Source organism: Dreissena polymorpha, chromosome 2 (assembly GCF_020536995.1).
Source record: "Dreissena polymorpha isolate Duluth1 chromosome 2, UMN_Dpol_1.0, whole genome shotgun sequence".
Classification (NCBI taxonomy): Eukaryota; Metazoa; Mollusca; class Bivalvia; order Myida; family Dreissenidae; genus Dreissena; species Dreissena polymorpha.
The window spans coordinates 68092725-68164813 of record NC_068356.1 but is presented as its reverse complement, the minus strand read 5'-3'; the positions used below and the strand labels follow the sequence as shown (position 1 = coordinate 68164813).

The following is a 72089-nucleotide window of genomic DNA, read 5'->3' as shown; positions in this document are numbered from 1 at the left end:
GAAGTGTGAAACGAATTCACTGATATTTTACCATTTGTTTGCCCATTTTTCATGTTTCGCTACGGTACTTACATTTTGTTTCAGCTTTTAAATGTTTGTTGTTAAATTTGTTGAATTATTTACTTAAGACAATTATAAAATTATAAGTAAACCAATTAAACATTATCTGCAAGCTTACCAAAATATTCGGCAATATTTGTGGTGCAGATTTCAACTATATGAGCCAAAGTGTAAGAAAGCTTATGACGGCGCCATGGTAGATGAATTACTACTTCATGCCAATCGATTTGCGGTGATGAATTGTGACGGCCATTTAAGTGGCTCCATATCAATAAGAATTATAATGCTCACGGTTCCGGACTCCATGAGCGATGGCATTATAGGAATGGTATGAAATTCTGAAAAGTTAGAAGTCGAAAACCTTTTTCATATGGAATTAAACTACTTTCAAGGTATTTCTAGTATTTAAATATTTTTTGTCTCAACACATCAACTTTGACGCAATTGCAAACATGCACATATCATAGGTTTTCTTATTATCTGCAGTTGTTAAAAGCATGGAAAGGACAACATAATAATTTTTACCAATTCCTGTAAAAATGTACTCACTATTTATATAGTTTTCTGAATTGTTATTTATATCTTAGTTAAGAAAATCTATGTTTTATTCTAAACATATGTATGCTCCTTTAATAGCTCAAATTTCGAGTACAGCCTATAAGTTTTGATAAACAATGTCCATATAAGACAATCGCCAATTTCACGCGTTGATTCGTATTAAAGACAATTGCAATGATTGCTGGAATATTTCAGCCCCTTGTTCATCGTTTAAACTAATGTGTTCTCGCCATCGCTTGTTGCCTTAGATAAATCGGAAATGTAATTGACTCAAGACAGGATATATATCCCAAGGAGACTCGTTTAGGAAAGCGAAACGGTCTTATCGTATTTACGTGCAATGTGTCCCAGGAGATTCCACGATTCTAATTAACTCGGTCACATAATTTCTTATTTGGCTCAGAATTTCTTTAACGATTGAATTATATGGCTATAAAAGATGCCTCGCATTTCGCAAACTTACAATATTGGAGATATGAGCATGTTTTTATGGCTCGGTATGAATATACGTTTTGTTGAATTTCATCGTGCATATCTGTTTGTTCTTGCCAACCAACAATAAGACCTTAGTCTTCGTTTTATGTTTGCATTCAATAAATCGAATTGTATCATGTACGTGTTTCAATTACAGTAACGATTGTACGAACACGTTGATAGTCAAATGTTCCTATTTACACATATTCACTACACTTGCTTGTGTAATATAACCGTATGCAAACATTTCTCAATTAAATTTCGAGTGAACTAGTCGATACTTGTCAATTGCCATGGAATAAGATAAATGCAGTGTATGTGAACAATCATGTTCATGTTATCTGGTTGCAATATGTGTTTTTTCTTACTGTTTTGGCATTTGTGTATGAGTTAAGCTGGTTAATGAGATGGCCACCATGGTAACTTGCCGTAAACCCACTTTCCCTTCTCTGTAGACAAGCCAAGTATTTTGTTACATAAATAATCCAGGCTGTACATTTGTCTAGAATGACGAAAATTAAAAGCCGCAACATGTGTCCCTCACTGCGCTTAAGTCAACTGCAATTTGTTTACTGTTTGAGAGTGGTGTGAGTGATGTCACTTCAGCTATAACATTCTTTTATTGATTAAAATCGCAATTTCCGAGAGCAAAGGCTGATGTAGATGGATCGACAACAAGTATACGCCCCCTCTTACTATTTCTTAAGGTTCAACTTTGTTTTTATAATGGTTCGTTACTTATCTAAATACTTTTTAATGTGATGGTTTGGTGAAGTAAATGTGCAGTTTATTTGTGCTTAGTCCGTGTCGTTAATACAACCACCGTAATTGTCGTTTTTCAGTCGTACTGTTGGTACACCGTTTGATCAAACCTATCAAATCTTCAACGTCGAATAATAGCAGCTACTACGTTAATAAATAGTTAATTAAAAATTAGGACAGGTACAACCTTTTATATAAGCGCTTTAAATAACACCAGTCATTAATCATCATTATTACAAATCACCAACTGTAATATTTGCAAGGCGTCCACACTTATTAATCTGAAGATAATACGTTACGGTTGTGTTATTTTGTTTTAAAGCGACAAGATTCATATGTCAGTTTAATGCACGGACGTTTAGAAAGCTCTGCGATTTGACATTTAAAACATGATTTACACATGCATAGAGGAGGCTCATGATGCAGATAGTTACAAGCGTTCTGATTTCTATTTGTGTGAAACACATTGAAAAAATGTGTTATATTTTGTACGATGGAGATAATATAATATCATTGCTAAACCTGATTAAATATTTACAAGGTTTGCTTTACTAATGCATATGTTTTGAGATTTAATAACAGCCATTAAAGCTAATGACTCTTCTTTCAACTGCATGTACTTACTGTCAACGGAAATCACTCACATGGTCATATAAGTGTCAGAACTCTTTTGATTTTAATTATTATTATACAGTACAATAGTACTATAGTACTATCCTACAGTACTGTATGACTTTAATTTTTTAAAGACGATAACAAAACACCTATTCTTCACAAGCCTCTACTCAGTTATGAACTGTAACTGCGCTACAACACAATCCTTTTGTCATGTTGATGAAAAGGTAGTTTATGTCATGGCCAATCAGCAACAATTGACACCGCTGTCTTTTAATGATTGGATTTAAAAAAAACATATGCCTTGAGTGCCTGGACAAGACCATATTTTTGCAATGGTCGGACAATTTTTTCGAATGTTGCTTTCACTAGTTCAGTTAATATATTTTGGGGACCACGACATAAAATAAAAAAAAAGCTTTAGCATTTGTATTGCTAAAGTAACAAGTTACATTCATCGGTCTTATTAATGAAGTTACTTCCGTTGTAAGCACGCATGGTATGCATGTATTACGTATTGTTGTAAACTCATTCTAATGTCTGTTAGATGTTCAGGCTTCTGTAACTCGATTCTGATTTCTTAAAACTAAATATCGGATGTTTGAAGTAAATGTCCGCAACTTATCCTTCAGAAACAACCTCAGTGGCTTTCCAAACTTGGAAACGCGACTTGGTTTTCTCATGATGTTTGTCAAGTCAGATAACGTCTTGTATGCCTATTATTTTCAGGTTTGATGACCTTGTATCGGTTATTTCAAGACCTAGTGAAGAGCACTGTAAAGACATAGGAGCATTTGCACTGTAAGGACATAGTGTCTTGAATAAAATTAGTGACTATAATCACGGGCCTCACGAACTTTTCATTCGATAATGATATTTTTTAATAATCTTATTAATACTACGCTTGTCGTACAAAGGTGGTCATTCCGTGTTATTGTATTAATGAAATTCCAGTTGAAATCTAACGAACTCAACAAAATAAACAGCACTGGGGTCTGATAAACTACAACTCCCGTGCTGTCCACCTCTCCGAAAAGGTAAAATAATTACGTAATTAATGTATGCGAATCAAATATGAATCATTTTATTTATAATATCATTTAAAGGGTAAATGTTTCACGTTTTGGAAAAAATACACGGTTACCTATTAACGAGAAACTACTATACAACAGGGCTCTAAATTGTGCTGAATTCTTATTATATTTTTCGGCTCTTTTGTGATTGTTTATTATACAGTGACTCGATTTGTGTAGCGTTCTGTATTGTGTTTTAAGCTGTTGCTGAATTGTCCAATGGCACAGAAAATATTAGTTTAAGACACTGGTGCAATTGCTGGAAAAGAAAAGCAAACTACTGAATGATTATTCCGTGAATCATTGTTTTGAATTCATATTAACAGGAAAATATGTACACCACAGTCGCGATATTTTTTAAAAGAATATTTAATGTGAAGCTATGATAATTGTATCTACCAACTGATATCCTCTTTTGTAAGGATTATTCGATTAGCGCTGTAGCATATACATAACATTTTATTTAAAAATTGAAATGCGGGTCTGAGCTAAATATCTTGCTGATACATCGTAATACACAGACCAATGAGTGTAAATCATGAATCAAGTTTCTGCGTTTTTAGTGTTGTTTTTCTCAAAGTATAATGCAATATTAAAAACTTATGTTTAAATTATTGTTGCATGCTTTGATAACATGTATTAAAGATTATTCTATTTTGTAAAACATCAGGCTTGGATCTGCATGAATACCATTAAACAATGACTGTCTCGAAATGATATAATGTACCCGTACTTGTGTATTATGTCGGTCTTTATATAGTCCTTCATCGGCTCAGGTTGCCTTATGTGATGTAGTACACACCTGCTTTTAACGACTCTGACCAGCAGTATGCGTGTACATAATACCTTAATGGATTATTTCCACTACAATATATTTATTGTTAAAGAATATTTCCCATAAACTTATTTTTTTAAATCAACATTTACTTTGTTTTGAGTTAAAAAATATTGGCAACGATCGTGATCATTGTATGGTCCCTAGTTTCCAGCTTGGCATATATTCTCGAGGTTTTTTCCTTTGGCATATCACCAATTTCACGCGATATATATCCCGCTGATAATAAATAAGCAAACCATACCTTAGCATAGAACAGAACAGAAGAGTTTATCTAGTAAATCAAGGCCACCGACCCATAATACATAACACAATAACACAATCTAATACAATTTCAAAGTTGTGTTATATGTTTTTATAGATTTTATATTATACTTTTTAAGTGTTTATCGACTGTAAAAGATGAAATAGGTGACGCACCGGAGTCCTAATTAATCCAAGTAACCAATACACATACATCATTTGAAGTTTCTTGATAGTTTGCCTTTCTGAGGAGATTTTACTCAATCGGCAATGTTACTCAAATACGACGGAAAGTATCTGTCAATGTTTTCGAAAAAAGACTATGTTTATAATGTTATGGCATATAATTATATATATATATTACAGGAAATTGGGCCATGTCATTGGATATGCTTAATTATGTTTGTTTGTTTCTGTCAGCGTTACAAATCGTGTGCCATCAGTGTGTGCAGGTATTAAAAAGGCACTGCAATTTTAACTTGCTTTACGTGCACTGTAGGGGACCTTGTTTCTTTTGTGTCGTTATTAAAGCGGCTGAAATGGAAGCATAGACATTTGTTGGACAACAATTGCTGGAACCGAATTAAAAAGAGACCATGACTGATGACCAATGCATGATTGGTTCGCCCGCCTTGCAATGTTGTTTCATCCGTCAAAGGCTACGGACACTTAAATCGACCACTGAAGTACCACCGCAAATTAATCCGCAATATTCATTAATCGTCTGGCTGTCAGAAGGCAGGTACTTACTGCAACACATATGAGGCCAAGGGACGTGTCTAAATCAATAAGATCATCCCTATAATCGTATTACTTTGATTTTTAGAATGGAGTATTGTATTTGATGGTTGCAATATGGTTCCAGAAATCAATCTGTATTGACTAGTCCCAGTAAAAAAACACTTATGATAGGACCGTCCCTAGCGTCCATGTATCAACACTAACTACAATATGCGATTTTATATATGCGTAACCGATTTAAAGAAATGGCTTAACAGGAACGTGGTCACGGTTTGGATAAACGACTATTTTCACAAGAAAAAAATGTTGAATATTCTAAAGCGAATGTGTGCCTTATGTAAAAACAATGGTTACAACATTTCTAACTAAAGTGAAGTTGAAAGGGACTGTCAACCACGACGACAAGGAAAGGAAAAGTTGTTAAATACCATATTATTTTTACAATTATTAGTTTATATTGATTTAAATATCACGACTGGTATATTGCATTACTTGAAAAAAAGTTGTTAAGTTTTCATATTTTCAGTATATTTGGTAATAAATTTTACTGGGTATATCTACCAGGTAACCACCAGTTAACTATACATAACGCCAGTAGATTGATCATCATCGTCACGTGGTAAACCCAGGAATGCAAATTGTTCATAGTCATATATTAAAATGTTAGGTACGTTCGTTGGTACTTATATTAAAATAAATATATAATAAAGTAAAAGCGGTTATTTTTTATTTTTTATTTTTATTGTATCATGTCTTATTGTACAAAAGCATAGAGATATGCAGACAACGTGAGGCGACAGAAAACAACACAAAGCCAGAAATGAAATGTTCAAATCAGTATTTGGTGGATTTTTGTAATTATTGGGCTTGTAAAAAGCATAAACACGTAAGATGAAAAGAAGACGAGCGCATGCAAAGAAGCAACATTCTGGATTTCGAAGTGATACGATTATTTTCATAAAGTTATAAAAAAGTTAAAATGCTTCCAAGTAGTCGTCAATGAAGTGTAAACGTGACGCAATCTGTCCAGGTTTCAATAATGTATCTGTATTTCAGTGACCTTACCGTACGCATTTGTGACTTTTTGAGATGGAGACGCCAGGTAATTGTTATTATAATTTAACAAGAAATTATAGTTATGGTATTTTACACACACATTCGAAACATGTTCTCAACCCATTAACGCTATCTGCAAAATGCACGTATTTTGTTACAGAAAGAACGCAGGGTACATATGTATAGAATGACAAAGATTAATAGCTGGATTGTGTCTCTCACTGCTCTGTAATCTACTGCAATTTGTTTAGCTTTTCAGTGAAATAGGAGAAATGTCATTTAAGCTTTTATTGAATAAAAGCGCTGTATCGACGTTTTCTTTAGAGCAAAGGCGGTTTTGGAAGGGATGGCAACAGTGTACATCTGCAAAGACCCATTAAAATTTGCCGAGGTTCGTTTTTTAATCACGCTTAATTACTTTTTAAAATGGAAACTGTTTTAATAAATGTATTTCGGAAGTCTATAAAAGTAACGTGAATATCAAAAATAAACATATATTTCGCAAAATATTTCGTAAAATAAAGTAAACCCCTGAACAAAGTCAGTGTTCCTTGTAGCAATAGCCAAAATCTCAACGCTAGATGTGGTATGGTAACATAGATTAAAGGTGATGCGACAATATATTCAATGTTAATTTCCCGCCACGATATTCGAACATTTGAGAACAGATGCTTCCGAATCTGCCCGAAGCTTATTTCGACTTCGATCGTAGATGCTCGGATATCGTAGCCCGAAATTTACTGGAATGTATTGTGACAAAAAATAAAATAAAAACGAGCATTTTGTATCGCGTTTAATCTATGTTACCGGATCACATCTCGCGTAGAAATTTTGACTATTGCTAAAGGAACATTTATTTTAAGCTCGGCTGTTTTCGGAGAAAACCCGAGGTATTGTCATAGCCAGCGCGTCGTCCGCCGTCCGCCGTCCACCGTCAGCCGTCCGCCGTAGGCGTCGGGCTAAAACCTTTACATTTGCTCTAAAATCAAAGTGCTTCCACCTACAACTTTGAAACTTCATATGCAGATGCACCTCGATGAGTTCTACACGCCACACCCATTTTTGGGTCACTAGATCAAAGGTCAAGGTCACTGTGACCTCTAATATAAAACTTTAACATTGGCTCTAAAATCAAAGTGCTTCCACCTACAACTTTGAAACTTCATATGTATATGCACCTTGATGAGTTCTACACGCCACACCCATTTTCGGGTCACTAGGTCAAAGGTCAGGGTCACTGTGACCTCTAAAGAAAAATTCTGACAAGCTTTCGCAGCCGAGCGTGGCACCCGTTATGCGGTGCTCTTGTTGTTTACGTGTTTACTTTATTATTCGAAAAATTGTACGCACTATTCTTTGCTTTTGAGTGTTTATGTGCCTTTAAATGTTTGTGCATGTTTAGGTCATATCGTTAATATATACAACTTGTTTTCGGTATTTAAAAATACAATAGCATGCGAGTTTGTGTCCATTTCATGCTACACGTGGATTGCTTTGTTTTGCATTGTTCTGTTTTTGTATGGTTAGTAATGGTTAAATAGTCATTCACAAGTATAACAATCATGTACGCTCGGTCGTGTGTAAGTCGTACATTTGAAAAACCATTTTATCAAAACTATAGCAGCTACAACGTCGAATAATAGCAGAACAACGTCAAAAAAAAAAATGAATTAAATATAACGACAGGTCTACGCAGTCTTTAAGCGCTCTTAAAGTTTATTTTACAAGTCCGTGTGCAAGATCTCGATGATATTGACACCAATAGGTATTTATAATATTTCCATTTTAGAATACACTTCAATGCACCACTCAATATGAAGAATTGCGATTATAATAATTGCCTAAATACTAGAAATATTTTCCTTAAAGTGACATTACTACTCAAAAACAACGAAAATTTCGTACAATATATCGTAAAATAAACTTAAGCTAATAAAAATCAGTGTTCCTTATGACAATTGCCGAATTTTCAAGGCCAGATGTGGTCTGGTAAAATAGATATTTGTAGATACAAAATGCTCATTGTTATTCTATTTTTAATTCCCGCTACGATATATATTCATACGACACATGAACACTTACATGATGTTCGTGTGTCGTATGAATAGATATAATCGCGGGAAATCGAAATGGAATGAATCGTTGTCACAAATAAATAGAAACGAGCATTTTGTATCTACAATCATACCACATCTAGCATTGAAATTGTAACTTTTGCTATAAAGAACACTTTTTGTTTAGGTGTTAACTTTATATTACGAAATACTTAACGAAATTTCCGTTGATTTTGAGCGTTATAGAGACTTTAACTTAATCATTTACAAATCTTCTTTCATCTTGGTAACACAATTTTAAGGAAATTTAGTGTTCTTACAACCAGTCATCATCACCACCAGCTTCTATGTTTTCACGAAGACCACAAATAATAAGCTGTAAATGATGTATTCGCGTTCTGCAACTTATTATTGTATTTCAATCGACAGGATTCATATGTCATTGTACTGCGCGGGTGTTTGAAGGGGCCTTTTCACTGATTTTGGAATGTATTAATGTTTTCATTAAAAGCTTTATTTTTATAAATGAAAACATTGGATCTTAAAAGCTCCAGCGAAAATCAAAATTACCACCGGAGAAAAAGTCTAACACTAAGACCACTCGGCCGTCCGTGCTCATTCAATTAGGGGATGTATTTTATACTTAATAAAAGCAATCCTCGTGGCATCATGAAATATAACAACAACAGAACTCTTCAAATTATTCGATCGTTTCGCGTTGCAACGCTTTGTAATTTTTAGGTTTTTAAATCGTTAAAAGATGCATATAGTGTATTTTAAAGTTTAATCACGTTGTTCATTTGCATAGAAGGCGGTACATTATAAATAGTTAATACACGCATCTAAGTCTTCATTGTGCCATACACATGGAATATGGCTTTCCGTTTGTTGGATGCCTGAAAAATATTCAACATTGCTTGACCTTAATAAAAAGTGACTTTGATTGTTAACAATACCATTATTGTCTTAAGAGTTTTTTTCAGTCATTACATGCTGCTGGCAAATCCTTCAACCCTATGCTCCATACGCAAATACTCATCATATGGTTTCCAGAAGGCAGATAAAATTGAACAATATTAATGACACAGAAACGCAACTAAATAAATTATATCATGACGATCACCGTCTTACTTTACACCGAGATTGTATTTTTTTTTTAATTCTAAACTAAATCGTTATACACGAACATTTGCCGTAAGTAATAGTTATTTAAAGCGGGTATATACGATCTTGTGAAATATTTAGTAATAAATATAAAATGTGTAAAAAACTTATTATACATATATTTCAATATAAACTAAAATAAAAGTTAAGAAGAACATGTGTCGAAAAATGCTAAATAAGCCAGATATTTAATTCTGAAATCGAAAAAGGCTGTACAGCCGAATTCGCCAGCATATATATCATGCATGTACGATGTGAATCTAAATTTAGTTTAACGGTTCATTTGAAATTTCTGCAGCGATATCGATTCATACGACACATGAACACTTACCAAAAAGACGAATGCGTCGGTTATTGTAGGAAAATAATTACGAATTATCTTCGTCACAATCGGCTCGGGGCGCTAATTTGTATTTGCTGTATTTTATGAAATTCGTCTTAAATGTATCATTTTTCTTGCATAGTGTGTGTTATTATAACATATTTGTATCAATATTTTACAATTCAGCACATATAACAATCGTATATACCCGCTTTAAAGATCGCCAATGACGTTCGTGTGTCTACAATCGGACTGAAGTTGTCAATTTTACCAACGCGTGAGGTTTTTGTTTCAAAATGCATATACCGTTTGCTGCTGCACGGCACCTAACGTTTATTTGCATCGCCGGATAAATGAATCCGCAAAAGCGACGCATTATGTTGTCAGGATAAAAGCCTTCCAGACAATATCATATATGTAGCTTTTTCATTCAAATACACACACAGACAGGCCTGCTCATATATATTTTTAACCAAAAACTAGAACCAACTGTCTACAACATGAAAGGATGAAGCCTTAAGAAATGCGTACTATTTAATGGCGTGACGATTCGGTTCTAATTTCAATTGCAATTCTTGCATAAGTGTTGTGACAGCACGGGGTTGAATCTGTTGCAAAATCTGGTGGCTAAGTTTATTTTATCATGTTCGCAGTCAGAATATAATTTCCTGTTTAAGTATGGAAAAAAGTTTTGAACAAGCACTTGATAATGGCGTTCATTTCTTCTATGTTGACTCAACTTGGTCTTCTTGTTCCGCTCTTAGCTTTTCAATCTGACTGTCCAATCAATTCCGTGTATTTCAAAAGTAAGAGATAGTCCACAGGAATACGACTCCAGAACACTTGATGTTTGTGTTGCTGCTGAACTGCGACGCAGTTTTGTTTGGTTACTGCTGCCTCCTGGACTGACGAAGCATTTGTTAGGAAAGACTATCTCGTAATCATGGCCTTATTTACTGCTGATGTTGTTTGCAGCAGCTTAAACTGTTTTTTTTAAAACGTTTGCTTCAATAATGCTCGATGTTAAAGCACAAGGAGTAAACAATAATACCACCACATCAGTTAGGTTCGATTTTCCATATGTTTGTCAGTTAAACCCAAACGGAATTGGAAACACTTCATAGACAAAGAATTACAAGTAATATGCAATCGATTAACGGTTATGCCTTGTGACTGAGTTTAAAACTTTAGAGCTGTCACAATAATCATTATGAATAATACACGTAGGTTAATCTAAATAACTCATGGTACCCATGATATAGTTTTGACCATACAATAAAGAGGTTTACAAAGTAAGACATCTGAGTTGGCTAAAGAAATCCTAAACATATCCGGACAACATACAGCTACGATTTGTCAGGAGATCCATGAAAGTTGTTTTTTATCTTTATTATTCAAATCAAAAACGTAGTATGCCTTTTTCTTTATTATAAATATGTTTACACTAAAAGCTATACATTTATTCACATATGCGTTTATTTAATTTCATTTAGATAATCTAGTGCTGACGTAAGTCAGTTTTGTCTTAAACGTTATGATTACTCGAGACATTTTTAAATTGAATTACTACGTTCCTTTACAAATCTCAAGAATTAAACTGTTAATTTACAGCCTTTCGTCCCTAGTTGAAACGATTGCATTAACCAGTTGCGTTAAAATGCATGTCAATTAAGAGATCATAACCAGTAATTCGTTTTTAATTACCATAATATCATCCATTGTAGACTTGACGGATCGAAACCAGTTGGATAACCTAAGCTGGAGCTAGGTGTCACAAACTGTGCGTCTGTGTACTAGAAACTAATTGCGTTTTAAACGGTTCTTTAAATCTAAAATTCATTTTCCAAGAATATAATTTGAGCATTTATGGACAATTTTAAGTTCATATGACCTGCAACACATGGTCTTGACCTTTACATAATATTTCTCGTCTATATTTTATATTTGAACGATATAAATGCATTGAATGTACCAGAGACGTAGATAACAGAGATAAGCAGGTCGCCAAATATCGGTAAACTCTCGCTTGCGGGTTTCGGCGAGATTAGCGCGCAACTGTTTGTCGGTTGCCACGGTAGTTAACACGCTTATCAACATTTCGGAAACACGCTTTCGCGTTCCAGTTTTTTAATTGTGTTTTAAACAAATATTATTTAAATAAGAATGTATGCGGCATTATCACACAATTGTAATGTGTAAATTAAATAGTAATTAAAATAAATTACATGCAGAATTGTTTTATTTCACAATTAAAACAATGATTATCGGTATTTAAGGATGCTTTTAAAATACGGTAAAGTATATACTTAAAGGAGCTATCGGAATCTTACGGCAAACAACTGATAATAGAATGGTTTTAATTAGATATTTGCTTTTCATTTAAATTGCAGTGTTTTAATTTTGTTAATCCGAAATGCCTTTTACCTGTAGTATAATTTGAGCAAAGCTGTGAACAACATTTTTCTATTATGGAGAGAATCTATTCTTGGTCTGCTCTAATTGAATGTTTGTGTTATTTGTACACTTTAATTACCGCTAAATTCAAAGCACAATTTTATCAATTAAAACATAATCACATAGAGTATATGTATATAAATCTACAGACCCGTACACTATGCCATTCTGTGATATTTAGCATCTCGATGTAGTTATTTAGTCGCGTGTCTATGTGTCTTCACTATGTCTTATACGGATTTTGTGTCATGGGATGATGAGGATTTAAATCTGGATTTACTTCTAGGGGACTATACGGATTATTATGAACATTGTAATAGTGAATCTGTGCGGGACAATACTCAATCAGTTGTGTATGAGTGTCCGGAATGCAACAAGTTAATGAAAAGCACATCTGGATTCCGTGGGCATGTTGTAAAGAAGCATAATCTAAACTTGAAAGGTATGTCATCTTATGCACATATACTATATGAAATGCGACAAGGCTTCTACCATTAATGTTATACGGTTTCATAATAAACCTTTTTGTGACAATGTTATTCTGTGTAAAAAAAGCAAACGTGAACATGGTTTTACTGTTTATTGGATAAAGGTATTTCATCGAAACGTTAATAATTCATTAACAAATATTAAAAGACCTGGCATAAAATATTGAAAGTAAACAGCTAGCTTTCTAAAGTTATGCAGGACACATGCATGTAAAGCATAAGAGTAGTTATCAAATGCGGTAGGTTATGAAGGCTAATTACTAATAAAAATAAAATCTAAATAACATACGAATGTTTGATCACAACCACTACAGTCTAAAAAAAGCAAGAAATATGAAAATATGAGAATGCAAACAAAACTGGCATTTGTATAAAGTAGTTTTTGATGTTAAAATGAAAATCACATCTACGTTTTACAATTTATGTGTAAGGATTAATTAAACAAGCAAAAATATAATCACTACAAAATACGTAGAAATTTGTTGTAAAGCTAAAGGCAGAAAACCCTAAACATGTTGATAATAAATTTTCTACGTTCAAACTCCAAAAACTTACAAAAAACATTAGCTTATATTAAAACACTACATTTTGTGTATTATTCAATTTAAACCAAGGTAGCCACGTATTTACCTATTTATGATCTCATGCAAAATGCACAAACAGAAATGTCTTCCAATAGTATTAATAGTAATGCTAAAAAAAGAGTAAAATTCGATGCAATTCTGTATAAAACAGCAAATATACACAATATAAATAACATACTGTATAATAAGACAATGTACAATTTAGACATTTTTGCTTCCAAGCAGGGAATATCCAATATTCAATGTTTCATATCATTAAATTAAGATGAATTAAATATGTTTTTATATAGTATTGAACTGCACTCAGTGATTTTATATAAGGGTAAATACAGTGTTTCCTTTATTATTTGGAAAGTACCAATTTTAGGCCCTTTAAATCAGTACTGTATCCAAAATGGTTGTCAGGCCATTTTATTATTTAACAGAAATTGAGAATAACATAGCAGTAACTAACAAAACAATAAAAAAGTAAACAACAAGAATGGCATAAAATATTTGATGTTGACAAATTATAAGAATTTAATGTGTTAAAAGATGAACATATATGATTCTCTTTTTACAGAAATTGATGTATACAATCATCAAGTGCCAGAATGGTTTGATATTAATTGTATATATACATACCATTGGCATTAGTAAATTATAGAACAAAATATAACGCTTTTTGAAGAAAAACAATATATGAATAAATGAAAGTTATGTAAAAAACTAGAGTGTTAACAAGGCAAATTTTGACAGCGCACGCTGCACAACAGACAAAAAACGATTACAAAAGCTCACTATGAGCACATTGTGCTTTAGTGAGTAGTTGAGATATTTGGGAAAGTTTTTACAACTAACAACAATAAAAATCGCATCAAAAAGCGCGATAATATAATATACAAAATATGAGGCTATCCGATGAAAAACAAATATAGACAGAAATGAGTGAAAAATATGTAGCATTGCAAAAATACAGCAAAAAAGCTTTGGAAAACACTTAAAAAGGCTTTTAACGTAATAATAACAAGAGTGATAATAAGGCAAATGTCGCACAACGGTCGAAAGACAATCACAAAAGCTCACCATGAGCACATTGTGCTCGATTGAGCAAAAAATATTTACACGAAAATAACATTCAGATATTTGGAAAAGTATTTTCAACTAACAAAAATAAAAATCGCATCACAAGGTGCCAGAATGGTTTAATATAAATTATATAACTATAAACATATAAATAATATATTCTATTCTAGAACAAAATATAACCCTATTGGAAGGAAATAAAGAAATAAAGACAGAAATGAATGAAATTTATGTAACATTGCAAAAACAGAACAAAATGTTTTGGAAAACATTTTAAAAAATGCTATAAACTTAATAATAATGAGAGTGTTAACAAGGCAAATGTTAATTGTGGAAGTCGCACGACGGACAAAAGGCGATCACAAAAGCTCACTATGAGCACACTGTGCTCAAGTGAGCGAAAAATATTTACAAGAAAATAACGTTCAGATTTTTGGAAAAGTATTTACAAAATAAAATCTGGTGTAAATTTCTTATGCAATGGAATTTCACAATGAAAATATAGGCATAATAAATTACAATAATCACTTTAAAAAATATATAAGTTATGATATGATGCAATGCACCCTGTTTAGCTTTGGTCATGCAAAATATGCAAGGTTTTTGCGGAAAATCAAAACGACTGAATGCAAATACCTGAAAAACAGGACAAATGATCCATAGTACATGTTGTCAGTTTTAGTCGCTAGAACCCTGAAGAGTTTGGATAGAAACATTTCTTGGCTTAAAGCGTGCACCCCAAAATGGGGAAAATAATATGTGGTGTAAATTTCTTATGCAAAAGAATATCACAATGAAAATATGGGACTCAATAAATTACAATTAGCACTTTAAAAAAATATAAGTTATGATATGATGCAATGCACCCTTTTTTAGCTTTGGTCATGCAAAATATGCAAGGTTTTTGAGGAAAATCAAAACGACTGAATGCAAATACCTGAAAAACAGGATAAATGAAAACTTGGATAATTTCATTATTTAAAGGAATATCAAAATGAAAAGAAAGAAAGCCTTAAAACTCAATCTGCACTTTTTAATGATACCATTGATGATATGATCTATAGTACATGTTGTCAGTTTTAGTCGCTAGAACTCTGAAGAGTTTGGATAGAAACAACTTTTGGCTTAAAGCGTGCACCCCCGAAATGGGGAAAATAAAATCTGGTGTAAATTTCTTATGCAAAAGAATATCACAATGAAAATATGGGATTTAATAAATTACAATTAGCACTTTAGAATAATATAAGTTATGATATGATGCAATGCACCCTTTTTTAGCTTATGCCACTGGAAATATGCATGTTTTTATGGAAAACCAAAATGGCTGAAAGCAAGTATGTGAAAATAGGGTAAAATTAAAACTTGCACAACTTCATTATTTAATAGAATATCACAATGAAAATATGGGCAGACATAACACCCAATCTGCATTTTAAATTGATAACACATATGACGTGATCCACAGTTTATATTCGAAGTTTTAGTCGCTGGTGTACTTTTATTATCTATCAGAATATCACTAAAAAAAGTGGTCAGTCATTAAACCGAATCAGTACTTTAATAAAGATGTCAAATTTAATTATATCCAGAGCATATTTTCTTAGTAAAATTTGTCACAAGTTTACTGACATTGTAGTAAAACGCGAGTTTTCCGAGAATAGCGTAAAAATGCAGCAATGTTTGTAACGATTCTTACCGTAACCTCCAATGATGTCGATTGTTTTCTGAATTGGTCTGGTGAAAACATTACCCAGCAATTGAAATATAACATATTCAGGCAATGTCAACAGGGTACTCGCTCTAAATTCGCTGTAAAGTTTGTAGCTTTTACCCGCTTCGCAATCAAACTGGCGTCGTCCAGATTGTTCTTTAAGTCTCGCGAAATCCCGTAACGAGTGAGAACTCGCCAGTGCGCGATATACTCTGAGACCCGACCTGCTTATCTCTGTTATCTACGTCTCTGAATGTACTGATGAAGGTAATCCCTTCAGTTCGGAAACTAATGAATAGCCTTTTCCGTGCTTACTCTAAAAATGCCTTAGCGTATAATGCCGTGTTTTTATTTAAATTATACTTTAAATACCGTTAACGTTAGGCAAAACGCTAACAAACCACTCATTTTTAACTAAACCCCTCAGTAATGCCTTGTGACTGCGATGGACTTGTCATTTTGGATGAAATAGTGTTATCAAATATTTTTGGCTGCTTCAGTATATAAATATTATGGAGACTAATACACACCATATCAAAACAGAATAAGACAATGTAATGCTAAACTGATGTTTAATTATTTAGACTCATTTATGGTTTTAATATAGTTCTGAAAAGCATGGAATTATTATATTGCCTAAAGTTGTGAACACATTCTCATGTCTAGTAGAATTTTGACGACTGTTAGATAAAGCTTTCTTAAAACTCAATAACGCGTTTATGTATGAAGTGAATGTCCGCAACTTAACCTTCAATAACAACCTCAGGAAGGTTCCAACTTTGGAAATGCGACTTGTTTTTCAAATGATGTTTGCCACGTATGGGTAATTGCATGGCCAAATGACGAGCATTTGTACTGTAATGGCACAGTGTTTTAAATGAAATTAGTGTCTACAAGGCATATTAATTTCGAACATCCCTGCTTACGAACATACTTTAACTATTAAGTTCAGAGTAAAATAATGTGTGTGTGCACTCCCGTTAAAAATGAATGGATTCAAACGCGACTAACAGGGATAAATGCGTAATATATTTCTTTCAAATTACATGATCTAAACAATGCAATCCTTTATTAAGTACATTGATACCTTGTTGATTAAAAACATATTCCGATTAAATTGGTTATATGTCAAAACATTCGTTTGACGTGAACAGTATCGAAACAAAAGATGTATTAAACATTTAAATACTTATGTTTTGTTCCCAGTGTGTTTTTGCAAAATTTTAACTGAATATATTACTTTGATTAATATTTTACCCTAAAATAGATCTTTGACTTTGAAATACAGTCAATCTTATTATATCATGTCATTATGTAGGCTATGCATTTTTTTGTTTAACGATATTTAACGGTGTCACAATTGGCAAAATATTTCGATTTTTAATATTTTGTACCGGTCTATAGGTTTTGAAAATATCTCATTCAAGATTGGAAAACAATATTTTTTTTCATTTGTAACTAAAATTGAAATATTTTGTTAACTATCCTCTATTCCTATAAGTTCGTGCAGCCTTATAAGATCGTGTACTTTTTATGTCATAAATTTCTAAGCAATATTCGCACGCAGGTGCCCAAAAACTGTTCACTTAAGTAACGCGAGAATTTCCACAGCCGATAAGACAATAATCATGAGGAAAAAGCAATAAATATGATATAAATTGTCCGTTTTTCTGACCTTGTTCCCAAAGAAATAGCCTAAACAACATTTAAAATCTGCACAATTCCTTCATCAGACGGACGCGGCTATGTTTGTCAATGTTTGATAGTAAAATGTTGTAAGGGTAGTTTCGCTTGGAAGCCCGTCTCGAATGCATTTGAACTGTGCTCTCTGTTATGAGTACTTTGCATTACAATATGATTAAAGTATGCAATGTATGCGGGAAATTTTACCCCCAAATGATGACACGAAACCATACATTAAGATAGTATCCTTGCCTATTGTGATCAATGTTCTCACTGCGTCCATTTTGGATTTTGTTACAAAACAACTGTCATTAGAAGGGGTGACAGGTTTTTATGCCCCCATTGAGAATAGAATTTTATTTAGCTAATTTTCCGTAAGTAAATAAACTTTATCTAGACCTCTGAATACATTTATCACATTTCATATTTCGTTTTATGAAGACCAGTTTTGTTTAAACCATTCTGTTCAATACAGTTTATTCACGAAATTCATCTAAAACAACGCATATTTAATACAAATAAACACATATTCACAAAAACATATATCGGTTATCATAAACACATCCCAGGGCCTCGCTATGACCTCACCAAAATTGGTGCACGATCTAATAGGGTAATTCTGTTTGATGCAGACTACGATGTACAAATGTTTATGTTTAAAGGTGCGTAACAGCATTATTATTATCTGACAGCCAACATATTTCACTCGTTATTTGTTAAACAAAAAATAAATCGTATAGTATATATAAAGTTTAGTTATTGTCTAATGATTTTTTATAAAAGATATGCCTTTAAAGTTTAAGGTGCACAAACTTATAGGTTGAGAGGCTAAGATATTATGCCTTGATTGCCTTAATTAACCTTTCTTGAAAGGCATTGATTTTTTAACGGCTTTTTGTAAACAATTTATTATGCATGCCTTTGCTTACACCGTTATACTTAAGTTAGTTTTATATGAGATTCGAATTCCTAGACTTGTCATATTTCAGGAAAGGAATTTTTTTTTTCAATTATCCAAAAGTTCATGGAAAGTCACAACAACAGCAACAATAACCTTTCCCTTTCCTAGACAACACCACGGGATTCGTGAACGTTCTATTTTATAATAAAAAACAGGTTGATTTTCAGTTCATGTCATTGTATTCATGAAAACCGAGTTATAATCTAACAAAACTTATTTGAACTAAACAAAAAGCATTGTTTTCCGCTTAACTTAAGACTACAGAGCTTCTAGAGAAATTACGCTACACATATACTTTATAAAATGCCATCGGAAGGGTGCGATGTTTCCTTTTATGGAAGGTATACTCTGGTCAGTATTAACGAGGACCGAGAATAAAGATATGGAACTAAATTCAATTGTGCTCCACTGTCTTTTATTTCTCTGCCTGAGTAAGTATCGCCACTGGGACTGATTATTCTTTAGTAAATCGATTCTAGACGCGTACTTTATTGTGGTTGAAGCTGTTGCTAACGTATCCCTTGCGACAATGAAATTCCGTAGACAACAGCGAAACTCTGAAACACTGAAACGGAATGCTCATGTCTATGAGCTTACGAAATCACACGACACGAAAGATTTGTACGAGACGCAGAAAGAAAAGCCTAATACAGGATGGTTCTTCTGGGAATCGCTAGTTCGTTGTATTATTATATTGACAATGTGTACACCAAAGTCGCGGTATTGAGACTTTTTAATGTGCTTGTGTTTACGTTCTTAAATATTAAAATTGCTGGTACGGATAATTCGCTGAGCATTTGTAGCATATCAAGATCATTTTCTTTGAAGATTTAAATGGGCAGTGCCCTAAATATACTGCTTATATATCGTTATCCGCTGAATCATGAGTGTTAACTATTAATCAAATTTAAAAGCGCTATTGGTTTTGTCCTCAAAATAAGATGCAATACAAAACACGTATTATGTTTCAGATATTTACTTGCTTGATCTTTTTTATTTAACATGATTATTTTTTCTGAAAACATCACTCGTTTTTCCGTACAAGTGTACCATTAAAACCATTAGTCTCGCAATTATAATATTTACATGTGCATGTAAATTGTTATGGCTATATTTAGTGCTGTATATGTTACTTCATTATGCATTATGTGAGACGATGCATATGCTCTTAACACGCATCGCGGTCAAATGTTGTGCGTGTATATAATACACTGAGGGATTATTTGCAAGTACGATGTATTAATTTTAAACAGTATGTTCATAAATATATTTCTTCTAAAAGTTTACTTTTTTCCAAATAAAAAATATTGACGACGATTTTAAACAAATTAAAGTTCCTGGTTTCAAGCTTGACAAATATTCTCGAGGTGTTTCTTTCTAAGACATATTGAAAATTAAATTGACACCGCAAAGGTGTTATATATCCCACTGACACTAATTTAGAAAACCATACTTTAGTGTAAATTCAACAATTTAATTTGTATAAAGTGAAGCTCTTGAGTTCTAATAACACACGTTCTATGTAACATTTTATCGAGTGAAGTTTTTTACGTCTTAATTGCCAACGAAGAGAAGACATCCCGCAATCCAAAAAATTAATCAAAGTCGACAATACTATACGTAGCGACGTATTGGAATAAAAACAATGTATATAATTTATTGGCATATGTCAAGATATATTTTACAAGAAACATTTGTACTGTATCATCGGATGTGCTTAAACGTGTCGTCATTTTGCATTACATTAATCTCCTTATTTGCATATTACACTCGAAAAAACGAGAAATGCTCACATATATAAATATTAGTTGGCGCGGTTTTCTATATTCTTTTTCGTCTTGATCATAGTTTGATAATATTCCTCAACTAATCAGTACCAAAAGACTGCGTTGATGTTAAAAAAGATATGCCTTTTGAATTTTTTCTTGCACAAGAGTGACCTTAAATAGCAGTAGAAATCGTTTTATGTGGTCACTGATGCCTCATAAATGGAAACATTGGCGTCCTTTCTGTTTGCTTCCAGATAAGTGGGAACCATTGTGGTAACATGATTAAAAAGTGACAATGACTGATGACCAAGGTTTTATTGGTTCGTCCGTCTTAAAAACTTTTCTCATCCGTCAAAGATTACTGACACCTATTCCGACCACTATACTGCTAACGCAAAAATCGGCTTATTACACTTATTGTATATCTGCCAGAAGGCAGATACGTATTTTCATACGACCACTGACTGGACATGCCTAAATCAACGGCTGTATAATTATATTGTTTTAAGAATGACGTTTTGTGTTTGTTACTTGCAATATGATTTCAAATCAATCAATCGTCATTTACCGGTTCTCTTTTGCTGGAATCTCGTGTATCAACGCTCTAACTAAAATATTCAATTTTACCAATGCGTTACGGATTTAAAGAGCTGGTTTAAAAGGGACTTAATTAAAGTTGGAAAAAAAAATTTAGGGGCCCGTCTTATCAAACATCGTACGACATTCTCACCTTACGATGCAATTTTCGAAGCGCCATATAAACGTAACCGTCGCATTTATAACTACTTTTGTTGAACATTTCCATTCATTTCAAAGAAGCTGTCAAATATCCATTATATTTGAAACATACAAATAATAATCACTTATATTTTTAAATTACAAAATGCAATCGTAAGTTAACAATGTCGTACGATCTTTGATAAGACGGACCCCATAAGTTTAAGAACATAAAACTAATGTATTCATAATATTAAAACAAGGGAAAAGAATTCCTGACAAAGAATGATATGCACATATTGGTTCTTTGAGAGATAATTTTCAACGCCTTTTACTTACACAACGATTTAAAAACGCCATTACTTTTGGAAGCCTACAGTGTGATCGATAATATCTGATAATGTATTGATATTAAATAAATAAATTCCGGCTGATATAATTACTAAGTGCTTTATACCCCTGTAAAGGGCATCGTCATAAGTTTTTGTAATCAGAAAATTACGGGAAAATGTTGACGTCGTGACGTCATATATGACATCATCCAATAAGGGTTGTTTTTCAAAATGGCGACGTCAAATCAGAAGGCTGCTGAAATAGTTAAGATTTATTTTGAGACTTAATCTCCAGTTTCTGTCATACGAACGATGCAGAAAATTTTCCTGAAGGTCACAGACTAACAAAGCTTCAAGCACATCTGCTTATTAATAGATTTCAACAGACTGGTTCAGTTGAGAACAGCCGAAAAACAACAGTCGAAGACAAAGAGCTAGCCGCAGCTCAGAGAACGTTGCAGAGATCCTTGAGGTGATACAGGAGACACCACAGAAATCAGTAAGAACGGTTCTCGGAGATATCAACAGTAAGTAAGTAGTTTTGAAAGCCTGATTGGTCAAATTAACTCGTTTAATTTTGCATAAAATGGTCCTGTATATATAGTTTACTTCAAATGTTAAATGATCGATGTTTACCACATTTAATGTCAATCGAAATTCTGATAACAATTCTCTTCAATTATATCTTGTCCAGTAAAATCTTTGGTACTTTAAGAAGAAAGTAAAGATGGTTCATCGATTTTGTTTTATTTTATAATAGTATACTGTCAAAAGTATACCGTCTTGACAAATACCAACAGGCCAGACATGAAAATTAAGCAATCAGTTGTTGATGGTTTTAAGTTAGCAATGATTTTTTAACAAACATTTTATATTATGAAGAATCAAATTACAATTATCAATTTCTGCCTCCAAGCAACAAGAACAAGAACATGAACAAAAAAATAACAACCAAGATTAAAAAAAGACCGCTGCATCAGAAATATTCTGGATTTCAAAGTCGTGAAATTATTGACGTAACGGTTTAATGTCTTCCTGGAAGCCTTGAATGAAACGCATGCGTCACGCAATCTGTAGTTATTAAAAATAATCTATCTCAATTATATTTACCTAACCGGAGTTGGAGACGCCAGAGAAAGTGCGCATGTGGTTTTGTAAGAAACATCAATAACAGTTTTTGTCAATAATTTATTATGTGAACAAAATTAAGCAAAATTTGACTTTTGTATGCAAATGGTTTTGTGCACTAACATTGTATGAAACTCCACATCTAATATGCAACTGAAGTGAGTGACATATAGTTTTCTTGCATCGCATGATACTGGAACCCGCAAACTTGGGTTTTTTATATAACAATTAGTCTGTCAGACAAAGTAATGATATGTGGTTTTTATTCAAACAAACAAATTAACTCTTTCACGTTTTCATTCTCGGACAATCACTCGGAACACGTTATTTGATAAAATTTAATGTAATAATGTCATAGTTTGCCCGTCTAAAAGTCCCATATCAAAGCTTCCTTAATTACTTAATGGATCAAAGTATTGTCTGAACATGAAATTACGAACATGCTATTGGATAAATAAAGATTGGCCATAGTTTGCTCGTCAAAATGCCCCATATCATAGCCTCCTTAATCGCTTTATGATGATGGTCCAAACGGGTTTTTTTTAACATGATTTCACGACAACAAACAATAATTTACATCAAATAGAAGTATTGATTATTAGGGTATCCAAGTTCATCCCCTAATAAGTAAATACGAGTTGGACAAACCAAATGTATTCATTCAAAATAAGAAAATGTATCTTTTCTGAAGACTGACAGTGGTAAATCAGTAGAATCGCAATATTCGATATAATACGATTATAGGGCACTTGATGATTTTGTGCTGCTGTGATGCTAGGCGGTTTCTTGGCTGTTTCTGCTACAAGGACTGACCAAACATCTGGTAAGAAGCAACGTAAATTTCATTTTCAACGTCTTTCTTCAATAAAAGATTTATGTAACATCAAATGGAGTAAACTGATTTACTAGTACTTAAGCTTTGGTCGATTTCCTATATGTCTATAAGCAATTGGGAACATTTCATAGACATTAATTACAAAGTGCTAGTCAATCGATTATCGGTGATGAACTGTAAATGCTTTTGAATTGCTGCTGTAAATCATAAGCAATACTACACGCGGGATAATTTAAATAGCTAATGGCATTCGAGAAATAGCCTTAATGCAGAAAAAGTAGGCTTTAAAAGCACGACCATCTGAGCTGGTTGTAAAAATCTAAAATATAATATATTATTGTTTTTAGAGTGTATTTGTATAATGTTGCTCTGATAAAATTGTATCACAGTTTCAATTTTGTTTTTGTTTCGTATAGTTTGTGCACATTTATGCAAACCTTGCAACTGCATTAATCTGAAATATGCATTTTAATATATATTCATGTAAGCGCCTATTTCATTCTATTTAATTACTATATCGCTAGGGGAAAAGAGTTTGTATTTAAAGTTATCATATAACCAGACATTTCTATAGTTAATTACAACATTCGAGAGGAAATCCTTATAATTAAAGTGGCGATAAATGCCTTTGCGTCTAAAAGCATAGTTTTCCCCAGTGGAAATGATAAAAATCACTTAACATGCATCGACATTCCGAAACAATTATCAGTTTGCGTTTTAAATCACCATAATCATGCTGTGAAGATATGCTAAAGCCATTACCAGTTGAAATTATGCAGCTCCAGCTATGTTTCGTAAACTGTGCAATATGTTTGAAAACAATTTTATTATACATTTTATTTAAATGATCATTTGTTTAAATATATGAAGTTTGGTCAATATATGCTGAACGTCAATTACATAATGTAAATGGTCTTGATCTGTTTATATGATTTGTCTTCTACGATAACGACAATGTAATCGGATTGAAGGTACTGGATAAAGATGATTAACAAACATTTGAACTACCTTTTAAGTCCACACTCCAAAACTGCTTAAGTTTGAATGTTATTTAAATGATACTTATAATAATGTAAAATGTAGCAAGACGATAACAAACACGTATTACGTACATGTATCAACCTTTTCTAAGTAGTGAGCTGTGTCTGCAGTTCAAGACAACCCATTTGTCATGTTTATGAAGAAAGTATGTATGCAATAGTTAGACAATATTATTTTTCACTGCTTCAGTACAAATATTAATAAGACCAGTAAAAGAGAGCCGAATCATCATAAGCCATTGTAAATGCTGCACTAACGTTTTACTATTTGATTTTATGTTTGCTATTAATTCAATTATGAGCAAGCATGACATGTATTTATTACCTATAACATTAACAGATAATATTTTTTCTTATACTTTGTTATAACTCCAGACATCTCTATAATTAACCACTTTTACCACAAAAATCACAATAAACCTCTTAGAACATCATTTATCTTAATTATACCAGATACATATAATTCATAGAAATGCTGAACCATTATCAATATTGCGTTTTGAATCAGAATTAAATCATGTTTTAAAGGATTGGAAAAGCCATTATCAGTTTGACATTTACAAATGCAGCTATGTGTCACAAAGTATGTGTGCTGTTTTCTTAAAGGCAATTGCAATTACAAAAATTTAATTTAGCATTTATTTTCAATAAATGTACGTTAGTTTATCTGGCGGTCTTCAAAAAGGCTTTTGTTATTTATCTGTCATTTAAATGTATCAGTTATTTTCCAAAAATGTACGTTGGTTAATCTATGCCCATTGTCAAGTACATATAACATGTCAATGAAGTGTCTTTCATATTATCTGTCTGCTATATGCGATATAAGAACGCTATACATGAATTGAATTAACAGGATAGAGATCATCCAGTCGCTTAAAAAACATATGAGAAACCTTGTCAGCTTATACCCTAAAACTGCTAAAGCTGGCATTTTTTAAAGTATGCTTTCATATGGAAACAATTACAAAGACGTTAACAAAACGCGTATTGTTTTACCAACGTTTGCTCAGTATTTAACTTTGCCTGCGCTTTAAGACAGGCCATCGTCATATTGTCGAAAAAGGTTTTATATGTCTTTTCAAATCATCAATAAAAGAGACCGTTGCCGTTTGAAAATTAAGAAAGGATACGACTTAAGTGCATGGAAAATACAGTCTGTGTGCAATTGTCGGACAATTTGTATAATGTAATTATAATTGTAATGTAATATTATTTTGCTTCTATGAAACGTATATAATGTAGATCAATACATATTGTCAAAATAACGTTAGCTATTGTAGTGCTTAATTGACGTTTTATTATAAGGTCTCATGAATGGTGTAAATACAGATCTGAAAAAAATGGCATATATTTTTATTTTGTTAACACATTTTTATGTATATAACACGAAACATATTACTTGATAATGCTTTCTTTTCAACTGAATACTGCGATTATGCATTAACTAAATTTCCGCAATGTTACCTTCATTTACAACCTCAGGGGGTTAAGAATTCAAACGCGCTCTGATTTTCTCATGATAATTGTCAAGTCAGATGACATCTTGTATGCCTTTTACTCACCGGTCAAATAATCACGTATAGGGTTTTTCAGGGGCCTAAACTTGCGTAATTTTTCTGGAAAAGATGATTTGGTAAGTATAAAGAAGAAACGAGTTAAGAGACAGGGTTCTAAATAGTGCTGTATTTCTGTATATGTCTCTGAGTTCGTAAGATAGCGCCGCGGTGACTAATTATTCAGTGAACCGATTTGGGAAGCGTGTTATGTTTTGAGTTGGTGCTTACGTATCCTTTGCGACAATTGAATAAATCTTTGGACAGCAACAGAAGCTCTGACACGGAAAGCTTATGCTTAATTTCTTACGAAATTGTAAGAAAGATTTGTATTATACATTAGTGTAATTTCTGGAAAGAGAGGAAAACTACTAAATAGATGTTCTGTCGCTGGTTTGCTATGATATTTTATTTAAAGGCTTTACAATAAATTTGCAAGATTTTTAAGAGACCGTTCATGACGAAGAAAAGGTTGTCCGCAATCAGCAAATCGACTCAAAGCCGACCATACAGAACCTATCGATGTCATGCTTTATTTATACTTTTATCGCATATGTTATGACATATAATTAGGTATTTTTAGAAGAAACAAGTAGACAATGCGGATGTGCTTAAACGGCAGAGAACATGTCGTCTTTTTCATTTTATTGGTCATGTATTTTAAAAATTTCCATCGAAACTATGACTTAGTGCTTTTACATATCAATATTATTTCTCGCAGTGAGTTTTCCTGATTTTCATCTATCATGTTGCATTAAAATGCGGAGGTTGGTAAAATGTCTGCAATATGAACTTACTTTGATTGCACAATAGGTTCAGTATATTGTTTTAGATACGGTTAAACGTTATTACTGATGCCACCAAAACATGGGCATTCTGTGTTTGCGAGCGGAAACAATTGCTGAAACCTTATTAAACAGTGATAATGACTGATGACCAGGCTATCATTGGATCACTTGTCTGGCAATGGTGTCTCAACTGTCAAAGGTTACTGACACTTATTTCGACCACTGAACTGCCAACTTAAATTAATCCGTCAAATGCACTTTTCTTGTGTCTTTCTGAGGTACAAGGGTTAAAGAGACAAATTAATAATCAAAGGCTCGCCTTAATTAATAAAACAATGATTATAATGTTTTGTGTAGACTAAAATTGCGTTTTGTTTTTGTTGCTTGCAATTGATGCAAATAAATGCAATTTTGATGATGATTTTTCAGAAATCATAGATTGTAGTTTTATTTTATAATGTATTTTGCAAATCATGACATAGGACATTTGACTGCGATATTGAAATGTGCTTGTGCAACAATATTGTATGATAACTACAGATCTAATCTGCAACTTTCGTCACTTACATATAATTCCTATCGCGTGAACATTTACTTTGAAATATTGAAGACTGTTTTAGTTTGCTCTTCAAAATGTCCCCTTACGTAGAATTCTATTTTTTGTAATGCTTCCAATTGTTTTGTAACCATGATTGTAAGAAAAGGAATATAAAAACTTAAATCGAATTGATGTCTTAAGAATGTATGAATGTAGCCACGTCCATGGCCGTATAAGTCAAAACAGTGTTGCTCAATCTAAGCACATCTCTCAAACATTTGTAAAAAAAATATGCAATGAAATAGTCCATAAATATATTCAGACATTCGGTAAGTCACCGACCGAAGTTAAAAAAAACAGTGCAATGATCGTAATTATATAGCATTTAAACCCTCCACAGACAGCAATTACGTACCAATTATCTAGGTTAGGTCACGTGGCCATCTGTTTGTCAGATAAAGCCCGTAACGAAATGGAAAAAGTAATGGATAATGAATTACTTATATTGTTTCATATGAATGACGGAGAAGACTCTGTTCAGTACAGGGATGATATTAATATAAACGATATATTGTATATTGTGCTATATTATGAGTATGTGGAACATGGAGCTTGTAACTCTAGTTAAATATATCAACTGTCTTTTACAATGATTCGTCTTTTTCGGACTGTAATATGTCCATATGTAGCTGTTCAAACTGAAAATATACTGAGTCGAAATATTTTATGAAAAGATCTCTGTTAAATTTTTAAATGAATTACAATGATTTAAGCTATGTCAAAATGCGTTTGCAATCGAAATCACTCCATAATAATGTCATACTATGTAAGAAAGTAATAAGTTATCCTATTTGCCATTCGAGCTCTGATTACCTTCAACGGCATTTTCTGCACCGCCAAGCATCCGCGGTGCTTAACATGTTTCTGCTACAGAAGCCTAGAAACATTGCAGGCTTTTCGTGCTTATAAAGCACAACATCGGTGAGATTATCATTCTAGCTGCGCTCTGGGATGTCGGACTAACTGCATGTTCGTAAAGTTTCGTCAAAGGTTAGACTGCGCAGTCCGCATATAGTAGTCTGGAACGACACTTTCCCTCTAAACTATATTTTCGTTTTCCGTTAAAAAAAATCCAATCAAAGCTGACAAACTGATTAGTCTCTTCGGACTGCACAGGCTGATCTGGGACGAAACATTCTGATCATGCATTGTTTTAGCTTCTGCATGTTTGTTGTTGATTTTTTAAATATATATCTTATTTGAGACGATGCCAAAATTAATTGTAAACAATTTACACATAAATATATAATCTTACCAAAACAATTTGCAATTGTGGTGCAAATGGTATGTTCCCCACGATCTGTGAAAGCTATTAAGACGGTGCCATAGAAAATGAATCAGTAATTCTTGTCAATAGATTTTCGGTGATGAATTGTGACGGCCTTTAATTGGCCCCATGTATCAATAAGAATAATATTGCTAACGGGTCTGTCTCCATGAGTGATGACATAAGAGGAATTGTCTGCAATGCTAATAGGAGTTGTGTTTATTTTTTCTGTTCTTTTGGAAGGGGTTGTGGTTTTCAATATTTGTATTCTCAACACTTTGATACAAATGTTATACCATTTCAAAACTGCAGTTATAATGTGTGTTCATAAAAGTGTGAAATGCATTAAAAAGGCAACATAGCGAATCAATTAAAACTGATAAATTACACACCAATTTACTGAAAACGAATTTTCTCAATGTATATATATATATATATATATATATATATATATATATATATATATATATATATATATTTGAGGTTGTTTTTAAATCTCTAAAGAAAAGTCTTTTTTTCCTATAAATAGGTATTTTCTTTGTTCATGAAGAAATCCAATTTAATATAAGCCAGGTGATTAGTTTCTATTTTAAGTTATAAAAAAGATTTGAGTTTAAAATTCCATCTGCGTAAGTAGATTTGTTGATAAATAATACGTTTCAACATTAACAGCTAAATACAAGCGTAAGCCTATTCGTCCGGATAAACTTTAGCCATATTTGGTTTCACCAAGTGTACGAGTTGTTTCGTTTTAAAAATATTAACAATAATATTAAGTTATATGGAATTTACGTGAAATGTGTTCAGGAAATGCTTCAATTCGAATATACACAGTCACATATATTATTATTTGGATAGGATTTCCTTTCCTCTATTCTATTTCAAGTACTTATCTGTTTACTGCGGTACGAAAGATGTGATTTCAGCTGAAGCAAGTTTTAATTCACTAAAAGCGCTTTATCAACCTTTCCTAGAACAAAGCCTAGCGACCGGGAGGTCACGGTTCGATCCCTTCCGTGGGAACGTTCTTTGGGTCTCCCCCATGACACAAAGTACTGGCTCTAGGCCCAGGAAACGGACTCGATAGCGTTCATATAAGCCTTAGGAATTCGATGCAATCGAGCTGAAATAAATAGGTTTAAAACTAAAGACGGATATAGAAGGGGCGACATCGGCCTTCCCCTTCCTCAGAATTTGTCATTGTGCGACTTTGTTTCAATCACGGTAAGTTACTAATTTCTAATAAAAACTTTGTGATTTGATGGATGTGTGAAGTGAATTTACAGTTTGTTTGTGTTTAGACGTTTTCGTTAATAGAACAACCGGTATACTGAATTTAAGCATTCACAGGCATGTGGGTCTGTGTCAATGCTCAAGTTATTAGATGGGTTTTTAATTGATTTGTTGTTTGCAATATTTATGTTTGATTTGATATAGCAATTCATATTAGTTCAGGTTAAGCAAACAATAGACATCATCCTACAAACTATTTTGTATCTTGAATATACTTTGCATACTAGAAACTTGTCCGAGTGTTTTCACTGGAGTTACATCATTAAATATTACATACTGCGATTGTAACTGAAATTCTATATATCCTTAATATTAAGATTTATAATTATTGTTCCTTCTTTATAATACCTTTTAAAATACAACCATTTCATCACAATTATTAAAAACACTAACCAGCTTTGTTATTTGCATGATACCGCAGTTAAGAAGCTGTACATAATGTGTTACCGGTCTGCAACTAGTTATTTTCTATCAATGGATATGATTCAAATGTCATTTATGTGCAAGGTTGTTTGAAAGCTCCGGTTTTGACAGGTTCTTCCCTTGCATAGAGGGGCCTTTTATAAACGCTTTCTGTTTTCACTGTTGTCAAATTAATGAAAAAGGGATACTGGTTTTTATGGCAGACAATATTCAACAAATGCTGGACCTGCGTTAAAGTCATGATGACTCATGACAATGTTATTATTGATGTCCTTGTATTGATAGGTTTTCTGAGCCATTAAAGGCTACTGATACTTCTTTCGACCACTAACTGCCTACGCACATAATTTATCTTTGGCTGCCAAAAGCCGGATAAATATAGTAAATATTTAACGACAACTGAAGCATCTAAAGAAATAAGATCTTGTCGATCACCGTCTTACTGTGCATTGAGAATTGTGGACATATTTGATTCCGAACTCAAGTGTGATACACCAGCAAATGTCGTAACCAACAATTATTTAAATATCGCCAATTACATCTATGGGCATACAATGGGACTAAAATAGCCCATTTCGCTAACATTTATTTCGAATAGTTCACATTGTATGTGCAAGCGCAACATGGCTTCTTATGTTTATTGAAATCGCGTGGTAAATGATTCCTCAAAAGCGCAGCAGGCAAGCTTTGCTCGTATCAGGATACGAGAAAAGCTTGCCACGCAATGCCAAAGATGTGAATTGTTAATTAAAATAAAAACAAGAACACGCCTGCACATTATTCTCAAAAAAACACTGTACTTTAATCAACGATCAGTTATATTGAAGGTTTTTTCTCTCATTTTCTTTTTGAAGTATCATTAGTCATATGACACTAATAATTGTTAACTTTAGTAAAAAAATATATAATATATATGTGTCTTTCAAATATCGATTCGAAAAGAAACATATAATGAACAATATTTTGTTACAAACGTTATGATTTTCAGTAATATAATATAATATAATTTAAACTGAAAGTTGCAATATCAACAAACTATATGAAACGCAATGCTAGAAATTACGACATTGTCATACAGTAGCATCCCTCTTATTAAGATGTGCCAAAGTTCAGCATTAGATGAATAGTAAGAAAACAGATGCTGTAGGATATGATTATGCACTTAACGAATAATAAGACCCCAGTGCATTTGATTTCTATGTTAACCGCGTAAATCGTATGCGCAGACTAACGAATGTGGGCGTGTTGAAATGTGTTTTGACAAAGTTTAAATTGTTATAGACTCAGTGCATTAGAACATATTATTTTGAAGTTCCAGTTGTTTCTTTTTATCATTATGTTCTCGTGAACTACTCAATTTACTTACGAGATATCATTTACCACAAACACGCTATGGCGAACTCTTTATAAATATGTCAATATCATTGCGTTCAATGTATTTGTGCTGGTAAGGTACCGACGAAAGCAAATATTTGCTGATTTTGATTGGTCATTGTAATTGTGGGCTGTTTCGGTATGTTGAGTGTACTCTACCCTACAGTAGCAAAGTAACATCTCAAAATTGATATATGGGAAAAATTACATAAAACATAGAAAGTCCATACATTATTTCGTCCCTATATCCTTTATTTGAAACAACAGTATCCTCAGATAGAACATCAATACATGTTAGCAATTTACTGTTTGGAGACTGACACTAGTCCATAAAACGCTCAATCCAATTCAATTCTAAAAGAGTCCAAACAAGGACAGGCCCGTAGCCAGGGTTTTGAAAAGGGGGATGCGAATTTTTACCACCGACGATTGTTATTGAGCAACGAAGTGGCACAGGGGTATGTGCGGGAGGGGATGTCCCCCTCCTGCAATTTGGGGATTTGTATATGAAATTTCACTTTCATTGACCATACTCAGTGACTGATCGACATAAATATGATATAACTTACATGTATTCCCCACCCCGTTTTTCAAAAACCACCTTTTTTTATCAGTCACGGATATACATTATTTTATACGGTGTTTAACCCGACACTAGTATGGGCGCACAAACTTTGCTTACAAATGCAACAACAAATTTATAGAATGTAAAATCAACAATAACAACGGTATAAAATATCATTATTTATTGGAATCTTGATACAATTGGTGCGTTTTACCATTCCAACATTCTACAATTCATAAATTTCAAAACAATTGTTTGTCTGCTACTATGGATGGTATCAGAGGCCTAGCATTGCTCTAAACGTGCTAACAGTGTTTTGTACAACGAACACTGATTAACAAAACTGGGACTTGTCTTATCTGCATCAATACGAAAAAGAAATCAAAATGGTATTACTGGTTACTTTAATTTTTTGAAACTATTTTTTAAAAATTAGTTACCTTTTTCTAAAAGAATTTCAGAAACATATAACACTTAAGGCTTCAAGACCCTTTAACCACAAATTATTGGCCCTTGGGTCTCAAAGTCCTTAACAATGTATACCAGGAAGTTGAAGATGTACTTATTTGCCCATTAGAAATATCCAACAGAGTTGATGACCATTACACAATAGCGTCCAACTGTTATTATGCTATAACGTTTTAAATTCATTATAACAACTGTTTACGTGTAGGACATTCCTAGTGTCAAGTGTGACATAATTAAAACATTGTGGAAAGTTATGTATGTGGAGCAGAACAGATGCCATAAAGTGTTGGTAAACCACAAAAAAGCTACATTGCTTTGTAGAAATGATTCGTTTTCTTGTCATTCAGCAAAAAATATCCTGTCTTGAGAATAGCTAATATTTGTGTTGCTTGAAAACCCTTAAGGGAATACAAAAATGTTTGTACGGGGATGTAACAAAAGACAACACAGTCTGTCGAAAATGCTGTGCACAAGGTGTAATTGTTATAAATCTTGGTATAATGCAAAGTTTTTATCCAGTGACTCATTAGTTTTTGGCAATAGTCGAAGGGTGTTCTTTGATTTCAGTCATTTTCGGAAGCTTACATAACATTCTGGAAATAATCAGCTAAGATGTATTTTCTTTTTTATAATATTATTTTTTCAAATGAATCATTGTGAATCAAGTGAATTGTTTTCTCAAGCCATTTATATAATTGTCGAAAAAAGGTTATTGGAATGGGATTTCAACCCGCAATAAGTAGGCTTCATCATTTGTTATGATATCTATTAAAGTTATAGCTTTAACAGATTTTAAATACTATAACAAAAGTTACAAAACAATCATTTAGTATCAAATATCTATAAGTATCGATATTATACGGCTTAGAGTGCGGGTTAGTAATTTTGCATTATACAGAAAACAAATATCCATTTATCACAAAGATTCCAATTTTATTTTGCGGGGACCGGCTTCTTACATTTTCTCAAATTTTGTTGTCAAAACTACTGTTGATTTCCACAATTATACGGTTAAAAAGTGTACATAAAATTAATTATATGGTGACCTGTCGGTTGCATATTGAATACAGCATTTTTTTAACGCTTATATACAAAGACTCTCTGGGTTCCTGGAAAAAATAACCGTTTTGCGTCAAATAAAGTAGGGTGCAACGTATAGTTTAACTTTTTTCACTCGTCCAAAAACATTGGGTGTTAACGCACCCATCGCATCCCCCCCCCTGGCTATGGGTATGAAGGAAATTGATTTTGCCACTAACATTCATTTCTAAAACTGTCAGGACGAGGATAAAATGTACCATCTACGAATAACAAGTGTTCGCAGTACTACAGAATTATGTTTTGCAGACGCGGCGTAAATACAATCCTGAACTTGTTATATGAATACTGATTCAACAAAGTTGAGCACAATATACAAACCATTGACAAGAGATAAACGTAAGAAACCGAAAACATTATGATGAACATACATTACACACTATTTCAAACATGATCTAGATGTTACAATCAAACAATCAGGAACGTTTGTTTTGAACGAGGCAATCTTGAAATTTAATATTATAAATATAAAAAGAAACATTAATAAAACGAGCAGTAAGGTGGTACGACATACCGCATTGGTTTGTACACCAGTTGTGGCGACCTGCATAAACGATAATACACTGTTGTATGTTTCAGATAAAAAATACTGATCAAACAGCACTGTAAAAATATGGAATTCAAGTTCGTATAAAATCAAATACAAATATTATAGTATTCCAAATTTGGCTAAAACACGTTCAACTTGGCAAGAGGCATGTATATCTGATCTCTATTAGAATGGAAACTATGTGAAGAAAGCACTGCAAAATGATCTTCACGAATACCTTTATTTATTTCACAATAGCAGCAAATTGTTCATTGTTATGATTGAGAACGATGTGGTAGATGGTACTGAACACTTAGAGGCTATGTTCTTATTGACATCAAATATTGTTTATGTGGACCTTAACTTTTCATGTTTCCAAAAGCTTATTAAGTAGAATAGATGTGTTTGTCACACTCTATATTAACCATTATTAACATTTTGTTATATACAATTTACAATCAATGGTCTATTTATACACTACATTCTTGCCATAATATTAACAATGACACAATATATCCAACGTGATTACGAGAATTTTGTATTAACATCTCTAGCTTAAGTGATACACACGAAATTTCAAACATAAAACGTACATCAAAATATCTCGATCAACTTAAAAGAGTGCGATGGATGTAATGCTCTTCATAAGGAATTAAAAGGTTAACTATTTTATGTTCTGAAAATTAATGTTTAACAAAGTTACGTGACAGAATATAATGGTTATGGTCATATGTGAAGACTGTTTTATATAAGTCATGATGCCTGACTGCCTGTCAGCCGGTCAGCCTGTCTTCTTTTAATTTGCCTCTTTCTTTCAGTATGTGCAATAATCAGTTTATATGATATTATATAAATATTACATGTTTGACAGGGTAACAGTAAATTTGTCAACTTGAGAAAATAATGTCAACCGAGCGCGATTTAAGTTAAAAGGTATTAGAAGAGCAATAACAACATAAAAGTACCCGAACAATCATGTTCAAAGAGTGATTTACAATTTTTGTGACGTGACCTCTCTCAGGTCGCAATACATTTTTAATACGCACGAGACAAAGTCTTGCGTAATGACAAACGATCTGACGGAAGATTTTGGGCATAACCATTAATTTAACATGCCTACGAACTATTCTTGATAAAGCATTACCGATCGAAAGAAAATCTTATAAGACCGCCTCTAACTCTTTGGTTACAGAAATTATCCCCTTAAACGTATTATCCAAATAAATCACCTCCAAAACAGCCGTTTCCAAGAATGGGGTTTGTTAATTTAGTTCACATTTATCGGGTCTAGAACAAAGTTTTTGTCCTTATCATTTAGCCTAAAGCTGTCGCTTGTAAGATATTGGGGTTTGTTTCAGAATATGTATTGCCGTGGCTCTATGGAAATCGGCAAAATCAATTAAACTTAACCATTTGTGACTAGCATCATCCTTTGGTTAAAGACGTTTGGTGGAAAGAACATTTGTTAACGCGGTATGAATCAAATCCCTGTTAATATGAATCAACGATTTCATGACAATATGCATCCCATAAATTGAAAACCAGTTTGACAAAACTGACAATTAATACCACTAGATTTACCTCAATGAAGCAGTACTGTTCAATTTAATTATCCATTAATAAAAACTGGTATCAAGCTTTGCATTTCTGATCATCTATCAAGCATCCAACTTGAAGTCAATAAGTTATCCAATCCGATTGTTTTTGTGTTCTTAATGACCACAAGAACACACGTGCTTTAAATTAAATGTATTGGAAGTGTCACGTGGTATTGCGATTTCTCTGATTAGGTAACAAGAATGACATTTCAGCATGCACGAACTAGATAAATCACACTTACAAATACGAGCCCCAAATAATAGGCACGTGACTAAATTAATTGTAGAAGCATTACAACAGAAGTACACATACACATGGCAACAGAAGTACACGTACACGTGGGAGATTCTTTTGCGATAGCGTAACAACGTAAAGTAAAATTGTTACAGGCATTGCTTATCGTATAATGATCAACTGGAAAGCTTGAAATGAAATTGTCGACAATCAATTATGCTTATAAATGCCCTACATGTTGATTTACCTAATTTGTTGAAAGGCTCTCCTGACGATTATTCGTGTAATGAACTATGCAACGTACTTGTTGGTGTTTAGCTTCATTACCGTTTCTCTTTTAAAGTATGCTTAAGTACTGTAGTTTTATTGAATTTATTTCATGCTTTCTGGCGGTTTATAGAGAAAATCGGTGACTTAAAATTGTCAATTCACTGTTTAAAACAGTGAAAATATACAGCGAAAATTAAAGATAATTGTCACTGTTTTACTGTGAAATAACGTCATTTTTCGACCGAATGACGTAATTATTCCCGCGGAATTCTCCAACTAAACACTTTTTAAAATGTAAATAAAAGATCAAAAAGCATAACATAAAAAAGAAATGTGTTGGGTTCGGTGGAATATCGATATTGATTTACTCGTGATTATAGAAAATATAATCTCTATTATCACTCGTGAATTAAAATCGATATTCTACTGATTCCAACAAAAATCCTCTATGTAATCGATCTTTCGGTCTTCATTAAATAAATAATTCGGCATTCATGTAATACAACCTTTATCAAAATTGTATACGCATTTATACCGAGATAAGTGCGTCGATTATCATTAAAGGCCCACTCTGAGTCAACACAAATTTGAGTGTACTATTCGACCACTTCAATTAATTAAATGTTAGATACACTGAACAGTCTTAAATGCCCGTAAGTAACAATGTACGTACCAACGATTACATATGAATCCACTATTTGTCTCCATATACATATTTGCATATAAGTTTTAAATGCCAATTCTGATATATTTGTTTTGTTTGAAAGCAACTTGATAACATATATAATACGTTACATTTAAATTTTAACTAGTATTAAAAAAAAAACACTCAGGACGCATACTCTGTCGTGTTTAATGTACATGCGAAGAACCAGGTTCTATCTTGAGTACTAAAATTTTGTCATAGTATATCATCAATTCCGCGTGCCAGCAAATTATTAGACGTTTTATCTTGGGTAAATTCATTGTGAATATACGGAGACACACAAATATGAAAGCACGCAAAGGCGTCTTAATAAATTGTACATGACTAACAGCGTAGTGATTTATTTGCGAATGTAATATAAAATAAGTATGGTGGTTGATCTCATATAATATGCATGACGAGTTAGAGTGTTGTTTTTTACGGCAAATTATACATATATATCAGTGAATTGTAAATTTCAAATTACCGTCAGACAACAAAATAAAATCACGTGAATTATATTTTGCATTCAATAATAGCATATGGGAAACGCATAAACACACATAAATTAAACACTTGTACCTACGATTTGATCTACAAAATAAAACAAGGCCTCCGAATAAATATATCATACCGACTAAAAGTGACTGGAGAGTCTATGTTAGCAATTCATATGTTAATAAACGTGTTTAAGAAATGGTAATTAAAACGTGATGCCCGTTGCTTATGAAGAACATCTAGTAGAATATGCAGAATGAACACAACGGACCTTGTGAAATGTAAGTCAATTCAAACATGCACAGGCAAAAATAAATGCTTTATACATGAGCTGACTTAAATTCTACGAATGAGATAAACGAATTATGAAAAAAGAATTATAGGACTAAAATTCTAAGAATGGAATAAGAGATAAACGAATTATAAAAAAGCGGCCGATATGAGTTGTAACTTAGTAGCATCTAAAATAAATATACGCTTATCTCATACATAGCACCAATGTGGAAGAAATGCTATTTTATAATATTATAAATATGACATTTAACCCTTTCAGTGCGGGAACCGAATTTTAAAGGCCTTTGCAAACACTTTGGATCCAGATGAGACGCCACAGAACGTGGCGTCTCATCAGGATCCAAACTGTTTGCTATTCTGATAGTATTCTTTTAAAAAAATCGAAGAAAATGCTAATTGTAGAAATTCTGCAGACGACATTTTAGCAGACGACAAATTTCCCAGCATGCAAAGGGTTAAATTGTTTATTATTCAGAACGTGTACAGCAATTTGCAAAATGCGTCGTAAATATTTGCATGCTCTTCGCGTAACTGTACATGCAAATGCATTAAATAAACACATAATACTTGCAGATTATTCCGCATGGTATTGCATGCTAGTATTGTATTAAGTTCCTAACAAATAAGATACTTTTTACGCAAGTAATTGCTTGGTTTATGGACTACTCTGTTTCGTTATTTCTCTATACCATCATTATTGGAAATAATAAGGCTTTGCTACGTGGGACGATGAAGTATAAACGAGTTATTTTGTTATAACAACTAAACATGTAAACTTTTATGAGTGTTGAGTTATTTATCATATATTAAATATATTAAAATGTTTTACGTCTGCATGTTAGCGCAATTCTTACGTGCATGCTATTGAGGATATTGTTGACACTTCTGAATTAAATACATATCAATACAGGGGTGTATTTTAGCCTAGGGTCTAGGGAACAAAGGGCAATTATTAGAAACAAAATAATATGCATTTATTATACAAAGTGTATTCACTCGAAGTTCTGTTGCCCAGCACTTAAAAACATGTAATTATTTGTCGATTGATTAAATAATGTTTTTTATTAACTACTGTGTTTAGTGCCTTTAACTGCTTTATTACAATGCAAAATAAGCTGATGTAATTATTATTACTTTTCAAATCATTGTTCGTGCTATTTATAATATTTCCATTTTTATTTAAAATGAAAATACTTCAATATCGATCTGTTAAGCAACAAATGCACTTCACAACTAAACCAAATGAATAATGCTTCAAAATAGATACATTCAACATATATATTATCATATTTAATATTATTTTATTTCAATTTTAATCTATCACAATTAACCCCTCCAATATATTACTAACACTGTTAACTTAATTTTCAAATACTTGAGACAATGTAATACATTCATTAGGTATATAGTAAGTATACGGTAGTGTAGTATTTTATATTAACATTAATAACAATAATTGACAATCACTAACATATTCAGTATGTAACTAACACTGGTACCACATCATGTCTATCGTGATGTCCACAAGATCGTGTTCAACAAGACTATATACTGCAGTGTCCGATCTGGATTAAAAGCATGACACGCAACTGGGAAAACGAAACATAAAACGTACCGAAAACGTCCGAATCAATTTGTTTAGGAATAACAGCGCTTTTTTACTGCTCAGTTACACGAAAAAACACAAAGGCGATGCTGGTTTAATCCAATATGTCTGAAAGGTGTTGTAATCGTGACAATTACGCTTCGATACCTAATAAAAAAAGTTTTAGTCTCAGGCTAATGACATTCATTTGTGGTAATGCGGCTACATGTAATAATAACATTTGTACAAAATAATGTCAGATGTATAAATGTCAAGTATCGAGTAATGAATTAAAAATAACAAGAAATGCAGCCCTCCTCATATCATCATTATGTCTCAAGTAAGGTATTGCTGGAAACCAAACACAAAACAATGCTTCTGGTTAACGTTTTAACGTTGAGTGTTAAATCCCTTCTATTGCCTCGTATCAAGTTATTCCAATATATTTATTTCATTAAGTCTATGATTTTCACCAACTATCATCATTAATTTAAATAATTGCTTATATCGCTGTAGGCGAAGACACTTCACTTGATTTACTAATGAAGGGGGTTGTTGGTTTATTTTATTCATTTTGGCAAAACTTATTTATATGCGATTATACTTTATGCATTGTTTATTACATTTAGGATTGATAATGTTATATACTTGTTATTTTAATAAGTGTTAAATATTGACAGAGTGAGAAGACTCGAAACATTCATTCTAAAGCGTTAGAGTAATCAATTAAATTACACAATTATTAAATCCATGCAAACATGGAATGCGTTCTTACGACTTAAATGACGTTTATTTCACGGAAAATCATTACGTTTGTAATAAAACTGTTAATAATGTTCATTTCCAAAGCGATTTACGAACTTGAGACATATACTGAAATTGAAATATCAATGCTAGAACTTGCGATGCGTTTTATGTAATTTGGCCGGTAAGGTATGGTTAAGAACCAACGTTTCTTTGCTCAACTAACTTTTCAAAGTATGTGTTGACTTGATTTCATTTATGTTTGATTTAATCTACCCCATAGTAGCAAGGCAATATCTCAATATTATTTTATGTAAAAAGTCCGTAAAACGCCTACAAAATAAAAATAAATTTAGACCGCATACAATATAAAAATAAATTGAAATATCAATGCTAGAACTTGCGATTCTTTTTATGTGATTTGGCCGGTAAGGTATAGATTAGAACCCATTTGTCCTTTGCTCAATTAACTTTTCAAAGTATGTGATGACTTCGTGTATGATTAATTTAATATACCCTATAGTAGCAATGCATTATCTCAAGACTTTTTATGTCAAAAGTCCGTAAACACATACAATATATACACCATGTTGTCTCTAAATCATTCATACTTAATAAGAATCTTAAGAGAGAATATCGAAGCGAGTTAGCCTCTTCCTTTTTGTTGACAGACATGTGTCCATAAAATATGTGATCCAATTCAAATTACCTCCAAAAACAGTCCGAACAAGGAAATTGGTTTTGTCAATTACATTCAGTTCTAAAACAGTAACCTAACAATTAGTGATTTACAAGCATCGTATTGTGGGAGGAGATTTTACGGATTGGACGACACGGCGTGAATACAATCTAGAAGGTTGTATTTAAGTACACCACCATATAACTTAATCTAGAACAATATGCATTAACACGAGATACTGTTCAGGCAGCTATACCCAAATGATAATAACGAAAGGTTCATTACAAAGTTAAAACACGATTTAAGTGTGCATGCAAATCTAAGAAAAAGAAACATTTTTATGAACTAGCTAATTACAATGAAATTAAATATTGTTAACATCAAATAATGAATATGAACCAAAACAATTTCGATGGGCATTAAGACTTGCGTTGCTGTTTTACACCTATTATCGGAACTCGCATCTGATGTAAAACAATGTCCTGGCTCCAGTAAAGAGAATTTACTGATTTATCAGTACTGTACAAATATGCCGTTCAAGATGTAAATAAATAAAGTGCAAATATTTACGTTCGCCATTGAGCTCAAAATACGATTCAACCTGTAAATAAGTATGCCATTTTGGCGCATTATAAGAATGTGAATACAGTGGCGAATATAATATATATGAGCGAATTTATTCTTCTTAAGCAATTTAAGACATTATAGTGACATTTGAACAGAAAAGAACAATAAGTCAAAATTATTCCTCTTATTAGTAGTTATACTTACGTAAAACAAGAAGATAAACGAATACATATTGTTCCGGACAAATACAACAAATAATTATCGCTTATGTCTGCTTGTTTTATTATCGTTCAGATTTCACAAATTATGACCCATACTATAGAATAATAGCTTACCAATACGAAACATCTATTAGTTGAAAGTCTCATTGACAATTGAGTGAAATTATTCTGCCGATGTCAAAAATATCGAGTTCCCATGTAAATGAGTTGTCTTTCGTCAGTCTTGCACAAAATATGTGTTTTATGACATGCGAACATTCTTGTTATTAAACAAATATTTGTACAAGTCCAAAAAATGTATTTTTTCCAAAAAAAGGATTCGTTTGTTATACTTAAACACAAAGAAAGATTTACATGGTGATATAATTGTTTACTACAACAGGATAATTATTGTGCTGATGAAAGGGCGAAAATGTGCACCATACTACTCAGATGCACATTATCACATGTTAATTTACATGTTTATGAATATAATCGCCGGAGTCTTGTAGGAAAACTTTCGAAATAAGCGCGACGCAAGTAAACATACTAACGGAGGACAATCAACAGCTACCTACGAATATTTCTTAATATAACATTACCCATCGAAAGTAAATCTCGCGAGGACCGTAATAAACTGTCTGTGGCAGACATATACACCGAAAACGTCTCCTTCAATTTTTGAATAATCTAAGAGTTATTAACTGCTTTGCTAAAGGAATATGAATGTACAGTCTTTTTTTCGTGGGCGATCTGGTCCAATTTTAATGATAAGTGTCGTTTTCCTCACCATTTTGCTCCGATTCACACAAAAACCATTATTAACAATGTCTCATGTTTATGTTAAAAACTTACGAACGTAATGTACTGGTAATAACACAATGGACTGTACATAAGTGATTAATAATCGACTTTTGAATAGGAAAAATGTTACAGCTGTAAACTTGTAAAGTTATATTGTATAGATACATTTCCTTTCCGCCTTGATAAAAATTAAGTGTCGTTGTAATGTATGACAATAATTAATCTATGTATATTCCCATTTGATATTACTCACTACCTTTGTTTTACCTAGTTATGTGACAGAAGATACTGTTTATATTGATATATGAAGACTATTGTATAAGTATGAATACTTTGCCTTATGCCTGTCTTCCTGCTTGTCTGTCTGCCTGCTTGCCTGTCTGCCTGCCTGTCTGCCTGCCTGCCTTACTGACTGCCTTTCTGCCTGTACATTAAGTGCGTCTCTTTTTGTATCACTTCTAAGTAATACATCTGTATTGTCATATATTTATATACAATCATTTATTTGTATTGTTTAATTGCTTTAATACAAATATGTGTTTAGTTACATGCGGCACAAGTCAAGAAATATATTGTATACCAAAAAGGGTAATTTTTCAGACATAAAGACAACTTGTTTCAAGTCGTATAATTATGATCATTTTTCCAGCATCAGAATTGATGTCAATGAGCAATCCAATCCTATTGATGTTTTTATTTCAAGATGACAAGGACACTTTTAATTAAATGTATTTGAAGAGAAACGGTGGAATACCTATTAACATATTAATGTAGGCGGAAATACGCGTTGTGGTAAGAAATAATATAAGGAGCGAAATCCAGGTTCAACCTTTACTTGCAATGCATAATATAAACAAAAATATAACGGGCGTGACGTCACGACGGGAAAGCGTGCGTGAACGTCACGTAAAATTGCGTGTTAAATGCCAACGTTACGAAATCCCAACATTCTGGGGGCCGCGAAATGCAATACACCATAATTGAATTAATACAAATAATCAAATGCATACTCATAACAAAATATAAACACCTACTTAATTTGCAACATACTTAACACAATGAAAACGTTCAGTCTATAAAATCAACCACAAGTCTTATAAATGTTTCACTTTTTTTCACTTCACTTCCAGGGGATAAAGTTTCGTAATTGGTCTGCTGTCAATTTATTTCCAACTCGTTTTTTTGCTGATCTCACCAGTCCATCGTTTTCCTTGACCACCTCCTCGACGACAGCTAGCTTCCAGGTACTACGTGGTGTTTCGACGTGGACTTGCACAACACTACCAACCGAAATACACTGTTCGTTTTTTCCACTGACTGTATGATGTTCACGTAGCGCTGTGAGATATTCTTTTTTCCACCGATCACGGAAGTGGTCCATCAATTTCTGCTGTAATTTCGCGCGTTTGCGAATATCACTTCCGGTAGCACTTGTAATTTCCAGGTTGCCACTGGTGATGTCACGATATGGTAACGTGGTCACTCGTCTTCCGTAGAGTAAATGCGCTGGTGACACGACGTCTTCTAACTCGAACTCGGAACTAACGTATGTGAGAGGTCTGTCGTTGAGGGTCGCTTCGATTTCTACGATGATTGTCTGAAGCATACCAACTGTGATGTAGGAACGTCCCAGTATCTTCTTTAACGTAGTTTTAGTGAGGCCTATCAAACGTTCCCAGAATCCTCCGAACCACCTCTTTGGTATGAATGCCCACCTCGTACCTTTATTGAGAAGATCATCATGGATTGTCTGAGACAACTGCTGTAGAAGATTGGCTGCTGCTACAAACGTAGTTCCATTGTCAGATACCATAAGATAGGGCAAAGACTTCCGGCTCACAAAGCGTCTGAATGCTTGCATGAACGAATCAGCTGTTAAGTCAGGAACTACTTCTAGATGAACTGCACGTGTACTTGCACACGTGAACAGGCATATGTACACTTTGCATTCAATCCCGCTAGAGTCTTTTACATACACAGCGCCGGTGTAATCAACGCCTGTGACAGAAAATAGCGTTGAATCGTGTACACGGTATTTCTTCAATGGCGGTGGATCCGGAGCTGAAAACGGTTTGCCCTGAACCTTCTTGCATGTAATGCAATTCCGTATTATTGTTTTAACACACTGTCTAATAGTAGGTATCCAGAACCGTTGTCGAAGAAATGTGATCGTCGCACTTGTACCGGAATGTTGAATTTCTCCATGAGCATCTGTCACTATCAGTCTTGTTAAAGGATGTTTCGCAGGCAAAAGAATGGGGAATTTAGTCATCTCATTCAGTGGTGCATTGTGGATACGTCCCCCGCATCTCAAAATGCCGTCTGTATCAAGGAACAAACGTAACTGTTTTCACCAACGATGCTCTTTTACTGATTCCGGCTTTAAGATTTTCAATCTCTGTGACGTATGGATTATGTTGACACGTTTTTAACCAGAGGTGTTCGGCGGCATGTATCTCATCTGGTGTCAACGTACTGTGTTGCATTCGTATTTTCGCTTTTCTGCAGCTTTGCACGAATTTTAAAACATACGCAGTAACTCGCAAAAACTTCTTATAGTTACTGAATCTGTGAATGTCAATTATCTCGTGCACCCCAGTGCTGCTTTGATGTACTGGTTGCGATGGTTCGTGCTGCTCTTCTATCCCTGTCAGGAGTGCATGGTTGTAAATACCAGCGTTCGAGTTCCATTTCGGCCACTGTTCTTCTGCTGTGATCCACTGCGGTCCATTCCACCACATCTTGTTTTCTTTATGTTGTTTTGCAGTCACAGCCCGTGTTTGTAGGTCAGCACGGTTTTGGTGGGTTGGACAGTAGTTCTATTGGTTACTTCCGGTTAGCTCATGTATTTCGTTCACTCGGTTTTTCACAAATCGCTGTAATGTCTTGGACTTATCGGATTTTAACCAATGTAACGTGATTTGGCTATCCGACCACAGGAACACATTTTCACATTCTAAAACGGCCTGTAGATGTTTTGTAAGTCTTGCTCCCAGAAGGGCAGCCATAAGTTGTAGTTTTGGTAAAGTAATCGACCTCAACGAGCGCAACTCGGTTTTTTGCCATAACCAATGTTGATTGTCTCCCTTTTACGATGTACGCTGCCGCTCCATACGACTGCATACTGACATCCACGAACACGTGAAGTGAGCGACTTTCATTTTCTTTGAGTTGTCGTTCTTTTCAGATTTACGGAAGTAGTGTCTGTTTACACGCATCATCATCGCATCATTCAACTCGCCAACTAAACTGTTCCACACATGTTGAACGTCGTCGGGTAATATCGTGTCCCAGTCAAAGTTTTGTACGCCACATGTATTGAATAAGTATCTTCGCTCGTTCTGTCACTGGTGTGAGCAAACCTAAAGGGTCATATATTCGTGACGTATGTCGTAAAATCTCTCGTTTGGTAGCCTTTTGTGGTGTCGCTCTGATGGGGGTGGCAGGAAATCCCAAGTCGTCTGCCAACGTGTTCCAATTCATACCCAACACTTTTGTAGTCGGTTTTGAGTCCGAGACGTTTTCTGATTCGGCTAATTTCCGCAACTTGGCACTATTTGATGCCCACGCTCGTAGGTTAAAACCGGCTGTCGACATGAGATCTCGAGCATCTCGGAAATACGAAAGCACTGCTTTTTCGTCTGAAGAGCTTGAGATTATATTGTCCACGTATGGGTCTTTTTTCATTATTTTGCTCGCCCACTTATCACTGTTTTCTTTAAGGTGCTTCTGAAGTGTAGCGTCTAATATAAAAGGCGAGCAAGTCGCCCTATATAAAACTGTCTTGAATTTGTACGTCTGTAGAGGGCTGTTCACGTCAGATGGGTCACTTAACCACAGGAATCTGGTGACGTCTCTATCACACTCTTGAAGTCCAATGTGTAGAAACGCCTTCTCGATATCGGTACTAGCCGCAAACTCTTTAAGTCGAAACTTGACTAATATGGATGTCAAGTCGTTAAGAGCTGGTGGGTTTGACTGCAGGCAATCATTCAGACTGGGTGACTCTTGGTGTTGGCGGCAACTGCAGTCATACACAATTCGCAATGGTGTCGTGTCTGAATCTTTCTGCACGGGATGGTGTGGAATGTAATGTACCTGTCTGTCGTTCCTCAATAGTTCTCCTTCCGGTACTTTTTCGATAAAGTCTCTTCTTTCCTGGTCTGCTATAATTTCGCCGTAGCATCTCAATGCACTGGGATCTTTACTCAAACGCTGTATTGTGTGTTCTGTTCTTCTTTTCGTTATTTCGAAGTTTGTAGGTAAATTGTCGAATTCCTGTTTCCATGGTAACCGTGCCTCGTACTTGCCATCTTTGAAAGATATGTGTGTCTTCTGATACTCTTTCATGACACTGACGACTGTTTCATCGTTTTCGTCGGCGGATATACCAAGACTCTCTAGTTTCCAGAACCGATCTATGTCGTTTGAATTTGGCGGCAAAGTCATAACATTCATGACGTAGTCTACACGAGCCTGGGATGGACGCTGATTCACTGGACCTGACAACAAGTATCCTATCTAAGAGGCCACTGCAGTGGGACCATTTCCACGTATTACTCTGTCTTCCACGATTTGCCAATAGTAATCTGCACCAATCAAAAACGGTATTTCAAACACGTCGTCTGTTGTCACCGGATGTGCCAGCTTCAGTTCTCGTAGGTATGGCAACGAAATTACTTGTTTCTGTACACAATTTAGAATAGGAACCGCGATGGTGGGTACAATCAGCACATTCATCTTTATATTATGACCATAGTCTGTCTTAAGGTAGATTTCCGCAGTATCCATGTGTCGCACTTCATGACTTCGTTTTCCAAACGAGGCTACCTGCATAATATCAGTTCCGGTACGAGGTAAGTTAATTTCATTCTCGAGTTTTCGGTTACGAAACTACGCTGTGCTCCTTCGTTCAGCAATATATTGGCGAAAGCCGTGTACTGAGCGTATCCTACCTCCGCTACCGCTGTTTTCAGCAACACGTCAGTTCTTGCGTTGCCGGCATCTTCATATAAAATGGCTGCTTCCGGTCGACTAGTAGAATAGCGCTGAAACACTGCGTTCTTTGAGCAAATACTTGTGTTATGTCTCTTGTCACAAAAACGACAGGTTCTTCTAGATTTACACTGTTTCAGATGGTGTTTACCAAGACAATTAAAACATAGCTGTTTCTCCTTCAAAACGTCAAGTCGTGAATTCATGTCAGGATACGATTTGCACTCGTTGCTGTGGTGATTTTTCTGACAAAATGCACATTTATGAGCAAACTTTCTTGTCTTGGAATCACTGTAGTTATTTTCAGTATTAGATGAAACCTCCTTACCTCTTGTACTGGCGTGGAACAACGCTGTCGGGTTGTGTGCTTCCGCTTCCGGAATAGATTTCAAGCTTCCGCTGCCGATCTCAAGAATGTTAATCTCTTTGTTGATCGCGCGTCTTAGGTCTTGCAACATCCAATCGTTGTTCTCGTTAACTTGGGCGAGATTCTTCCGGATGTCGGCGGGTAGTTTGTCGATCACCACCGGCATCAATAAACTACCATACATGTCTTGGTTCTGTCCCAAGGATTCGAGACCCCGGATGTATGTTTCCATTCTGTCGTAGAAAAATCTCAGACAGCTGACCGTAGAATTGGGCGATTGAAGTGTTAGTAAGGCTTGCATCGTGGCATGAATGATCTTACTCTGTTGTCCGTAACGCTCTCGCAATAAATCGACCGCGCGCATGTAATTCGCGTTCGTGAGTGCAAACTCTTGCACTGTCATTGCGGCTGTGCCTTCAAGTTGAGCTTTGAGATATCCAAACTTTTGTACATCCGTCAGGTTAATGTTGCTATGAATAGAGGAGTCAAACGAATCCCAGAACGGCTGCCACTCTAAGTAATCTCTATCAAACTTTGGTAATGTCAGTTTAGGCTATTTGCTAAATTGTGTATTCGAGCTACTGGGCACGGGAAAAGGTTGACGACTGCTGTTCGATGAATTTTCGTTCCTGGACTGGTTATCTTGTGGCTGTGCTTCACATCTCTGTGTTGGTACAACTTCAGCATCTTTGCTGGTAGATTTTTGGAGAAGATATTGCCGGCATTTACGCAGTTTGACTTCTAAGTCGAATGTGTATTCTTCGGATTCCAGCATCTCGTCCGGTGTAGATTCGGCGTCGGTAAGCGAAAGAATCTTCTCGTTTAGACTCTGAAGACTGCATACTTTGTTCTGTAATGCTTCGATGGTAGTCTCGTACTGTAACATGTCATCTTCTTCTTTCGCTTCTGCCAATTTTTCAATAAATCGCTCAATGATTTTCTTTAAACCGAGACGCTGGCTCAGTTGCTTTTCTAGATCGTTGATTTTCGTCATGGTTTTCGTCACGGCACCAAAATATGTAGGCGGAAATGCGCGTTGTGGTAAGAAATAATATAAGGAGCGAAATCCAGGTTCAACCTTTACTTGCAATGCATAATATAAACAAAAATATAACGGGCGTGACGTCACGACGGGAAAGCGTACGTGAACAAATTGCGCGTTAAAAGCCAACGTTACGAAATCCCAACAATATTTTTGTTTCAAGAATGCCATTGAAGCATTTCTGTTCTTGATATTATAACACAAAAACTGCAAGATCCGTACAATGAACAAGTGTTAAATTAACAATAAAAGCATAACAACAGAATTTCACGCAGGCGCATTTAATTGCGGAAGCGAAATAATACTTCGTACAATTATGAGAGGCACTGGTAATCCTATAATGCCCAAGTTGAATGCTGAAAACGTACGCGTCGACTTCCAATTGAGACTGTTAATGCCTAATAGGTTTATGGACCTAATTTACCGAAAGATTCTCCAGGCGGTCATTGTTGTAGGAAAGCATACTATACCGATTATATTTGTGTAGTGTAGCTTTCGTTAAGGTTTCTCTTTCAATTGTCATCGAATGTTTAGAGGAATATTTTTACCTCATTTCTGCTAACGTATGATAACTTTGTTGGATTTAATAGCTCTTTGGATATTTGGGGATACAAGAATGTATTTGGCATGTACTACGATATTCCCCAAATGTTGACACGCAATTATAATGTAATCAGTGTGAGTCGGTTATCATGTGTGACCCACAGAGGGTCATCAAAGTCATGAGTTTTCTTTTCACCCACTTCAGCTGAACATCTGATTCAAGTATCATATCTAAGATGCAGTGAGCAATCTAAATTGTCCGTAAATCACATTTTACGATTAGAATGTTGTCTTCACATGAATGTTCAAACGTTGGTTTAACGCTGATACGTTTTTGTTTGAATAAAAACGACTTGATTAAATATTGATTACCATATATTTAAACATCGTCAACAGGGGAAATTCAAGAACAAACATGACTTGCGTATTTAGTTTGCATGCGACGCACCAGATTAAAATATCATAATCAATAGGAGAAATGTGCTACAATATTTGAAAACTTAATAACTTTCACAATAGATGTGCCTATTTTTTTCACTCTCGTGTTAACAAATAGGCGGAACAATGAATAACAATCAGCTGTTCCAGCGTAACGTCGGGATATATCTGTCATTAGTCGTCGTATATTGAGCAATAATATAAAAATAAATGTTGCATTGTATGCACTCCATATATGATTTTTATATTTTCACATCGGTTTATTGCAACTTAAAAAAGACAATTACACGAAACCCGTTCAGTCCCCGTATTTTTCACATGTTTTAATCAAAACATAATGTTCATCTTGTTATTAAAATGCCCATTCTATTTTTTTAAATATCCAAACGTGACTGTTACAGTTTAAGACATGAAGCGACATCATTATGAAAATATGTACAATTACAAATATGATATGTGCATACACTATAAAATAATATGCCTGCTCGAGATCTTAAAGTCGTAAAAGTATCGTCAGATCTAAATGACTATTTTGCAACATATTGCGATTGTTTATATTTGGTTTGTCGCCTTAAACTACCTGGTAAAAAAAAAAGAACTAGCGAACCAGAGAGTGCCGCCTTTATTCCGACTGAACGCATGACAGTTCGTTTAATAGAAAATAAGCAGAATGTGTAAGATAAAACTGTTCAGCAAAAACTTTTTATAAATGTAAATGTCCAACTGCTTTGACAGTAATTACTTATTATTTAGCTGTGTTAAGTGTTAATGACAATTAGAATAAATTTAAAGTTCAATACCAATTTCTGTTTATACCACATAATATGTTATCGGTGAAAGATTTGGACGATATTTATATTTGATGCGCATAATTAAAAGGGATATTAATTAAAGTTGAGTTCGAATAAATTTGAGTGATTTTATTCAGTAGATTTTGCCTCAAGAGTCATGTTGACGTTCTTACTCTACACGAGTATTTTCATCTATGGTAAAGTTATTACTTTTATCAAAAGTAGAAGTGGTATTTGTTGTTGTTTGAGTTAAACAAGTAGTAGAAGAGAAAGTAATGGAAAGAAGTAGAAGCGGTTGTAAAAGTAGACGCTGTAGAAGCAGTAGAAATTGTATTAGCAGCAGTAGAATCAATAGTACGAGAAATAGCAGTACAAACAATAAAACTTCGTAGTAGCAGTAAATGCTGTATTGGCCGTAATAGCAGACGTAGCAATAGTGAAAAAGAAAGCAGGAGAAGTCGTATTATGCTGTACAAGAAGTAGCACAATAGCATCAATAGCAGCAGTAGTAGCTCAAGTAGCAACAGAAGCAGTAGTAGCAAAATGAGCAATAGCAGCAGTAGAAGCAGTAGCAGCAGCCTTAGCAACAGAAACAGAATCTCTAACAGAAGTAGGTGGAGTAGAAGTAGAAATATTATAGTAGTAATAGTAATAATACTAGTATTGGCAGTAGCAGTACTAGTAGCAGTAGTAGTAGTAGTAGTAATAGTAGTAGAAGTAGAAGTAGTAGTGGTAGTAGTAGTAGTAATAGTAGTAGAAGTAGTAGTAGTAGTAGTAGTAGTAGTAGTAGTAGTAGTAGTAGTAGTAGTAGTAGTAGTTAGTAGTAGTAGTAGTAGTAGTAGTAGTAGTAGTAGTAGTAGTAGTAGTAGTAGTAGTAGTAGTAGTAGTAGTAGTAGTAGTAGTAGTAGTAGTAGTAGTAGTAGTAGTAGTAGTAGTAGTAGTAGTAGTAGTAGTAGTAGTAGTAGTAGTAGTAGTAGTAGTAGTAGTAGTAGTAGTAGTAGTGTAGTAGTAGTAGTAGTAGTAGTAGTAGTAGTAGTAGTAGTAGTAGTAGTAGTTGTAGTAGTTGTAGTAGTAGTAGTAGTAGTAGTAGTAGTAGTAGTAGTAGTAGTAGTAGTAGTAGTAGTAGTAGTAGTAGTAGTAGTAGTCAGTAGCAGCAGTAGTAGTAGTAGTAGTAATAGTAGTAGTTGTTGTTGTGTGTGGTGTAGTAGTAGTAGTAGTAGTAGTAGTAGTAGTAGTAGTAGTAGTAGTAGTAGTAGTAGTAGTAGTAGTAGTAGTAGTAGTAGTAGTAGTAGTAGTAGTAGTAGTAGTAGTAGTAGTAGTAGTAGTAGTAGTAGTGTAGTAGTAGTAGTTAGTAGTAGTAGATGTGTAGTAGTAGTTAGTAGTAGTAGTCGTGAAGTAGTAGAAGTAGTAGCAGTAGTAGTAGTAGTGTAGTGTAGTAGTAGTAGTAGTAGTAGTAGTAGTAGTAGTAGTATTAGTAGTAGTAGTAGAAAGAGTAGTAGTAGTATAGTAGTAGTAGTAGTAGTAGTAGTAGAATCGTAGTAGTAGTAGTAGTAATAGTAAGTAGTAGTTGTAGTAGTGTAGTTAGTAGTAGTAGTAGTAGTAGTAGTAGTAGTAGTCGTAGTAATAGAGTAGTAGTAGTAGTAGTAGTAGTAGAGATAGTGGTAGTATAGTAGTAGATGGGTATTATTAGATAGAATAGGAGTTGTCATAGAAGAACTAGTAGTAGTATATTAATTGTTGTTGTTGGTATTGACGTTGTTGTTTTTGATGCTTTTTGTTGTTCTTTTTGAAGTTGTTGTTTTTGTGTTTTTTAGAATTAAATTGAGTAAAATAATTAAGAATGAATGTGTATTAACTTAATAAATATCCGTTGGTAGTCAATAAATAGGTACTATTCTTAATTAAATTTTTCTTCATTTGTATGTAATGTACATGCACAATTTATTCTTCATTTTACATTTCAGGAAGCAGTGGGTAAGCTTAATTTAAATCTGTAGCGTGTTACTGTTCATAACATTTAAAAGTTAAATCTGCTCTCGCAATATTTGTGAAATGAAACTGCCAATCAATTCATCATGTTACTGTGTTATTGGAATTTCATGAATAAGATATCATCAGATATTAATTTAGGAAATAAGATTAACGACCTGTTATTATGCTTAATATTCGCAAACTTAATATTGATTCAATGGAAATGACAATGTCGTTATATTTGTCCAGAAACTATGTCAATCAACAAGAAAAATATCGTAATTACTGCTATGGTATTGGATTACCATTTATTTGCCAACTCAAACGGATAAGTCATACGTAACAAAAACCGATGTTTGTGATTGGTCTTGATGTTTTTCGAATGACTTTGTATTTTATAAATAAACAATGTATGCCGGCTCATTGTGTTCGATTGGAAATGTGCTATTAAAATTCACAAAAACTCACAATCTGGTGAATTTGCAGTAGGGTATTGCCTTGCAGTATTCTTTGCAATTCTAAATTGAAACCGAAGATGAATTTAAACATGTCATTTACTTATACATAAATATTGTAAAATATATTAACTTCAATTGAAAAAGCCATGCCAGACGTAACTTGATGTAGAACAACAGACCAACGTTAAAATGTGTATGCAATGTGTATTGCTGGAAATAAATATGTTTAAACTAAAATGTTGAAGTCATTATGACAAAGTATTAAATACATCTCTCATATATGATATTTTTTTAAAGAATATCTTTCTCCCAAGTATTTATATTAATACACGCTTTTTATTATCATCATCTCCGTTATTTCATAGCGCCCCTATCGAGCTGGACAATGGTGGTCTCCAGGACGACGACGTAATGGTCACCAACAGTATCCAGATCCTTGGAGGGGTTATGCTGATTCTAGCCATGGTGTTTTTGGTGATGTTGTGTGCCGACGACCAAGTGTACCCAGGTGCGACACAAGAGAGTTTTGTGTATTATTGTATTATGACGTCAATTCAACGTAATTAAGGGTAACATATAAATTAATGATCACTTGGCGACTTCGAATTATGTTTATGCCTATGGCAGCTATGGCTGGAAACTTAATAAGGCGTACCACAAAGGTTAAGCGCATCAATTATATCGTTATTTATGAACCCAGTTAGAAGTTATCGTAAAAGTACAATCATTAAGGCAGTGGCATGTTGGGCTTACGCACTTACGCACGTGCTTACCACAGGTGATTAGCGTGTGGCTATGATATTAATCAGTGAAAACATTATTTTGAATGATAAATAATCATATTATTACGAAAAATCAACTTTTCTGAAAACAAAATCACAATCAAATATATATATATAACAAGGTATTCAACTCGAATTCACCCGAAAACAGGGTGCATCGCTTTTAACAGCCATAACTTCATCAATTTTGCAGCGATTTTCACGATCTAGGTCTTATTCAACGCATAAATGAATTTCCTTTCTGAAAATGTTCATGTCTTGCAATATTTTTAACAAATACTGGGTCAAATTATAAGAAATAACTCGATACACAACTCGCGTGACCCACTTGATATCGATCAGACAGGATTTCAGACTGAAATCTTCACGGAGTAAAGGGCATTTTCCCTGCAAAGTTCACGGACCTCGATACCATAATTCAATAAAACATATGAACAAAAAACATTCTTACCGTGCTTGCCTGTGCATTATGCATCAAAACTAACTGTCCAGCGCCGTTTGATACCTTTGTTTACATACCATTGAACTAACTGATATTTTAAACACACGAGTGATTTCATTGGTCCAATGCGAAGGTGTGTTTTTACAACTGGAGATTTCATTCATGAATAATGTCTGATCGCCTTCAAGTAGGTCAAGCGAATTGTGTATCGTTTTATTTCTTAAAATTTGACCCAGCATGTGAAGAAATATAACAAGATATATACATTTCAAGAAAGGAAATAAATTTCTGCCTTAAATAAGACTGCGTTCGTGAACATCGCTGCAAAATAAATGAAGTAATGGCTGTTCAAAGCGATGCACCCTGTTTTCGGGTGATTTAGAGTTGAATACCTTGTTATATATATATATAAATATTTGAGAGTGAAAATATTTTTTGAAAAATTTGGTTTTTCGTTATAATATGATTATTTATCATTCAAAATGATGTTTCCAATAATTAAAATCATAGCCACACGCTAATCACATGTGGTGCTTACAGTTGATTATAAGTCAAAAATTTACACGCTTAAAACGAGATTTAAAAAAGTCGCTTATCTCGGATAAGGAGTACCATTGCCAAACAACGTATAATTCCTCTGTATTAATTTTAAATTAAACTATAACTTTAGACTTTAAGTATTAAATACTATCTAAAATGCATCGATAAAGGTGCCAGGGGAATTGGTACTATTAGGTAACATGCCACTCTAATCACGAAGGCCATGGTGCGTATACTCAAAATAAGTTCAATCACGTCCCTGTTGTTGCGTGCCTGACATATTTCAGTGCATTTTTGTTTTAATAAAGAATTCGCAGAGCATGTTCATGTAGTAAGCAAATTTTAATGGGTTCTTATTAATGCATAATAACCAAACATCGACAACTGAACAATTTCGCAATAAAACTAAGATTTATATTTATATACGTAAACTATATTTGATACGCGCTCTGTGAAAACGAGGTGTAATGCTTGTACGTAAAGTGTCGTCCCAGATCAGGGACGACACGTTTCTCCCAAACTTGATTTTTACTAAGAAGATACTTTCTTTATACGGAAACTATCATAAAAGCGGGAAGTTTCATCCTTGACGAGCCTGTGCATGTAGTAGGCAAATGCTTATGAGTTCTTATTAATCATAATAACAAAACACCGAACACTGAACAATTTCACTGTAAAACTCGGACATACATTTATATACGTATAATATATTTGATACGCGCTCTGTGAAAACGGGGTTTATTGCACGTGTCGTCCCCTTTCCGCTAAAACTTGATATTTGCTAAGAGGGGACTTTCTTTGAACGAAAGATATCATAAATGCGGAAAGTGTCGTCCCTGATTAGTCGGTGCGGACTTCACAGGCAAATCTGGAACGACACTTTACGCACATGCATTAAACCCCTTTTCAACAGAGCAGGACCCATATGTATAGTGTCAATTTAAAGAATTCTAATTATTGGAAAACCATTCTAAGAATGGTAATCGTACAAGCTCATGTACATGAAGTGTCTCCTACCATTTATTCGTAGAGGACCCTCTTCCAACGTGGGTGACTTTGATACATCACGACCGCGCCATTGACACTGGAATTTTGGGAAATTCGGAAGGGATCAGCGTACTAGACCATAACTCTCTTGTGAGACACAGGAAGGGGCATTTTGAAACGGATGGCGCCAAATGGGGAGCTGGTTGGTTTTAATAATATATGACCATTCACTAATGGGATATTTTATTTTTTATATAGTAAAATACAATTAAAACATATTGATTATATGTGCAACTTGTCTTTGAATACACTGCTTACTTGCAGATTTTACATGTACGTGGATTGCGCGACAGTCTACTTTCAACAGTAAGAAAAAGAAACCGATGTTTTGTTATCAAAATACATATAATGTTGGCTTGAGAATAGTTTTAGCATTCATCTCTTTATTCTTGCTTTTGCCGAAAGAATTATGTTAAATAATAGTAATTACGAATTGACAAACGTGACATAATACTTTAAACCTCAGGCTTAATGAGAGGGAAGCACGTGTTTGAAATCTACTGGCCTACTGACTTCCGTGATGCGTGCGCAACCGTTGGCATAGGAACAGAGGAGGCACCCCTGCACTCGAAACCCCGATGTTCCCTGATAGGGGCCAGCAAGCATTCTTGGGGACTGAACATTGTCAAATGCAGGGTTTTCCACAACGGCGAGATACAGTTTGTGTACCCAAGGGAGAAACGAATTCCAAGCAGGTTAGAATAAATGTGGTACGAAATGAATTTTCTGAATGAATGAGACATTATCAAGAGATCTTGCGTAATAATGAAAAATATGTATTATTATTATTAATTATTTCTTCTTTATCCGCATCCTCATCCTCATCCTCCTCCTCCTCATCATCGTCATCATCATCATCATCATCATCATCATCATCATCATCATCATCATCATCATCATCATCATCATCATCATCATCATCATCATCATCATCATCATCATCATCATCATCATCATCATCATCATCATCATCATCATCATCATCATCATCATAATCATCATAATCATCATCATCATCATCATCATCACCATCATCACCACCATCATCACCACCATCATCATTATCATCATCATCATCACCATCATCATCATCATCATAAACATCATCATCGTCGTCGTCATTATCATCTTCATCATCTTCATCATCATCTTCTTATTCTTCTTTTTCTTCGTATTATTATTATTATTATTATTATTATTATCTATGCTTAAAACTTCAACACTTACACAAGAATGGCATATATTGTTCTTGAATCAGATATATTCTATTCGAGCCGCAAAACACGAAATTGCGATATGTCACAACCAAGATTCTGTACTGAAACCGTACAGAATGTCGATTGCGTCACATAAAACAAGATGACAATCACGTGGCAACATATGTTAATAAATTCATATGATTAGGCGGGGCGTTCAGACATAGTTCATAGCATCATAATTGTTGAAATATATATAACTAGCAGAAGGGCAAATAAACAGAGTACAAAAACAGAACACGTCCCTTTAAAGGCCGAGCCGTATTTTGGCGTTGAAGGCTCGATACAGCGATGAGTGGGAAACGCGAATTGATTTGAACACACCAGATCAGTGAAACTTAAATCGGACACATAGAAAAATATGGATAAACACGTGCTGTTCAGATAATCTATTTGGATCGGGTTCATAGGTTGGAGTAGATATTAACGGAGACGGACGAATTGTAATTCAGGGAAAAAGCACTTCACATAGAAAAGATAATGATAATTGATATACATTATACGTAAAACGCACTGACGAATAGACGGGCTGAGGGAAGAGGGAGAATCCATAGGAAATAAACATCCGTTCCTGTTGATGATGGAGATTTAAGGTTTTATAATTATTTGAGAATGATAAGGCACTGTGGACGGTAGTTTATTTAATATAAACAAGTATAAGATTTGTTTACGTACGCGTCATAGAACATATACGTACACATATGTTCAATGTATTGCTTACTTCCAGATTTTTCATGTACGTGGATTGCGACAGTCAGACGCTCGGCTTCGGAACGGAAGTGGCCTTCTGGGGCTCCAAGATACGTTTCCCGCGTACGGCACTTCCAGTGTACCCGATGGTCGGCGTCGTCTGCGAGGGCGCCCAGATATCCCTGATTTACAGAGGATCTGGTTGGTTGCGATTTTTTAGTTAAATTGAGCTTATACATTTTTTAAATGTAAATGTGCTAGCGTCTTACTGTTGAACTTAGTGTAATCTACCGTAGCAAATATAAAACTACAACTTAAGCAAATGTATGGAGATTTGTACTTTCGGTTACGATTTCTTATGAACAATTGTATTGTATCATTAATATAATTATATTGTATCACAATAAAATATTCGGCACTACATGGTGAATATTTTTTTAAACGCTTGGCCACTTATTATATTTTTATTTACCCTGTTTATGCTAAAATAACTCTAAAATCGTGTCTTAAATAACAATGGCAAGGGATGAATTGTTTATCGGGGTACATTGGATCCTATAGCACAATAATTTTAACATCTTTTTTGAAACCACAAATCAAATAACATTGATGTTTGGTTTCGGACATCAGATTGAGGTACATGCCTCTGACCTATGACCCATAATAAATGTGTGTGATTTGGCGTCAGCTTGGCCCTATTGTTGAATGTAAGGGACACGCTTTAGGGTCTCATGACATGCATAAAATGACTCTTTCAACCTAATAAAAATGCACATTTTATTTGGGTTTTTTTCTCAGCCTACTTCCAGGCCCCGGCTGTACAGGGCGAGATGGTGGGCGGGCTGCAACTGAAGACCTTCCCCGGGGGCTATAACCCGCAACCACTGGTCGGGGGCTATAACCCGCCCCCACTGGTCGGGGGCTTTAACCCGCCCCCACTGGTCGGGGGCTATAACCCGCCTCCACTGGGCGGGGGCTATTACCAGCCCCAACTGGTCGGGGGCTATAACCCGCCTTCTTATGTAAGTAATTTGGTAAAGGAAGGTATGTTTAATTATGTTAATCGCGATCAACGAAAAACACAGAAGTTTGGTAACTGTTGAGGCTTAACATGAATAAGTCATGGGGGGGGGGTATTATAAAATCGCTGGCTTCAACTTTAGACCTTCGCTTTGGCTACAACCCGACCACTACTGTTGAATAAGCCAAACCAAAGTCACTAAGAAAAATCTCAGAGAATGTTATCATTTGTTTGATAGCATTAGATATACATGTTTATACCAAGTATAACCCAAGAAACACACGATTCCAGTGTGTAATTGGTACATGCATATCAAACTTATATAAAAACGTAGGCCTACCTGAAACTGAACTAATATCAGGTGTTTTTTTCTGCGCGTGCAGCAAAACATTTTCTATTGCGAAAATAGTTGTATTCGTATTTATTTGCCTAACGCAAATGTATTTTACCATATTTATATATGCATGCACTATGTATAAATCCTTTACACGTATTTCATGTTAATTGTAAAAGAATAGTATCTTTTTCAATAAGAAAACAACATCAAACATTTGACACAAACACGAAGATGACAAGTTGCACAAGGATCCCGCACCTATGAAACCCACACAATATCGCATACCTTGTACAATAAAGGTGTCATGATATATGTTGATAATAACGGATTGTTTATGGAGATTAGACAAGAGTGAATAGAAAAACAATTAAACTGGGGTCAATAACACGAATCGTTCTTTTCAGTCTTCGAAGCTGTACTGAAAGATTGTGATGGCGAATCTTAAGAACCGACACCGTTCTCCCTGGAATGTCCATTTTACTATAAATATCGTGGTAGATAGATATATAATGTGATCTCTTTCATTTTTTAAATTATTATTTCATAGACACATATACATATATATATTTGAAATAGAAAAATAAGAACTCATGCAAACCCAACTATGCAATCTTACTCGTGTGTGTTTCGTTTCTCCATTAATGATAAGTGTCTTTTGTTCTATGCGTAGTGTGTGTCTGCATCTAAATGCCTTAACCCATTTATGCCTAGCGGACTCTCCAATCCTTCTAAATTGGATCAATTTATTTCCAAAATTAGGGATGTGGAGTATATTTTTTTCTATATTTAGAATATTTTTTACAGAAATTCCTTTAAGCAAACAGTACAGACCCAGATGAGACCTCATCTGGGCCTACGCTGTTTGCCAATGCCTTTTTTCTAGATGCTAGTCATAAATGGGTTAAACAAAACAAAACATAACTGTGTTTGAAGAGTTATTCAAGCTGCTTTTTGTTGTCATGATCATTTTAAGTGTTATCAATACTTGTCTTATGTTATTTATTTAGATGTTTGAGATGACGTTAAGAAGTATTATCTTTTTACGCTGCTGCTGATGATGTTAATGTCTTTTATTTGCCTATAAATGCTGCTGTTCATATGTTACCGACATGCGTTTTAATTTTGGTTACATCATGGGAACATGAGTCCTATGCCTGATGCGACAAATAGCGTCTTAAATTCCTCATTTTCATATTTTTGTTTTATTTGTTACAAAGAAAACAAAGAAAGACAGAATGATGTTTGAAGAGTTATTCAAGTTGTTATTTGTTTTCATGATCCTTTTATACGTTATCAAGATTTGTCTTATATTATTGTGTGAACAAATATTAGTTTTCGGTGACTAGTAAAAGTGTTATATTGTTTTGTTGTTGCTGCTGTTGTTAGTATCATATTTTTGCCAATAAACACTTATTTCGATATGTTACCGGAAGTGTGTTTAGAATTGAGCCATGCGATGCAAAAATTAATCTTATGCCTAATGCGGTAAATAGAACTTGTTTCGTGTCATATATTTTTTTTTTTAAACAATAATCAGAGTAAACGCATGTTGATACAAAGACAATTCATAATAAATGTGTCTGATTACCTAAGAGTTTAGTTTAAATCAAAGTCAATACATGGCAAGAGCGCATCATTTAACACTAAAATAACACACATGGAGAACGTCTGGTCGGGATATTGTAGGTCGTGATACAAGTCGACCGTACATAGCCTGACTTAAAAGACAAACATCCTCCTGGAAAAACAGGTCGCATTTCTAAATTTGGAACCACCCTTGGGCTTTATTAAACGTCCAGTTCGGGCATTTGTAAGCATGCGCTGAACATTTATATTTTTAAAGTATAACAATCTGTGTCTAGACAGTCAATTATCAGAGTAATGTTTCAAAGATCGTCTTATCTGTTGTCATACGCAAAAGGGCAAAGGACCTTTGTCGACTGGTCTAGATGTGAAACATATATAATGCATAAATCAATGCTTCAACCATTAAACACTTGCGCTTAAACTACCACTCTGCTATAGAAAAGCATTTGCAAAGTTTCTCATAGAAACTGGACAACATCTTGGTATAGAACATTATCTTAGATATTGTACACATTGTCTAAATGTAGAAAACAATTGTGTCATTGAAAACGAATTTCATGTTTTTTTTTTATTGTTTTAATCTTCACGAAGAACATTGCATGCACTTTTTTCTTGGTATTGTGGAAACAGAGAAGAAATCGATTGTATTATTCTAATGAAAACAAAAGATCTGGGGACTGTTACAATTAACATCGTAGTACACATTTACGATACGATACATTTTTCGAAGATACATAATTGCTTAAATCCATAGCATATGATTATAAATGTTCAGTACTTAATTAATTACATTGGCATCTCAAGCGCCGCTAGTTCGTCTACTTATTAAGATTACAAATGTCTCTCGTAAGTATAATTTGTCGTACGGTCGTTTTTGAAACGGCCCCCTGACATTGAAGAAAATTGCATTTTGTTATATATTTTTTTAATGCGAAAAGTATAAACATGAACCTTTTCACAACGCATGCATGTGTAATGCGACATCTCTGTATATTGTAATTTTGGCCGGTGTCTTTAATTACGAAATTATTTGTCTGGTCTTTTTGTAAATATATTCATAACGTACAATACTCACACTTACTTTAAAACAACAAAAATATCTTCGATAAAACTAGCAAACGTATCAATCGAAACATTGAAAATTATGTCAGATTTGGGTTTATATTTCCGTTTTCCTTTAAAGGCTTGCGTAGTTCTACCTATTAAGCATGTCTCTTGCTTTATTTAGACCAAATATTCATCAAACGATTTACTTTACGCAAATCATATTGGTTGAAAACTTTAAATACTAACATATTGACTACCTTATAAGACAGACACATCTTTGTTTAAGTAAACTGTTATCAAATTAAAAACTTTTTTTTTTTTGGACTACAGCTGCAGCCATCAATTGCCGCGACTAGCATACTTGATTAAAAACAACTGAAGACCGGTTAAATTTTTTTAATAAAGTATGTTTTCTTGAAAATGTGAGTGAAAAAGCCCTGACACGTGTATTTTAAGTCACAAACACGATATGTATTTCCAACAAGCGCAAGTTAATAAACAACTTGTTGTGTATATCAAACAACAAAAACCACGTTTGATGATTAATTTGGTCTCCACATAAATGTTTCAATTAAGGATGGTGTGCTACTCACATTAACGTGGCATTAACTCGTTTGTATTTTCTGTATTTATGTATGTCTATAACTTTAAAACTAAATTTAAGAATATTATTCGTATTAATAGCCGACTTATTAATATTACATTAGTTTCATGAAGTCCATCATATTAATTGATATGGTAAATGCCATCAAGTTAATAAAATTCATGTACATTAGTCAAATATACTAGCTAGCATAAAGCAACCATATGCTTACGATTTAACAAATTTATCCCAAAATTGATGTCTGAAATCTATATCTGACAATCATAAAGTTCATCAAACATCATCGTTAAGTTTGTTGTCTAGGTGAAACTTTCGGCATAATATTTTACTCTTCTACAGTGCGTTTTAGAATGTCTATGTATAATGGATAATTTTTTCGAATTTACGAAGAAATTTCAGTGGTAGTTTGAGCTTTGCGTTCCAATAGTCACAATATAATATTATCTGCTATTATTCTTACAATTTATGAGACTCATATTTCCCGCTCTAATTAAGCGGTAGATTCGAATTCTGCAAACGTTTGCAATTGCTTGATTTTAAAAAAAGAATCCCATGACAAAAAATTTACGACACACATCTACAATTTAGGTTATCAATATAGTAAACACTTGGTCAATATGATGATTTTATTGCAATTGTTATCACAATAGTCTTCACTTTTATGGGACCAGTATCATTTCAAGAAAATAAAACTATTCTACTCAGACGGAAGGCTATGCATTGGCAGTTAAATTATTGTGGTTTGCTTGTCAATTCAAAGATAGGAATGTCAGGAGCCCTGAGTATGTCCAGGAAGACTAACTAGCTGTCGCGAAGGAATGCTTACAAAGAATGTGGCGATTTTGATTACACACGCACCTTAATTCACTTCAAACAAAGGCATATATTTTTTCAGAAATGTTTCTCAGTATTATTTCAGTTAACAAGGCTACACATTGACATATTCCAGCAAGAAAAAGACGACTCAGGGTCAAAGACGTTAGATATTTGCTGACTAAAATTATATTCTTAATGTACCACATTCAGTTAATATATCACAGTATATCCTATGCATCTCTAAAAAAGATCATCACTGTTGAAGACATTCTTACGACAGAGAATAAGTAATTAATTTTCATGACACCTTCCAATTCGCTTTGGGATTCATCTGACAAACAGATGGGCACGTGACCCAAACTGCATATGCTGTAATATTGGTATGATATTCCTTGCAGTGCCATAATACCAATTTAAACGCAATTATATCAGACCTGTATGCAATACTTTTCAACTTCTTTCAGTAACTTACTTTATGTCTGAAGAAGTAAATATGAAAGTAAAATATTCGACTTGACTGGTGACTTGATAAATGTGTACCGCTGTTAGTATTTATTAAATATATTTTAACGTTTGTAGACATATGTATGGTTTTTGCAACCTTTTGACGTTTGAGTCTATGAATGTGGCTGCATTTATACTTAAGACATCTTTTCGATTTAATTGATAGTATTAGTTATTCTATTGATAGTATTAGTATTTGTATAATGACGTGAAGAAAACAATCGAAACCATTAAAACCTAATAGGATTCGATACAATACGGCAAACAAACTAAGAAAGAAATCACTTTATCAAATAAAATGTGCAATTTTCATCTTAAAATGAATACGTGCAATAGTTTCATGTGTCTGTTGGGATTATAAATACCACACATTTCATTCCTTTGACTGACAGATTATTTATTTTTCGCGACAAGCAAGCTGCATGTGTGTGGATTCTATCCCTACGCGATGCGAATAAACTTTATGTTAGTGAAACAAGTTACAAATTGAATGTGGAATGTCATACAATTATGTTGCAAAGACCCATATGAATTCAATAATCAAATTCGTTGATTATAAAACATTATAAACCGAAATCCATTTGTCTTTTAAATCCTAATAATAATTACCTGGGGTCATCATCATTTACTTGGTCACATATGCGTTCGGTTGGAATAAAATATAGATTTATTGTTTAAAAAAAGTACAGGTTGCGTGACGTTTGTATAAACATAATGAAAGACTTCAAGGAATACTTTTAACCGTAATGGAAATACTGTTATCGCTTTGCAATTAAGAACGCTGCATCTTTTATGCAGTCGTCTTCATTTCACCTTGCGTGTCAGCGAAGTTTAATGTGAGAAATTTCGTGTATGAAAGTCTGAAAAGGAGCAATCGAGAAATTATATTTCATTTTATTATATATGAAATGCTCGTTACAAATTATTGTGACACCACAAAGCATATAGCTTATATAATTGGTTCGTGTCATCAAACTGTGGTCCATTAAAAGGATGGCCCAATGATACTTCTGGACTTGATTCGAAACTGACCTATCGCAGGTGAGTGAATTAAAGTCATCTAAGCCTTCTTTTTCAATGTAAGAGCCACACTGAAGTGTTTTACAGTATTCCAATTTATACCACTTACAACTTCAAAACAAAAATGAATGTTGTTTGTGTTTGTTCTCAGTTAACATCCAGGCCCCGGCTGTACATAGCGAGATGGTTGGCGGGCTGCAATTGAAGACCTTCCCCGGGGGCTATAACCCGCCCCCAATGGTCGAAGGCTGAATGCCGCCTCCTTGTGAATAATTGGGACATGAGGTTTGTTCGTTAATCGCGTTCAACGCTAAAACACAGAAAACTGATAAGTGGTGGTTTATGACGGATATCCGTGAGGGGAAGAGATCAATGTTTTAATCGTTGGGTTCTACTTGAGACGTTGAATGGGCTACAATCCGCCACACACTGGTATATCAGCCAACATAGGTTCACGGACGGGGGATATCAAAGGATATTGATTTATAAAATATTTTATTGAATATACACACTAATACAAATAAAGATCTAACGTTACACAAGACAACACACGATTCGTGTTTTCAAGGCGTTCATGAAGATACCCATTATATAAAAAGATAGGCCTGCATTAAATTTGACTGATTCCGACTGTTGTTTTCCATTAATTCTGCAACACATGCCCGATAGCGAAAATATGTATACTCGTATTTTTCGATCTTACCATTAATGTTTATTAACATATCAGTACACCGCACGTTCTGTATAAGTCCTCGAAACGTCGTTCATGTAAAGTGTCAAAGTTTATTTACTTTTCCAACAAGAAAACACATTTCGACTAAAGCTGTGCATGCACAGTTTCATGAGGATTTCGCGTCTATAAAACCTTTGATATTACATGTCTTGGTCATTTAAAGTGTTATGTTTAATGTGTATGTAAAGGATTGGTAATCGAGATCAGACAAAATTGAATACGAAAAGGATTAAAATACTTTGCGTAAACTATACTTTTCAAGCAGTAACACATTTCATTTTTTATGACACGTATGCCATGCTTTGATTTTGAGACTTCAAAGCTGTACTGACAGATTGTGCTGCCGAAATCTAATAGGTACCGACAAAGATCTCACCTTTAATATCTTTTTTTAAACCAATCGTCACATATAAATATAAAGTCCGGTCGTGTATGATAAAACGATTATGTCAAAGACAAATGTAATTGAAAACATGTTGAACAATACGGACAAAAGCAAACCATAAGTGGTCTTATTCATAAGGTTTTTATAACGTATGTTGTTAGTCAATTTACAATATTTTTCTATTTTACTTCATGTCTTTTGTGTGTCCGCATTGAAAAGCCTATTTTTTCGTGTTTACATTATTAGTTTTGTTTACTAAGAAAACAAAACAAAAGTATTTAAGAGATTAATTCAGATATCATGAATTATTCCAACTTGTTTTTAGTTTTCATAATCAATGTAATATTTATCAAGACATTTTCCTTTTTCATATAAACGAACAATGTTGTCATGTTACTGGACGTGCGTTTAAAACTGAGCCGCGTATTGAGAAAACGGGTCTTATGTCATATGAGTTCAGACGAGCCTGCACATTCGTCGGAAAATGACCTATTTTCGTATGAAACGATTAAATCGACATATCTCAGAGTTGCTCAGTCGCTCAAATACTTAAAATTGCTTGGCCCGCCTACCACAACCAAACATCAACGCACGACCAATGGTGTTGTTAAAGATTTTCATGACAAAGCTTGGTAATTTAACTCTTATAGTGATCGCCCAATTTATCTGTCGTTAACATGTTATTGCGCTTTTCATCTAATCTATGTGTCCATTATTGATTAAAAATGTTTCCCTATATAAGGAATAACCGATATGTTTAAAAAATCCTTTTAGTTTTTGTCGGTAACAATAATTTATATATATTTAAGTACATACATATGAATAGTCTTTGGCTATGTATCTTTAAACATAAATATATTTATTATATCTCAAGTATTGGCGTTGCAATCCGTTGGAATCCGTCTTACAAAGAGTCAGTGCAAGTAGAATTCGTCTTGCCTCATTCTGCACCAAGATGACTTTGAAACTCAATAATTTCAACACGAACAATAACCAGAGCTAACGTATGTTTATAAAATGACATGTTCATAATAAATGTGTCTGGTGACCTAAAAGTTAAGTTGAAAAAAATGTCAATACCGGGTAATGGCGCGTCATTTTGCGCTGAAATAGCACACAGGGAGATAGTTAGGCAGGGAAATAATAAGCCGTTATGTGATTCGACTAGACTTCGGCTGACTTGAAAAATATACATCTTGGGCCGAAAATATTCTCATTTCGAAATCTGGAACCACCATTGGGATCACTGTATAGTTTAGTTTCAGGTATTCGCTTATATGTTTATAAACTGGTTATAAGTTCAAACATTCTGGAAGTCAATAAATGATGGATGTTATACATTTACAAACAAACTTTTTAATATTTTCAAAATATTTCAAAACATATGTGCACATTTCTTTAAACTGACTAGACAACAACAAACATGTCATCTATGAAACAAGCAATAAAACAGTTGTCCTTCTGACCAGTGCATTAGACGGAAGACGTGGCCATGTTTTTTACACCTAAAAGGACAGTTTACCGAGTTCAACTTGAGATGATTTTCTTCCCATAAAATGTAGTTTATATTTAAATAAATATCAATAAAAGCTAGGTTTGTTATGTATGCCATGTTCTTTTAGGCTTATTTTGCTTTCTTTTTTTAAGGGTAAGGTATTTCTACCCGTTAAGTCTTTCTTTCATATAATAGCATAAACTCATCAACCGATTTTCTTTGTAGTTAAATAACTTTGCAAACCTTGAATATTATCATTGTTTACGCAAGCAAAATGTTTGTTGTTTTTTTCACTGAAAATAATGTTATCAAATTCATAAATACTTTTTGAACAAGTGTCCTCCAATCTGGAACCAACAATGGCTGCCACAGGATAAAGTGAAACCCGTTTTAAATTAATATCCAATGACATTTATTTGTCTAGAAATTTTAGTGACCGTGCCTGGAAACGTGTACTAACCTTCACAATTTATTACCAACGAGCATGTTCAAATCATGCCCATGTGGTCGAAATCGAGCTCCGCCCAGGTGTCACATGATTTATATCGAAATATATACCAAAATTATTCTTGAATTTTTGTCTTTGAAACCATTACACCAACAGCTTTGTAATTTGGTATGTAACATAATAAAGTGGTAATGTACAGAGATTTTCTAAATCATTCCCATGTAATCGAAAATGGCCATTCAGTAGATGGATATATTTATTAAATAAATTCTTCTAAAAACCACAAGGTAAGATGTTTGGTATGGTATCATAAAGTGGCCTACCTACTACAAAGTGTGTTCAAATTACGCCATTGAGGTAAACTGCTCGTGCATGGGCAAATGTTTTATGGACTTTTATGTGAAGCCGTTCTTTCTTCGGAGCATAATATATATATTCATCAAACGATTAACTTTGCAACCATATTGCTTTGCGAAGCTTGAAATGTTTTCATTGATTACGAAATCAAATGTATAGTTTTAGTAAAATGTTATCAAGTTCATAACTATCTCTAAGTCAGTGTTCTTTTCCAATATGTAACCAACAACGTCTGCCACAGGTATAAAGTGCTTAAGAACAGCTTAAACCGGTTTAAAATTATAATCAATACCATTCCTGTTTCTTAAAATTGTTAGTGACACAGTCTGGAAACGTGTACAAACATTTACAATGTATGACCAATGAGCACACGTTAATAAATAACTTGTTTTGTATGTAAATACAACGCGTTTGGGGATTAATTTGTACAACATAGAGAAGTTATTACAATGGATGCGCTTCTTACTTTTACTTGACATTTAATTGTTTTGTCACCATTTAGATGCTCGTTTGTTTCGGAGATACATATAGGAAAATAAGTCTTACCAGTTAAGAATATGTATGTCTTTATTAAGTAATATTTTGACACCATATCTGCTTCATAATATTTTCGACATTATTTCTATATAAGATCTATCTCGAAGTTGTGTGTGAACGTTAAACTTCGGTCATATCTGTGACCGTCCAGGATGAATAGATTGGCAGTGTAATTTGCGACCTCATTTCAGTGGTTAATCTGTGAGTTCCAATAATTCAAACACCATGTAATATGCTATTTTCCATGCAAATTGATGAGAAATTGCCCACAGACTCATAGTTGTAGCTCTTATATGTAACGTGTGCACATATCTGTAATGGCTTGATTTTAATAAAAATCACACCACACACATGTTACAACAGCATATTTAAAATAACAGCTATCAAAACGGTACAGACTTTGTCAATAGCATGATTGTATTGTTATGCAAATCACAATAGTGTGTACTTCTATAGGACCAGTAGAATTACAAGTAGTACAACGAAGTCGAATTCCATTCAGACAGAAGGCTATGCTTTTGGCAGTTTAATTATTGTGATTCCCTTGGGAACGTGTCCAATAAAGAATTGTCTGGAGCCATTTGTTCCATAAAAAACTGTTAAGCTTTGGAAATGGATTACTTATATACAATACGATTCATGCTGGGACCATTTGTATTATAAACGTACTTACTCATATCTTATTTATCAACATGATTCATTTTAAACATTTACAGATACATTTTATATCATGGTTTACTGAAATTATTTAAGTTTGCGAAGCGATATATTGACATATCGCAGCCATGAAATGACGACACACGATGAAGACGCTTGATATGTATGGGCTTAACTACCATTGATCATGTAACACTTTTTTAATATATGACTTTATAAAATAAATATCTTAAACATATCATCCCTGTTAAGGACAGAATCTTCTTCGTCATTGTAAGTCTTAAATAATATTTGTAATTTCGCGACAAAACCATACTGGATGTTTACGGGTTTAAGCTATATGAAATTAAGTATATGTCACAGACATCCGTTGCAGATAAGATATGGAGTACGGTACAATATTGTTGCAAAAAACAACATTTTAATAGAGAAATCCAATATCACTTTTCATAGTACACACTAAAATGCACAAATCAAATTTATAATAATGTTTATTGTTTAATCATTGTCACAATTGCCTGGAGTCTCCATCTTTAACTCAGTCGTTAATGCACACGGTTATCAATGCAATAAAGATAGATTATTTATTTATTTTTATTACAAATTGCTTGACGTGTTCATTTCATGGAAGACTCTCGAGAAGACTTTGAACCGCTTTTGCAATAACTGTATCACTTTTAGATCCAGACTGTTGCTCTTTTAATTATGTTTTTACTGAGAATATTATGTTGGTTTCCCTGAATACAAAATGCTCATTACAACACCATCTATTACTTAAAACTAACAAATACTGATTTAAAAAAAAAAATTAAGTCTTGTATGTCGCTATTTCTATAGCCACACGTTTTCTGCATACTTGTATGACTTTTGAGAATAACACATTGTAAAATAAAATAACATCGAACAAACTGTTTTACTCTATTGTTTAAATACCCATGATTTAACTGGACATTCGTTTTAATCATTAAATGTTGTAAATAACGAATGGGTATCATTTAGAAAATTGATTAAGGATTATTATAGCAGTACAACGTTGAATATAACATTATCTTTGCGTAGTAATCGTAACGTAGACCTCTGAATGCAAAATTCGATTCTTTTTACCACTGGACGATTATGGCTTTCGGAATTAATATTTCGGAAAAGGCTTTTAATGATGATATTTTAACATTAATCTAAGTGAGGAATGTCGTTTCGCTTGTTTTAATATAACTCATACATTTGTGTAACAATTTACAATATTCATTTTTTTAATTGTCATTTTCAAAAACAGTGTACAAGGTCCCTTAAACCAGCTTTAAAAATCCTTAACTTCATTTAGGTAAACTGAACCATTTTAGTTTGAGTGGTGATACACGGAAGTTATTGGCGATTTTAGCAATACATTTCTTAAGTGGAAAACCGGTTTATAACGATTAAGTTCGGAATCATATTTCAAGCAACAAATACAAAACTTCAATAAATAACATTAAATAAACACACAATAAAACAATTATTGTCATGATCTTATAAAACAGTATTTCCAAACAGTCGAACCAACAGTGCCGTGCTAATCAATCATTGTATTTTTTTATCAGGTTCCCGCAATGGTTTCACTTTATTTGGAAATGCACATAAGAAGACCCATGTTTTCATATCAGCGGCATCAGTAAACCAGGTAAATCCATGTCTATTACTACACAATGTCCCTACCGTTCAAATAAATTAACGTTTTTAACACCCGCGCACTTTTGTGTCTCTGGCTATTTGACGAGAGGAAAATCACTCTTTTCAAGACCAATGGAAATCGGCGCGAAGTAATATTGATATGTGTAGAAATTATTAATTATTTCGAGTGTTATGCGCAAATAACATTATAGATGCAATAAAAAGGATGCCACGTTACTTATTTAGGGTCCATTTGTATCATGTGAAATATATAAAATTATATGCGAGAATATATGCTAAAACATTATATACAAAGTACATGTATTTATTCCGTGAAAAGGATAGGCACTTCATCGTCGACTTTGAGTCAATGTTTCGATTGCGTAACATATTCTCTTAGTCAGCATTTCAAACTGTCAAGAACATTTCATTTTATATAGGTGTATAATTATGTAACTTGGATTATTGAATCTCCGGAGAGTCATTACGGACACATTAAATTGTGTCTTTTACACTAAGTTATGGTTAACTAAATTTGTGTCTGCGGGATATGTAGCCCCTCGTAGGGTTCAGTAAAATGTCCAATATGTATGAGGAAAAGAAGCTCGATAATATTGGGCAAACTCAAAACCAGGGGCTGAAATATGCTAAAGATCGTTATCAATATTTGTAATTCGAAACAAAATAAACTTG

General features: G+C 33.9%; 2 protein-coding genes across 2 annotated transcripts; one reads left to right on the top strand and one right to left on the bottom strand.

The window, feature by feature from the left end:
* Positions 1-46133: 46133 nt before the first annotated feature.
* LOC127869791 (uncharacterized) lies at positions 46134-47297 on the bottom strand. Its single transcript, XM_052412453.1, has one exon. The coding sequence runs from the start codon at positions 47295-47297 to the stop codon at positions 46134-46136; it is 1164 nt and encodes a 387-aa protein (XP_052268413.1).
* A 6329-nt stretch (positions 47298-53626) lies between these two features.
* On the top strand, positions 53627-60382 carry LOC127867460 (protein gustavus-like). Its single transcript, XM_052408619.1, has 6 exons — positions 53627-53952; positions 56239-56397; positions 56722-56950; positions 58239-58402; positions 59000-59223; positions 59964-60382. The coding sequence occupies exons 1-6, from the start codon at positions 53856-53858 to the stop codon at positions 59979-59981; spliced, it is 891 nt and encodes a 296-aa protein (XP_052264579.1). The 5' UTR covers positions 53627-53855; the 3' UTR covers positions 59982-60382.
* The last annotated feature ends 11707 nt before the right edge of the window (positions 60383-72089 follow it).

Excerpts from the sequence above, each read along its gene's own strand:
- LOC127869791 (XM_052412453.1), bottom strand. The coding sequence starts at position 47,297 with ATGAATGTTATGACTTTGCCGCCAAATTCAAACGACATAGATCGGTTC.
- LOC127867460 (XM_052408619.1), top strand. The coding sequence starts at position 53,856 with ATGGTCACCAACAGTATCCAGATCCTTGGAGGGGTTATGCTGATTCTA. Across the intron at positions 56,398-56,721 it reads TGGCGCCAAATGGGGAGCTG|GCTTAATGAGAGGGAAGCAC; the intron begins GTTGGTTTTAAT and ends TTTAAACCTCAG. Across the intron at positions 56,951-58,238 it reads GAGAAACGAATTCCAAGCAG|ATTTTTCATGTACGTGGATT; the intron begins GTTAGAATAAAT and ends GCTTACTTCCAG.